We start from the raw sequence: 60,948 nt of genomic DNA on the forward strand, positions 1-60,948 counted from the left end.
GTGGGTGATCAGAATCGAGATCTATCTTACCCGATGTGATATTGTCAGATAGAGGAACACTTAACTAGCAATACTTCTGTAGTTAAACAAAAGTGAAATTATAGCCAAGCATATTCTTTACTCCCACACATTCTATATTTTTCATTAGGTTTATTCATAGTTTTGCCAATGACAGAGAAATAACTTTAAACATTCTTCCTTATAGGAAACAAATGGTCTAATTCTGGCTTCCTGAGCAGACAGGCTTTGTTTATTGAGTTTTAAACGTGTTATATAACTCCTCTTATCACACATTTAGGAATTCAAAGGCAGGTTTCTAGCCTGAAGGTTTCTGATAACATCCTATTTTCTCTTGTATTTTTCCTACCTACAGTTTCCAACTTTGTGGCACTATTAATACTCCATCAATAATTTTAGCCTGTCTCTTCAGATAACAACAAAACCTAACTTTTATGATAGAGGGTATTTTCCAATATATAAACCCTCTGTATTGTATAACCTATTTATTAGTAACATCTTATTTCCCATGGATTATTATGCTAAAACTTTATTCAGTGACAGCATAGAGCAATTAATAATTAGGGTTTCCCATGGAAAAATTAAAATAAATATACCAAAACCCACTATCAGGGGTTTGTATCCTTTCAGAGGAGGATACTTCCTTATCGAGTTCTGTATCCTTTCAGAGCAGATTTGTACAAATGCTTTTCTAGCAAAATGCACTTTCATTGTTTGCAATCAGCTGTATTTTGAATGTGAAAAATTGGAATCCTTTGTACTTTGATCAAATCAGTGGACACATCTTTGCTAAGAAAGCCTTCTAGTTTCATTTTTTAAGTCTGACAGTAATGCCTGTTCCTTTGGTAGCTACAGCCCATCTCTCCAGGGGCACCTTCTGCAGTAACCCCAAACCAAACTCACCTCCAGATTTCATGTCTTTCTATTGCCTCCAAGCAGAGACTTTTGATCTGCCATCTGCAGGCTCAGGCTTCTTCTCAGACTCCTGTAATACCTGCTAAAGACACTTCTGCAGCTAAAAACAGGTTTGTAACTTTAAGTGAATCAAATCTGTTGAAAGAAAAAGCAAGAGTGATGCTTTTCCACCGGTGATGTAATAGAAAGACTGAAGCTGGGTTGCCAAAGCTACAAAGCTGCTTCATTCTTTGTGTAGGTCGCAAGAGTCTTTTCCAAGAGCCTTTGACCAAGGGAGAGTGCAGCCCTTATCCCCAGGTTGAAGCACCAGAGCCTTGCTCTGCCAGTGCCATTCTGCAGTTCCTGGAGTAAATGACTTGTGGCAAAGACTGCATTTTCTCTTGGTTCAGTGCAGTGCAGTCTTGGGAGGGGAAGATGGTGTGGTTTGCTACGTAAATTGTAGGGTTTGGTGGGGAGCTCTGACAGCAAAGCTTTTTATGTATCCCTGATCACCACTGTATTTCCAGGAAGATGTGAAAGCTTACAGGAAACATCAGGAAGGGATGTTTACTGTCACCTTTAATAAAACTCCATGTTCAGAGAAAAACATGCAGTACTGGTTGTGGCAATTACTCACTGGAAGTGTGCCCCTTTTATCCTGGGTTTGGTGCTATTTCTGTTATGTGTAAGCTTTTCATCATGTAACTTGGATTCCTGAATCCCAGCATATGGGCTTTCTGATTTATTTATGTTGTTGATGAAGGTGTGATTGCTTAACTTCTTTATCTGACTTTTTTTATTCTTTCACTTCATGCCTGGATTTCTGACAAAATTTAAAATAGTGAATAATGAATTAAGTAAGATGTTTGGCTGTACCAAATGTTGCAGTGTCTTTTGGGACTCAGAAAAATTGCACACATACTGAACTCAGGCTTTGGTTGGAAACTTGTGTGGGTGGCAGAACGTACCTATCTGAAGTGCAAAGGCCGAGGACTTAAATAGTGATAAAACTCCTTTCCAGAACCAAACAGAACTGTAGCTATGCATGCCATTACCTGTCTTCTGCATGAGATAATGAACTTTTTGGGTTTGTTTCCTGTCTTGTAATTCACAAGTTTTGTGTCCAAGAAAGGTTATGGAAGCTCTTGACCTAGTAATAGTATATTATATGCATTAAAGCAGGCCAGGTTGTCTCTTGCAAAGATCACAAGGCACACTACCTTCAGCCAAGAAGGGGGCTGTAAAATAACTTAGAATATAAGTAATGGATACAAACTAAAAAATACAATTGGTAAAACCACAAACTAGGAATTAGTTTTGCTGGGGAGCACTTAAAATGGAAGGAGTTTTTCAATTAATAAAGGTTTAGATCCCAGACAAACTGCTCTCTGCTCTTATTCTAGCACCACATTTAGATCCCTTCCAGCTTTGGAGAGGGCAAGGCCTCTCACTTGGGAATTCATTGCCAATCGCTGTTTTTTTCCTCTAAGCTCTGTTTAATATGCTATCAGTTAATTTCCAGGTGGGTTACATATTACATGCTGATTTGAAAGTGCAACTCTGATTGCAGTGCAAGCTGCACCTAGTGTAGGGCTGTTAGACTGTGCTCCTCCTCTGTCCAGGACTTGTCTGGTGTATGTGTTGTTTTCCTTTGATTCTGTGTAGCTGTGGGTGCATGGGATAGACTTCAGCTTTGTGGTCTCCACTTAGGATTAATTGATGCTTTACTTTATGGTATTTAGTTGAGGAATTAAGACATTACCACCATTTCTAACAGATGAAATAAGTTATGTTTCTGTGTTCATATATTGCAGGTGATTACAAATTTTTCCTGAAACAGAAGGTTCACAAAACCTCCTGTGCATTGACATGACTTAGGAGTGTGGCAGGGCTGTGGAAAAACCTCACTGCAGGATGTTTTGGAGCAGCCCTCTCCAGTTCATCCCAGCCGTGGAGCAGTCCTACATTGCTGTCCTCTCCTTACAGCACATGGGAAACCAGGTGGGGCTGGAGCAGGGACCAGCACAGTGAATTGAGCAGTGGGGCAGGATTAAATCTCCAATTTCATCTCAGACTTTTTATCACTTCAATTCTCCAACTGAAAATAGTCAATAATGTCTTGCTAAATGGAGTGCAAGTTGGAGAAAGGAGTCCACCGATGATTGTGAAGCAGCCTGGTGCTGTGGCAGGGCTGGCCAGGTGCTCAGAGACATCTCTGTGCCAACACAGAGCTGAACAGACAGCAGGAGATGTGACCAGCAGGAGGGAATTGTTTGATTAAACCTGGAGAATTGTAGCCTGGGATATCAGTTCTGCAGTTTACCAACACTGCCTGCTCTGCCAGGTTAGACAGTCAGTGTGCAGGGGGAACACCCCTGAGGAAGATCTGTAGCTTCCTTTACGTTCTGTCTCGTACTGAGCGCTCTCTGGCACATCATTAACAGCCTTCCTTCACTACAGGATCCTAGTGATTAAAACCGCTTTAATTACATAAGGCCTCTTGAGAAATATTATCTAAAAAATTAGCAAAGAACATCGGAAACTGTGTTACCTTGGCAGCTGAAGGGGATTTTTTTAATCAATCTAAGTAAGCAGTTAGAGACCAGTCAAAAGTGGAAATAACCTTTTGTCAAATGTGATACTTTTAAGATTTCAGATTACTGACTAATCATCACTAATTAAGTTGTTAACAGAGCGAGAGCATCTGGATGCTTTTTTCTGTGCCTGAACACTTCCAAAGATGTGGCTGATGTGTATTTTTCCTGCATTTTTTCATTTCTATTTTATTTGTCTAGTCTGGAAATCAACAAATCTAAAAAATACTGGTCCTAGGAGTGGGAGAAAATCTTGTGTGGTTGTTTTTCACTTTTCATCTTCTGTTGGAGTTTGGTTTCTCAGACCATCTAATTAATTTCAGGTGTAGGTAAAGCAAAGACAAGTGTATGTGTTTTGGGTATTTTGAGGGTCTTTTTTTTTTCTAAGGTCCATCTCCTTATTAGTAGACCCTCATGCTAAGCCAGATGACATTTAGAATTTCTACTCATGCTCATGTATGACGAAAATGGCATGTGGAGATGAACTGAATGATTTGAAGGGGCCAGTATGTATGTAACTATAGCTACCAGTTTTCTAGGAGTGTGTTGTTGAAAAGCAAATGACATAAAAACTAGTGCCAAACAGCCAGATCAGGAGGCTTATAAGCCACTCCAATTTCTCCACAAGACAATGAATGAAAAACACACCACTTCTAAGGTCAATGCTTTCGTTCAGGTCCTTAAATGTGGTAAGAACATAATAATAATAATAAAAAATTGTTATAATTTCATTGCATTTTATTACAAGACACAGCTTGAAGCACGTTTGTGATGTGCACCTACCAGTACCTGGAATTACTCAGCAAACCTTCTGTCTGATTCATTGGTTACACTGGTAGACCTGAAAGAACTTTTGGCTATAAACCTGATGAGGCTGGAGAATTTTGATTAAGAAATTCCTTGCCCATACCTTCTACTTGCCAGGCACCTTTTCAACATTCCCACTTTGTGACTGTAGCTCACTCAGCAGGCTCTGCTGTGCAGTATTCAAGGCCAGCAGTTTTAACACACGCAGTCCCCCAGCTCCCAGTACCTTGTGTGTATAATTTAGAGAGATTGTGAGAAAGTGAACAACCAGCTGTGGCTGGTGAGATTATCAGAGTGCAGACGAACACAGAGTGCCTAACAAGCATAAAAAAACATTTCAAAGGCACTGCCACAGTGACACTGTGTTGGTGGCATTTCTACACAGCCTCACAGCTTTCTTGTGTTGAGGAAGGTTTCCATCAAGTCTCCCTGGCCTGGTGGTAAACTTAGAGCATCCCAAGGAACAAAATAATTATTGAGCCATAAAAGCATCTGCATCTTCTCTGACATAAGAGATCACCAACTTTCTGGAAATAGAGATAAATGCAGTGACCAAACCACTTGACAGGTTTGTGAAGTCCAACTCAGTAATACGTTTCCTCAGTACCATTGTTAGACAAATTTTGAAATCTTGTTATTAATATTATTTGTCTGAAAAAAAGAGCTTATGTTCCTGTACTTGATAGACTGTCCAAGAAAAAGATGCAGCAGACAAGCAGTTTGAAGGTGCTCAAAGGTATTTATTAGAGCAGGCTCTTGTTTGCGTGATGTGAGCGTAGACCTAGCAAATTGTGTGCAAACAGCATCCTGCTAGTAGCTTGTGATGAAGATGTTAAAAAGAAAGTGGGAATTTGAAAGGGCACATCTGCTGGCTACTGGAGCTACAACAAAAAGTTTGTCAGAAAGCTACTAAGGGCTGAGGCTTAACCCAGCTGCAGTGCAGAAGGTCCCTGTGTCCCTATGAGTGTGGCTGGGAACCTGTGTTCGTTCTGTCGCTGGCTCAGATGGTGTTACTGCAGAGGGGCTTTCCTCTTCTCCCACGGATATGTGTTGTTAGCAGCCTCATATGTTCACTATGTACTCTGCAGTAATGGTCCCTTCTGCTGTGAGGACCAGAGCCTGCTGAAAATCAGTAGATCTGTGGAATAAGTGAGATACTGCAGTGAAGGTTCTGAATCCTGGCAGGGCCAGCTTTGCCCAGAGAGGAGGGACTGACACCATGCAATTCCCCACAGCAAGTTTCTGTCACTTGTGCCAACTTGTTCACCAATAATGACCACATCTGGGAGCATAACAAAGGTTTCAAAACACTGATGTGAAGGGAATTGGTTTGATAGACAAATACTTGCAACAAACACTTAATTTTTTTTTTCTAGAATTTGCTATTTTTCTACTTCGTATTTTAGTTGCACCCAAGAAGTATTACCTACAGTACAAAATCATTACTACTCTTTCTTTATGCTTCATCTCTTCAGCTATTTTTTCCTCATAGTTTTTAAATTGAGAGAGACCCCAATTAAAACTATTGGGTTTGCTTCTCTTTTTTTCTTCACTTCTTTTTTTAGGGCCTAACCCCTTCATATGTGTGCAGTAAAACTTTATCTCTTTCTAAGGACAGGTGTCCATATTAAAACTAGTAAGAGCTTGCACTTGCTTATCCACTTTAATATTAACTTTGCAGTACTTTATAGGTACCAGTTAATTAAGTTCTGTAGAACTGCTGTTACAGCATAGGCAGGGACAGGTGAATTGATAAACAGAGTCAAAGCATGGTTTCCTTAAATTCATAATGGGGTGAGGCCAGCCCTGTGATGATTTTTTTAGTCCCTTTATAGAGGTTTATGCAATTTAAAATTCTCCTGTTCAGTGTTCCATTTTTCTAGCATGTACAAGAGAGGATTGCAGTGCACATCCCAGAGGTGATCAGTGCATTTGTGTGACTCAGTTATAACCGTATTTCCTTTACCTCTTCTTGACTGGTCTCTTTGACTTTTTAAGTTTAGCTTCATGTTTCTTCTGTGCTTCAGTACTATAAATATCCCTACTGCTAAATGGCTCTATTTTCTAAAATCACATCTAGATAGATCCTTTTTCTTGGTGTTATCAACGTTATCCATACCCGGTGCCCTCCTGGCCGAGTTTCTGTTCTATACTTGCTTACAAGGAGTTATTAAAGCTGCAGCTCCTGGTGCATTGTCTGTTTATGGTGCAGGAAGTCACATGTGAAAAACTGTGGACTGGGTTGTGTAAAATTATAGAGAGACACATGCATACATTTACACATATTAAGTAAGGAACTGTAAAACATATTATCTGCAGAATTCTGAGTCCTTAGAATAATTCATAGTTTCTCTACATTTCTCAGTATTAATTCAGCTGCAGGGAGATATGGTGGTAAGGTTAGATTTTCTTCTTCAGAATTCTTCTTTAACATATTATTTTTACATGATATATGGGTAATGTGAAAAGCCCATCAGGACCCGTCAGAAAAGTGCCAAATCCCCAACTTCCCTTCTGTTTTATTCAATAGAACACTAGCTTTAGAACTAATGAATGTGATCTTGATCTTGCCCTAGTAATAAAATGTAAAACCACCACAATGCTGTTTGGGAGTGTGTTTAAGATACTATGTCATTTTCACTGAAAATTAAAAGCAACAAAGGCATATCAATGTTTTAGGTCAGTGAATTAAGGTCAGTTTGGGCTTTGCATTAAATATATATCAATATTTTCTAAGACATCAGAAGAGAAAGGGTCACGTTCACTGTGAGACCAAAACGAAGTACAATTACTGTCTCCATTCTCATTGCAAGATTTATAATTCATGTTTTATTTAAATTACAGTTTGCTTAAAAATAAAATTACAAAATCTTTGATGTCGTTCCTTAGAAAAACTGCCTTCCTGATGCTCCCCATTAGACATCATGTGCACTTTTTAAATCTCCAGATTGGGAATACATTTGAAGATAAATTTTGACAGCCATCAGCAGCTATAGATTTGCATTAGGACAAGAACATACCCCAGAATTTTCAAGATAATTCAATTTTAGATTCCATTTCTGTTTCAGAAAGTAGCATTTATCAATTCTACCATACTAAAATTCAGGTCTGAAAATAAAATGAAGCTGGAAAACAAAAATGGCAATTCATGAATCAGGTTCACCTCCCGTTTACCCAGAACTGAGAGATTTATACATTCCAAATACATTTATCATACTCTAAAAATCTCAGATGTGGAGGTGTTTTTGAAATTTGCTTTCTGACAGGCCTCAAGACATGTAAGTCATCCCCTTCTCAGTTCTAGTCCCTACCAAGCACCTCCTTTGCTTACCTTGTTGATTCTGGTAAAACTGAGTAGGATAAGCAGAGTTTGGCTGTGAGTGTTACATGTTTTACTTTTATTTTCAGATGTCAGTCAGGCTTTCTGAATCCACATCCTGCTGAAAGAAATAATACTGCTGAATTTAAAAGGTGAGGAGGAAAATCAAAACACGCAGGCAGCAGATTTCACTACTTGTGAAAGTCTTGGCGAATACACAATAAAAGTTTGTTTACACGGTAAGTAAAACATAGCACCATCTTAAACAATTAAGTAATTGGTCTTTTGTTAAAAAATTTGTATCAGCTCTGTTTGGATCCATAAATAAAGTCTCCATCCAGTGGAAATGGATGAGCAATTGCTAAAGATGGTATTTGAATAAATATACCTATACTTAAATGTCTGCAATCTGATTTATCTAAGTCATTAACATGAGCTGTGAGTTCCAGCCTGCTGCTTGTCAAATATCTGGTGGTTCTAGAGCCAGTCTCAGGTATAAACCAGAATGGCAAAGAGTCTTGGGATATTTCAAGTTTCAGTTTTTGTTTCAAACTGGATCTAAAGCTGGCTGGATTTGTGGTTTGTAATTAAACGAAAATCATCTCAGTCCTTTACTATGACTGATTTTTAAGCTCCTTTTGGGAGAGAACAATCTTCCTTTCTGTCTTCATGACAGTGTTTACTTCAACAGGACTCTGCTTCAGCCTAAAAGGCATAGTCATGATAGAAATTTCTGTGGTGTTTTTGGTGAAGATTATTCATAATGCATGTGTTCCAGAACTGCTAAGAATTTAAATAACTAAATTAAGAATAACACACTTTTACCCCCCACAAAACACACACACAAAAAAATCCCAAGTACTCTTTTGCATGAATCTTCCCTGATTAAACAAGGGTGGATAGCCCTGTGATTAACTAATATTGAAAACAATCAGTTGAACGAATATTTAAAAGCAGAGGTATACAAATACAGCTACTTTCTAAATACAGTTTCCTCATACTTGCTAAGCTATCTTCTCTTTTTTGCCTTTTTTTTTAAATAACTTTTAGGAGCACTCCAGTCACATCAGTGACAAAACAGACATCAGGCAACCAGCAGCTATCCATTAGAGTCACATCTGGTAGGTTTGACTGACACTCAGTAGCGCTGATTAACCACAGAATAACATGCCAGAAATGTAACAGGAGACGTCACTTCTGCCTGATACCAATCAATCACCCACTCTCTGCTAGCACAAATGTACATTCACAGTGGAATGAGTTTGACCCACACTCTTATCAGAATAATAGCAAGAAACTATTGCCAGATTTCTGGATGGGAAAAATAAAGTACAAGGCAAATGCCAGGAAAGAGATTCACAGATGGGAATACAGGTTGTTAAATGGCACCATGGCATATGACCGTGAGCACCAGACAGTTCTCCATATTGGAGATGTGTTTGATCTGAGGATTGCCAGTACCTGAATTACAGAGCTGAAATATGTAAAATAATATAGCAAAATCCTGGTACAGCATTTTGACAGCTCAGTGCTTTAAAGATCGCTTTTCCCACCAATACAGAAGATAAAATAATGTAATGCTTGCAGCAAAAAGCAAGGGTCTTAAAAACTGAGAGCTGCTTCTTGGCCTAGATTAAGTAGGGTAGTTAAGCATGTGCTAAGAGTCTGCTACTGATGTTTTTGTTGACTCAATATATTTAAGTTCCTTTACATGGAACATGCTTATGTGCTCTGAGTCTCTTTATCCTTGTGATTTCAGTATTTCAGCTCTCAAACTATCCACATGTAATGCAGGTTAGATTCCACCTTGCTAGCCTGTCATTCCCAAGGGAATATTCCTACTCTTGCAGCTTGAGGCACCCCTGAATTTGGTTTTAGTTTCTTTGGTGTCTTGCCAGACACCATGGCATGATGTTGGGATAATTTGAATAAGTCATAGGGAGTTGGGAGCACAAAGACAATTTTCCAATCCTCTTACAAAATGCAACAGTAAATATAAAATCATCCTGTGTCTCCAGTTCATTTAGGCTGTTCCACATGGCCTCTAGTGCAGGCACTGGCAACACAGAGTCCAAACTCTAACAAACATTGAAACAGAGAGAACCTACAAGGAAAGACAACCTTCTGGATTCCCCAAAACTGACCTTGATACTTACATCCTTTGAATCTCTACTGCTCTATAATAGTTTTTAGATTTTTTGTATACTAGAGAGGAAGATTTTCTAGCTTGTATTTTTTGAGACAGCTGTATGGCCCAGCTGTTTTAACAGATACATTGTACAGTAACTCTTACAAACTTTTCTATTACAGCCTGTTAAAGCTATCGCAGCAAAAAATGCTTTGCCACAACCTCCAGTTCTGCCTATATATTTGCTAGATTGGTGTAAATCAGTGAGGGCCAACTCAAAGCAGGGATGGTTTGAATGGGAATAACAACTGAGAACAGAACACACTTTTACATTGGAAAGAATCAGTCTATCTACAAAGTAAAATACCCATTACACATAATTATTTCCTGAAACAAAAAATTGATTTGGTGTCTAATATAGAGCTTGCATAGTATTTCACAAGAAATGACTGTGCAACAATCTTCTTTGAAGAAGATGGCTTTCTGAAAGCAAGCCGTATGCATAATGCCCCCTAATAAGAGATGAATCTGATTGAAAATAACTGTGCAGATAATCTCATTCCATTTTTAAAAGCACTAAGCTCTGTGTGATTGGCACAATTGCATTAATAATTTATAGCCATTGGGAATTGTTGGTTTCTGCCTTTTTTGGGAGTGTGAATCACGAATGATTGCTCATTTTAACAATATTGAAAAAGATTGTAGAAGTAAAGCTGAAGGGAGGAAATGTGCTGACAGAATGTGCAATAATTGTGTTGGCCAGCCTGGCTCCTGGAGCTGGCTATCAAACATGCTTTTGCTACTCAGCTAGAGAGAATCCTTAGCTAGTGAGGAAAACATCAGCTCTGGAAACAGTCTCCAGTGGCTGCTATTGTTTGGAGAACAATGAAAACTCCCTATATTGTTTATAGTTTAGATGTGGTATGAAATAAATTCCAAAATGCACAACTAGGCTTTATTTGGTTTGTTGCAATGTCAAAAAGCTCTAACACTAAGCTGTCACTGCTGTTCCTGACAGAGCAAAGTAGGACGATAAAAAACGATGCATGAAAGGAGCTCTCTGTGCTTGACTTGTCTGGTTTTAGCATGCAGTGGTATATAATTGTTTATTGAATTGGTTTCTTTGGGGATTGAATGCAGCCTGTTTGGCAGAAGGATCACACCTTAAAAATAAGATCAATTAGTGTCCTTACCTTTTGAGACATATGCTTGATACACTTCAGTTTTGAAAGTGTATATATTTCTATACTGTATTTTTTATATATATATATACATACCATTTAGATGTTTTCTTTAATGCTACAATACAAGTCATGTATTGGAAAATTTATTTTTCTATCCATGCAGACACTGAACAAAGATACCCAGACTTTGAGATGAGCAGCTGGTGACTACTGATCTATAAAAACAAATTCAATCAGTGTTCATAAACCTTTACAAACATATAGCGTTTCTGTACAAGAATCAATTTTAATTAGTCAGAGGTTTCACACATCTCCACTTGTTTAACAAAACTGTGTTAATAGCATTTACTGTGCCTCTTTCAAACTATAATTTTTAAAAGCCTGAGTTTGAGTTCGTTCAGTAACGATGAGATTGTGTCTAAGCAAGAGGTTCTGTTTTAATATATTTCATTCAAATTTCTAAGGAAAAAACAGAACATTTGCTTCTGACTTCTGGTGCAGTAGGATTGCACTCAGGAAAGAACTGCAATCAGCTTATCACTAGGAATAAGACTTAGGCAGAAGAGTCTCTCACAGACCATGGTTTATGATTTTCCTCTTGCATGTTTTTCCTCACAGCTGTCTGGGCTGCTGCTTTCATTCCTGCTTCCCATCTTTCAGCAGACATGAACCAAATGATGCTTGGGACAATTTTTCCCCAGCAGTACTAGGCAACTGTGAGTTGTCTGAAAGACCCAACCTCAGCTCTATTTTCAGTTAACACATCATTAACATTGAAAGGAACAGATTTAGACTGTCTTGTCTCCAGCTTCCTCAGGCCTGTCCAGCAGCTGCCACTCGCACGGTTCCCAGCGGCTCCAAGTGTCCTTCCCGGCAGCGCTGCCCGGGCTGGCGGGGGTTGAGGCAGGTCTGTCCTCGGTGCTAGCTGGTTTCAGGTCCCAGGAGTACATGGTTAAGCCTCGTGGTGAATCCTCTCAGCTTGGCAGAAGCCAGCACAGGGCCCTTCTCAATTTTTCTCTCCTTGGTTTCCCCGTGTGGGGACTCGGGGCAGGGAGGCCAAGGAAGCAGCGCCCTGCTCCCCAGCCCAGCCTTGGCTGTCCCGCTCGGGATGGAGATTCCCGTGGTGTCCTTGCAAGGAAAGTGCCTCCCCTGGGGACTCGTGCTCCGCTTCCCTCCCCTTTCTAAGCTCCGAATGTGCTTTCCTCACGCCCCACCACTCAGGGCATGCTGGGGTACACTTGTGATTGCTGCGGCAGAAATGTTGCTCTGTCACTTAAAAGCTCCAGCAAGTCAAGAGGGTGATGCAATTTACATGACTTCAGGGTTGTGAAATCCTGATGGGATCCTCTCAGCCAGCCTCTCTCCAGCTGGCACTGAAGCACTTCTGAAGATAAATGCTACAATTTTCAAAAGAGCTTGAGGGAGTAGGTGCCTGATCTCCTTGGATTCCTTAGAAAATCCCATTTTATAAGCTTTTGTAGCATTAAAATATAATGTGTTCTTCCTTCTCCCCCCCCCCCCCCCCGAATAAGGGAAGACTTTGTTTACTGAAAATAAACTTCAAAAGCATAGTGTTTTAAGTTTTTTTTTCTTTTTCTTAATTACTATGCATTTTCCAGTTCTTTTGTAAGTATAGCTATTGATTTGAAGAAGCCTGCATGGAGGCACTCAGTGAATAGATTGAAAAGATAATCCTATTATGTTCAATCTGACTGCAGGAGTTACTGTAATTTTATTTTTTCTGAGGGGAGGTGTAATGCTTTTCTATGCATGTGTGGTTATCTGGGTGTAAACCACACACAGTAATTAGATAAAGTCAGCAATAACAAGAAACTGGAGCTTCCTATTAATAATTTCTTGAGCTATTATTGGTGTGATTATTTGTGAGAAAATTAGAAAGATCTGAACCTTGAAATCTTAGCAAACTACAGACCTATTCCCTCTACAAAATAAGTAGCAAACCAGAAGTACAAAATACAGACTTCTAAGAAAATTACTATGTAGAACTGTCATTCTTGTCACAGGGTGATTGTGACTTGATAAATCTTAATTCCCACTGGATCTTTTAGACTTTATACTCCCTGGGAATTCTTCCTAGCAGCAATGGCTATTCCTTGCCTTTACTTTCTCCATTCATAGATTGCCTCATTTATGACCTTTTGTCTGGACTCACCTCAATATCATATGTTTATTAGCACATTTTACTATGCATTTTTAAAACAAAAGTGAAAAATCACTGCAGCAGACCCAGGAAGGATCTGGGGAAATGAGAAAGCAGACCTGTAATTACTGATGTTGAATGCTACCTCATTTTCACATTAATTCTGTTGAATAAATCTCCACGTGGAGGCATAACATCCTCTTTAGCACTTTGAATCTGATCTGTAGTGATGAGTTATAGACCATTAGCCAATTGTAAATTTTATTTTTTTTCCTGAGTAACATATCAGGAAAACACCCTACTTTGTAAAAAGTAAGAAGTACCATATACTTATGAAAATTCTTTCACATTTTAATAACTTTTCAGTTATTCTCATGTTTTTTCCTCCCAGTATCTGGTGATTTTAATTCAGATCCAGAAGAGCACAATGGCTTTTGCTACTCTGGTGGATGCAATGTAAATTATGTAAAAGCAAACGTCAGATTTATCTGTAGAGCAAGGTATTAAACAGCTTAGGAGAATTACAAGAATTTGTCCACAATGCAATCTGAACACAGCATTTATAAACTGTAGGATATTTTATATTACATTTTTATTTGTTTTGGTGTAATTTTCCTTTCTTTGCCCAGGGTATATATGCCAGAAATTATGAAACTACTTAGTGTCATTAGGGATGTGCATTTTATTATCCCGAAGTGAAAACCTGAAAGACAAGAACAATCGAAGAACAGCAAAACATATTTGTTTAAAATGATAGACAAGGAGAGTGATGATTCATAAGAGGAACTGTAAGTGTTGATTTTCCAGAAGGGATGGGAACAATTGATTAAGCTACTGTGCTTTTGAATCAAAAAGATGTACTGAGCACAAGCAAGTGTCTAGTTCTTGTGCTTTAAACTGCAAACAGGATCATATATCCCACACTGAGTTAACAAGCCTTTACTGTAGGTGTTTTCATTATTACTATTACATTATAGGCAAGCAATTACATTGAGTATAAAACCTTTTTTACACTTTACTGATTACATTTTTAGTAACAGCTCATGAACAAATTAATCACCTCTTCAGAGAGTGTTCATTAAAAATTGTCTTTTTTAGTGTTTCTCTAAGGCTTTTAAGTTTGTGTAAACAATGATTGCAGCTCCAACCCTGATCCTCTGCTCCCATGGAGTAACAGCTTCCCACAGCAGTGCCGGGGGAGCTTCCCATAGAATGCTGTGCAGGGGGAGGCTGTGGGCTCTGCACCAGCCTGGGCTGCTGCAAGCAGGTGACAAATGGCTAGAGAGTACCGAGGGTATTTAAGACAATTATTCTATCAACCCATCCTCCTCCTTTCAAAAACTGAGAGCTTTAGATTGCTCGTGAGTGTAAGATTGTATCCCAGCCCCATTAAAGGTATGTTTAGCTGCATTCCCTGTGCTCATCTGTTTTGAATCTTCTTGATCCTTTTACTTTCACAATTCCTTACGGTCATGAGGCCCACAATTTAATCCTGTGTTGTTTGAAGAATGAGATGTTATTTTTTGAATAATCTGCTTCATAATTTTAATGGATGTATCCTATGTCTCATAGTGCCTGAAATGGAGAATTCTTACTTTTCTCAGTGTTAAAGGAGACATAAGAGCTGACAACTGAGGAGCTACTTCAAGTGCTGTAATCTCTCTTCTGTGTGAAAGGGCCTCATGGATTCAAGGTAAACCCAGTGTCTGGAGCTCTGAGCCCCTGCCAGGGCCCTGCCACCTCTTTGCAGAGGCAGCTGAACCTCCTCAAAACTTTTGGTTAAATAAGGTGTATTACAAAATGGTATCCAGATGAGATTATTTAACATTGCAAGTCCTTATGCAGCTTTTAGAAGAATCACTTACTTGCTAAGTAGAGTGCAGCAGCTCCTTGGGAGCCATTCCAGTCTATCAGGTAAATCTGTAATTAGTATCCAGTTGATCTGAAGCGTGTTGCTGTCATTATATTGATACAGACACACACATTAGAAAACATTACTGCCTGGGCTCAGCAGGCAATTCAAAGACTCTAATAACTCAGGCAGTTTATTTTTTTTTTAAGCCTACTCATTTACGTTTCATAGTTAAAATATAAAATCATAATTGCAACAACATTTTTGATTTTCACTTAAGCATAAAACAGATGAGACATCTGTAATTTTTTTCTGTGATTTCTATGCTGTGAAAATAGTCCATCAGATTTTTTTAAAAGAACTGTTAGATTTTTTGGTTGTTCTTTGTTTTCTAAGCACATAGGTTCTGTGGTGATGTTAAACTGACAGCAACAGAAAAAAAAAGAGGAAAGATTGTCAAGTTTTTTTGTGAAAATGAATTTTAAAAAAGTTTGGATTTAGTGCAGCCAAATGGAATTCTAGTTCAATTTGTTTGAATCTCACAATTTAGTTCTTTAAATGGCAGAGGTCTGTGCCCCTTAGAAGTAAGCAGAAACCCTATATTTTGGCCTAAATGTTTAAAATATGTAGTCATGACTAAAATAGAAGGGAAAAAAATGATGTGTCAACTTCTATCTATTATACTTCCATTTCCTTCAATAAAAATTAAGACAAGTACACTGAGGTGGATTTGGCAGCAAAAATGAAATTCAGGCATAGAATGCTGTGAAGTTTCCTTGGACAGGAGCAGATGCACAAATCAGATACTTTTTTTAACATCCCCATCTGATTAAAAATTATATTGCACTGTAGTCATTCAATCTCCTTCTGACTGGTGGCTTAAGCCCTCATTATTAACTACGCATTACTTTTTCATACACTGACTACAGGTGTGGGATATTGAAAGCAAAGCACAGAGATCTGATGGGGTATTGTCTGATGCTCAGAAAATGGGTACTGTCTGCAGCTCAAATACAGGAAAATGTATAAATAAATAATGTATATAAATGTATAAATACAGGAAAATACAGGGTCTCTTGACATTTTTTCCATGGCCTCGATATACCACTGCCAGTGGAAACTTAAAACAGACTCCTTAATGGGCTAACATCAATAATAAACTATTCTCATTCGCATGACATGTTTGAAAGGAACAATGGGAGCAAAGAGTGAATATTACATGGACTATTCCAGTGTGATACATTCTCAAAGAGAGCCACAAAAGCTGTGAACCATTACATACATGCAGGGATGACTGATTTTCCTTTAAAATCACATTTAAAGGGAAGATTTTTCTTAAAAATAAGCCAAATCAGGCATGCTGGTATGCCAGGCCTAAGTAAAAGTAGAAATACAAGTGGTTATTGAACAAGACATCAAGACCAGGCTGGTTACTAATGCAGTGGACTGAAACTCAGGAAAACCTGATGCTTATTTATTTCTCAGTTTATTTGTAGGGTCAGGAAAAAACTGTGCAGGAGTGTAAGTCTTGATTCCAATTATGAAATGTTTTGAAAGAAATGGAAACAACTTTGGGTCAGCCAAACTGTAGGACTGGCTGACATACACATGGTCTTTTCAGGAGAAAACTAGTAAAATTCTAAGTGAAGTATTTACCCCACTCTGAAATTGAGGGCATTGTCTACTTTCAGTCTCTAGAATTTTCACCAATGTCTTGTATTGTTGTGGGAAACACATGTAACTTCGTCTTCTACTCATCCCTCATCTGCAATAGGTATTTAAAAAAAAACAAAATAAAAAAGCCCTTGTATAAGAGGGGCCTAGGCTCGCTCTTTATGCAGTGTGTGTACATCAGCTAGGCCAGGTGGGCTTTGCCTTTCTTGGGACTGGGGGCTCTACCTTTAAAAAATGTGATGTGATTGGGACTCTTCTTAAGCTGTTGGTCTTGGCACCAAATGGGATCAGTGGGCTGATTTATCACCCAGTCTTTCCAGGCAGATGTTTATTCAAAGACTTTAATTCTCATTGTAGATTCAACTTCGTACTAAAGGAAACTCTGACAGAAATAAACTTTGTTAAACTGTACAGAGCACAAACATAGAGTGTAATTACAGCAAGCAAATAATGGAAGAGACAAACAAACTGGAATTCAGAATATTCACAACATTCACAGAGAATAGAAATCACGTTTGCTTTTGTAAACATGTTGCCTGGTAACACTGGGATTAAGACCTCATCCAATATTTTAGAAGCATGTTTGAGATGGAAACTTCATATTATTTGAATCAGTCAGCCCCTGCTGAAAGGCTGTCTGTAGAACACCTCCTGTTTTCATTTTAGAATACTGTGAATGGTAACAACAATGTTCCAAGTCTAGTAAGGACTGAAAACTGGTATCAGTGATTTTAACAGTTCAGTAAGCAATCTTGGGCTGCACTAGTGTGCTTTAAAAACCACAGTCAGACTGATGGCCTAATTCAGAAACAGTTTTTCACTATAAAAATTAAAGTACAACAATCAAAAATGGCAGTAAATGGTGAAAACAGTTTTGTGAGTGGCTGATCTGTCATTACTGCTCCAACTCCACTGAAACTTCCAAACATTCTGGTTTTTTTATGATACTTTTTCCTTCTGTCTGCCTCCAAACCATGTCACTCAGCTTGTGATGACTTCTAATAAACACCCAGGGCTTTTTTCACAGCACAATAAAAGAAGCAAGTATTATCATATTATTAAACTCTTATGTACAGCAGCATATTCTGGAGCCAATCTTAGGCCATAGAGGTTTCCTGCAAAGCAGGTGTCAAGAAAGCTGAAAAACTACAGAACACCCAGGGAGATTAAATATCACAACACTAAGATAAGTTGAATCTCAACTCAAGAAAGCTCCACCTGTCAGAAAAAGTTTTAACTATTGCTCTTTGTATATATTGTCTTTTCTCAAAGATCTCTCTGATGTTCTGGTGTGAAAATCCTGAGCATTTCCCATCACTCTTTTGTGCTTGAGTTTATTTTCGCTGTGTGAAAAATAAATTTTGTACTTCTAAATCTTCCCATGCAATAGAGATTTTTATGACAACTATCACTTTAGTGCATCAGCAATAAATAAAGCTTCAAGTCAGGATAAAAAGGAAGTATTGCCAGACCATTTTCCACCATCTAATATATTAAAGGATTTTATCTATTAAGGAATCTGTTAATCAGGAAACAAATTCGCTCTTCTTAAAATCTCTCCGAGACAGAAAGCAAGTTCAAAAAAATACAATTTTCTTTTAGCTAAATTTGCGTGTCACTGCTTTTGTTTTTCTTTCCCCTCTGCCTAGTTATTGGGAATTTCAGGGGGGTTGGTCAATTTTCTGGCAAAGGAAAAACAAATGATATGAAGTCAGTATTTTCATAGTTTAAACACTCAGTTTTAGTGTGCACAAGCAGGAGTTTTTATAAATAGCCTGCAGTCAGTCTTGTTTTTAAATATACCAGCCTAGACATCAGCAGTGCTTTTCTAAAAGGCACTGTGTCGTAAGAGCTTGCCATAGTTACAGAGTCACACTTGCCTATTGCAAGGGCATCACAAAATTATCAACACATCTTTCTGCAGAGTTGAGCTACAGCTTTATCAGGTGATCATTAATACCCTTCCTCAGTGCTGCAGATTCACCCGGATCAAGAGCCACGGTCCAGAGCAGATGTATAAATCAGCCAGAGTGTGTGGTATGAACTTCATACTTGCTTTATTTCACCCCTAGGACAGATGATACTCTCCTGTTTGTGTTCCATGAGATAACATTATTTGGGTTGAAGGGTTGTGTTTGGATTATATAAATGGTTGAGGTTGTGACTGCACCTATGAAAGCCCCAACAACTGGGTAAAATATTTTCTGGAGTAATTGGGTCACCTTGCCCTCACACCTGGGTGTTATGGAACACAATTCATGCATTCTGGCAGATATTTGGCAGCCTACAATTCTGTTGCAGGGAGCTGCCTTCTTTCCCCTCAAGAGACTTACTACTTTCTGGAATAAAGATTATGGTGGTTTGGACTCCTGGGGAAGGAAAGGGTGGGGTCTGGATTAGATCAAGAGGGTGGCAGTCTTCAGCAAAGACTGGCCATATAGGAGTAATAGAGGTGAATCACAGAACTAGATGATAGGAGAGCAGGATTGGATATCATTGGGGTAATTAGCAAGAATTCCAGGCTCAGGGGAATTGTTTGTGAATATATTCTGGAGAAGAGAACACTGAACAATTAGTGCTTGGAGCTGAAGGTTTACAGAACACCAGATTAGGTGATCTGGGCTATGCTCATGTAATTGTTTTGCACATTGGCTTCCAGAGGTGCAGACAGATCCATGTAACAAAAGCTCCTGAGAATTTGCAAGTGTGAAAAGCTACTTAACAGACTAATCAGAGAAGTTTGATTTTCATTTCCTGAAGCTAGATACGGGAATTTACTTCTGAACAGGGACTTAACACAGTTTTATTTATTTCGTAGAAGCAGCTTGGAGGCAGTTTGAACCCTGTTGTTACTGCTTGCACTTGGTGTTATTAAACAACTATTCTTTCATGAAATCTTCTACTGAATTGTTACTGAAATATCTGTACAAGTTTGTATTCTGTGGATCTAATTCAAGGTTATAGTTCCACTAGAATTAGAACAGGGATATATTTGACCCTCTGTGACCAACATTTTTGTCCCTGTTTCTTGTACTAATTCTTTTCTGTATAGGAATACTGAATCTATGGTAGAAAGTTATTTATTTGGCCCTTTCCTTTGAGAGCTGTTTCAGACAACAAATATGTGAACAGACTGGTAAAGGAATTTTTCAACATTTACTTTCAATTGATCTGGCTTGAAATCGTTGCTATTTTTCATTTGGGCTTTTTCTCATTTCTTTAAAATCAATCTGTACTCAAAGAACAGTTTATAAACAGAATACTAACTAGGGATGTCCTCTCAGCTCTGAGCCAGAGTTCTGTTTGGTGATCTTCACAAGCACTTTCAGATGTGTAATGCACAAGTTTGATGGAATGCCTGCTGTGGAAATAGATTTGCTGTGAGGCCCCTTTAACTTCTGGTAGAAACAGAGACAAAGTGTAGCTTGGTATCTCACCTTCAGAGAGAGAGAGTTATTTGCCTTCATGACCTATGTTTTTCTTAAATAACATATACTGCTTTAAATATACTACTTTTGATAGATTTGGACTAGGATTATTTTTACATTCATCCACAAAGGGAGAAGATTATTATTTGATTCTTGAGATCATTGCAGAAAACTACCGCTTCTCTTACTCCAAAGGCATATGCAACTCATCTTGTTTAAGGCCTTTCCCTAAAAACTATCCAGCCATGGAACTGGGAAGAATTCCTTTTGGCTTGCAGATACTGAGGGAAAACTGCAAATTATATACCTGGCTTACTGCTAAAGGCAGCTGAATAATAAGAAGTGGAGGCAAAGCTAAATTTCACTCACCTCTGGAGTATGAGTAGGGTCCTTTTTGACTCACAGTACAAGACAGATATTGAGGTACTGGAGCCACTCTGGCCAAAAGCATGGAGGCGATGAGGGAGCTGGAGGATGATGCACCAGGAGGCTGAGACCTGCTCATGCTCAGTCTCAGGAAGAGAAGGCCAGGGAGGGCAATGTCTAATTACTGACTTCAATTTCCTAATGAGAGGGTATAGCAAAGGCAGAGCCCAAGTCTCCTAGAGGTGCACAGCAAATGGAATAAGGCCAACAGAGGCAAGATGCAACAAGGACAGTTCCAACCAGATGTAATGGGAAGGTTTTTTCATGGTGAGGGCAGTCCAGCACTGGCAGAAGGTGCCCAGAGATGTTGTGGCATCTCCTTCCAGGGAGAAAATCAAACAAGGCCCTGAACAACTTGTTCTAAAATTGAAGTTGTCCTTGGTGTGAGTGGGGTTGGATGGGATAACTTCCAGAGATCCCTTCCAGTCTGAATTACTTTATTGATTTCAGCTGTGGGTTTCTTAGTATGTATCTATGGGAATGTAAAATCAGAGCTTTGGAGGCTACCCAAGTGAGAGGGACAAAATATACTGATAGAAAAAAGAATGACAAAACAAAAGAAAGAAATCTCTTTACTCTTTGGGAAAAACACACATAGTGATTTTGTCTTGAGTTGTCAACTATTGTTTGCAGAAAATAAAGCTTCTTTGAAATCTTCATGCAAAGCAAGACAGCTGTAAGTATATTATTTTTGCGTTGATGTGAGACCCCAACTGTTATAAAAGTTTTAACTTTCTTTAAATATTGTAACATGCAGGGAAAAAACTCAGAACAAGCAAATGAAAAAGTTTTAAAAATTGTTCCTCAAAACAAATTAATATTTTCAAAAGCTATAGCTTAGTGATTCCTATAGAGGCAGAAGATTTTTGGCTCTTTTTTTGTTTCTGTGACTGCCTAAGCTGTTCAGTGACGGGATCCTGGAGATCTTTAAAAATATTTAGAAACAAGGAGGATATTACACAGCTACACACACTGCTGGGGCTTTGTTTGAGGAAGGAAGAGCTCCCAACAGAGCCAGGTGTAAGGCACCACGAGGAGAGGGGAGTGCAGAGGGGATAAGCACCATGTATCAGAGAATGACAGGTAGGCTGGAGAAAAAAACACTTATTGGAGTTTTTATGAAGTTGAGTCCCTGGTTCTGCACATACTGGTGTATAGGTAAGGGAGCATAGAAATACAGTAATTACAGTGGGGTTAATGTTATTATTTTTGACTTAATCTAAACACATATTTGGAAAGGAGAGCTTCCAACCAGGCCTGTATTAAAGGTAATGAATAAAAAACCCAGTCAGGCCAATGGAATGATTCAGTCATTCTAAGAGAACTGGAAAATAAATTAACATGTTGTAATGATTTTTGATGGAAATTGGGATGAAATCTTAATTTCACTTTTTTTATAATGAGTAGTAAAACCCAAGATATAGTAGGTGATCTCCCAAATTTGCTGCTGTTGTTCCTCATAAAGTGAGTGCACAGAAGGAAGGTGAAATAATTCTTTATTACAGTGCAAATGCACCATAAGAGGAAAAATATCAAGCTAAAAAATATCAAATTTTCTTCTTTAGGTAGGGTAAAACTCTTTGAAGTGTCCTCCAGATACTTGTCCAATTTCAGTGCTCCTCTGGTTCCTGCCTATGGCTCTTTCCATATATTCATACTTACATAGAGGTTGTGTTTCACTCCTAATCTATGAGAGCTGGGGGACAGAGGTGATAGAAATAATGGTGTCAATTGCACATCTTATACTGTAGGTCTTTCATCTCGAAACTTCTTTCATCTTTTCTCAGTTTGTAGCCTCTTGTCACATAGGTTACATCAGCCTGCACTAATAGCCTACACTTATCTAAGCTATAGAAATGTGTAAATTGTTAACTGGTACCCACCTGTCAAACTACTTTTCTAGGAGAAGGTTCCTTAAAAAGAGAATGTACTGTGCCCCTCCTTTCTCTCCATCTGCTAGAAAAGCTCATTTCTTATATCTTGTGAGAAAAAGCTACTGTCAGAATGTACAGAATCCTATTACGTGCTTCTTGGTTCCCTGATAATTTTCTGGGGTGTTGAGACTTTGAGATACATTATTTAGGTCTGAGGAGTCTACCTACTTTTGAACTCAAACCTGCTTTGCTAAGCCACATGCGTGGCCTGGCTCAGGCTCTGTTTCCCATTGCTTCTGATCTTGGGCTGATGTGTAACAACTGAAGTAGAGACAGAAGGAGGTTTAAAGTACAGCTTTTCTTGAATAACTTCATGTCATGAAGTGTGTGTTTATCTTTGTTTTGTCCTCAGCCTGCAGGGATTAGAACACATTTTTGGAGAATTTTCCTGTTTCTGTGCTATGTTCTCCAGAGGGTGGAAACGGAAGAAGAGATGACAACAATGTCACACACTTAAATACATGTGAGTAATGGCACAAGCACTTGTTAAGTCAGATGTTTCTTTGAAACATCAAAAATTATTAAATTTTCATAGGAAGCTTGAAGCATTGTGTATTAAAGCACAGTCACCATGCTTTACATTTTTAATAGCAGCCCTTGGCTTCCCTTTCTGAGACCATAATGGAAACACACCCATGAATAATTCTTTATTAAAATTATTATAAAAAATGGAATTGTGGTTTAACCCACTGATGTTAAACATTGTATGGATGTCAAAAAAGTGGATAATTTTGTAAGGACTGTTCTGTGAAGTGTAAGTATTGAATGGCAGTCTTAACGTTGAATGAAATAACATTGAACCTCAATGAAACAAAGGGTTTGGAAATGCATTTTGAATAAATTGTCAAAATAACATATCTTCTGAACTATAGTCTTGGCTCTAGGAAGCTGCAAAACTGTGCTGAGCTTTCTCTGAGCTTCTTATAGAAATCCACACTTGGGCTATACACATAAACAAAGGGGCAAGGCCTGCAGCTCTCCGTGCCATAATCCATACACAGCAGGGACAGGAATGCCAGGTCAAACAGCACTTTTTTTCCAGGTCATACTGTGTTACTATGGAGTAACATCTCATGGTATAATAGTGCCAACTCAGGCTAAAAAGTGTTCCACAGTCTGGAGCTGCTGCTACACAATATTGTGCATTGTGTAACTTTCTATCACATGAGCACATATCACTTCCAACAATTACCCAGGAAACAGCAACAATACACCCGCAGTTAGATTTGTGTATGCAGTAAAAAAAAAAAAAAAATAAAGAACTAATTATTTAAATTTAAAACATTACTAAATATTTGAGCATGATTATTTCTAAAAATTTCATGATCTTGATTTGCTGATGCAATTGCATTTCCATTTGTGTAAATAGTAGCAACGACAGGAAACAAAGGTCAACTGCTGTCAGCCTCAGGGCCAATATTTCTTAGTTCCTTGATACAATACTAAGCAGCACAAGTGATTTTTTTCAAAATGTATTGTTATAATGACATTGGAACTGTGTTCACCTGTTATGAGTGTCATGAGTTTTGGTGAAAGCAAAGATCATAAGTGAATCCACATATTTCCAAATATTTTTTAATGGGTGAAAAGAGATTTTCTGATCCCATGGCTAAGCCCTGGTAGTACCTTACTCCAGAAGTGGTCCCTCTGTTCAGTGGGCAGCATGAAGACCATTGCAATGGCACGGATTTTTCAGAGAAATTGCTGCATACAGCCATGGCTTGAAGCCATTATTAATTGCTGTAATAATACATCTGCACACAAAATACACAAGTAAAGCTCTCATAGTTCTTAAAAGCTCAATCAGTACTTACTGACACTAGCACTTACATGTTTTCCATATAAAGAGCTGGGGTGAATATTTATTTGAACTATAAAACTCAAGGTTACTGTATAGGAGAAGCAGGCTCCCTCTGTGATGTTTCCTCCTGTCCTCTAGCTATGCTAGAGAAGATCAAGACATCTTCCACTAAGAAGAGAGGGACTGCATCTCCAGTGGCAGCTTCTCTGAGTTCAGTGCAGGTTCTTGTACTCTGGATAATAAACCCAAGACAAGTTGGCTCCTTAAAGACCTGTGTGAGATTGTAGCAGAGACATCATTCATCTGTAAGAGATTAATGAGAGGCCTTGATTTGCCAGCCCTCCTACAAGCACCTTACACTTCCTGACTGATATTTCCTGTGGCAGCTATAGTCAATGCATTTCCAAAGTAGTGGCACATTGGAAGCTTTATCACCTCCTCAGCAGCTCTGCTTATGTTGGCTCTACACAAGGGACAGGTCTTAGGCCATCTTTTCTTGATCAGTGCCAGCTGAGTCCCCACAGAGTGTAAATGGGCTGCTGAGCTACCAGCTTGCCCTGGTTTGTTATTTTTTCTTTGCTGTGCTGAGTCAGAATGCCTGAAGGTAATTCCTGTTGTTCAGCCAGTACTGTTAGACAGGGACATTACTTTCCATTTTGTGACTTTACAGGTCTGCAAAGCACATGAGACATTTATGATGTCACATAAGAATTCTTTTACTTAGTATAAACATAAAACTCGAGAATATTGCCTAGAGAAGAAATGTCCAACTAAGGAAAAGAGAAAACCTTTCCTTTTGTAAAACTTACCAAAGTCTAAGTTATAGTGAGCAGAGAAACAAATACTTCTGTACTTTGATAATAGTTGGTCTGTGCTAAGGCAAATAAATATGCCATGAATTCATGAATACTTTTATTAAAGTATTTCCAGATAATGTATTTTGATTTTCATCTGGGCTGATTTTCCAACATTCTGTTCAGGATTGGATGATTTCAGTCTGTAGTTGCTTACAAATGGTTTTTGCTTTAGATGTAGGTATGTATAATAGCATTAACTCTGTCATAGAATAACATGCTGTTAGGGTACATTTTAATTGCTTTAGTTTGGGTCAGTACATCAAAATGCATGATTTTTTCTGTGATTAAAATTTTGTGGGCTCCTAATACGCAAAAACAGCCCCCCACAACACAAATGTTCATTTGTTCTGAAGTACCTGTTTGTTAAACCCTCTGAATGGACAGACAGATCATTACCTTACATCTGGTTCTCCTAAATATATCCGTATATATTTAGAAAGTTAGCATTTTATCAAAAGGACCTAAGTTCACATTGCCAATTCCTTACATGGGGAAAATCTACATTTAATCCACCAAACCTTCTAGTTAATGCATTTCAAGCAGCTCTGGTAGAAGAGAACCTCGGATATGTTTTCTCCCAAGCAGTGCTCACTGCATTCCCAGGTACTTCTAGACTCACTTCTAAAGGAAATTTAAAATATAGAAACTTTCTTTTGTTGTTTCATGCTTGGTATTATCATGGGATACTGACAAAAGGCCTGAAGCTGTTTTTAAGAAAGCATAAACATATGCTGTTGTTCATTTTAAAACATATCTTCTTTTTGTTCATTTTCAAATACGTCTTTTCCTTGAAATTGTCATGATTCACATTGTTCTTCATATTTTCATCAGGTAAACAACCTGATTGTGCCAATCCCTTAAGTCCATCAATATCAATGTTTTTATCAGCAGACAGGCTAGGTTCTCTTGCTGTTCATTTTGCTAGGGGATTTTCTTCTTTCTTCCCCTGACTTTCCCTTAAGACAAAGAACAGCACTGGGAAATTAGGAGAATTATTTTCTTTAGTAGATATTCCACATGAAATTTTTTCCTTAGTCCTAATTTTCCTTCAGCTAAATGCAAATGAAGCCATCCTAAGCAACTAAGCCTGTGAAAGCAGCAAAGAACTGAACCTGCTTTAAACACATTGACATCTCTGGAAAACTTGTACATGGGAGCTTAACATCTCACAAGTTAGCTCACAATGTGAATCAGCTGGAAAGAGTATTAGATATTTTACTACAATGCTTGTACCTTTTGGAGGTAATTTCTTAAATCATGACTCCACTGTATTGTTATCGGGTTTAAAAATCCAGCCTAGGAGAGCAAAAACCCAGAGCAGGGGACACAGAAGTTCCAGCTGTTTGAAGCAGTTTCTGCCTTACCATCCCCTCTGACCTTGAACACTCTCTGCATCACTTGGGCCAAGTTCTGCTTTTCTCCAGCCCCATAAATCAGCTGTTTCCTCTCTGTAGAGAGGTAGGGCTTTGGTGGAAGGGGCAGAGAAAGACCTAGGTTAGTTGTGAAAATAGTTTGTTCTTCAGAAATGTGACGAAAGTTTTTACTGTTACTGCTTCAGATAAGCAAGGGACTTGACTTTGGTTTCCTTTTCTCAGCTTAGTGCTCTCCTGAGCACAACAGGGCACAGCCACAGATTTTTTTTAAAGCCAAAAGAAACCTTTAAATTCTTTCAAGTCTGGCCTTGCAAACTTCAAGTGGAAGTAGATGCTGCCTTTCAGCAGCATGTGAACTATTGAATCTCACAAAAGGTAAGTTTTTCAGGAGCTTAATCTGAATGTTTCTGTTCATGCTGCCTTTAGGCAACTCTTTGATCATGAAAGTTAAGGATATTGTTGTGAGGCCTGCGACTCCTTGTGCCTTTCTGTGTCTCACAAATTCAGAACTGCGTATTTAGAAGCTTAGAAAGTTGACGTGTTAAAATTTCTGAATCTACTCCCTTACTTTTTTTTTTTTTTCCTATTTGTTTGGTTTTGGCTTTTTGTTGTTGTTTTGGGTTTTTGTTAAAGTAAAGCTTCTTGTACAAATAGGGAGGCCTCCGTTTAATTAGAGTGTTCAAAGAACCCGTTAGCAGCCGCAGCTGAGCGGGATGATGCTGATGAGCAGGTGGGGAAGGCGGGGCCGGTCCCTGGGAGGGGGCTCTGGGGCACCTGTGGGCAGTTGAGGTGAAGTGGCAGGTCGGGGAGATTGCCCAAGGACACCGAACAGGTCAGCCCAGAAAAGCAGGAGCCTGGCTCAGGAGAAAGTTTTAGAAGAAGGTGTCTGTGGGCTGCCGTGTGAGCCGCGGTGCGGGGCTCGGGCACAGAGTGAGGGGGCGGCTGCTGCTGGCGGTGAGTGGCTTTGGAAACGCTGAAACGCGGGCGTGCTGCCACACTTGGGACTTGGGTTAACAGAGAGCTCTACTGGAAGGGCTCCTCCGTGTTTTCCAGGGTGTGAGGGGAGGGAAAAGCCCTTTCATGGGTGTCAGTATGAGCACAGGAGGCGCTTGTGACCTGCGGTGGCTGTCGGGCAGAGAGACGGGAGTGCCTGGGGCAGATGCAGCTTCGGTCTGTTTAAAAGCAAATAACTCAGAGCGGTGGCAGAGAGTTTTAGTGCCTTGTCTTACCTTTCTTATGATGAGGAAGACTGCAGTTCTTGTCTATGGGATGTTATATTGAGCTTAAAGCTGAACTTTAGATGAGCCTTAGAAGGCTGACTTCCTGCGTTTTCTCTAGGAAAGCATAGCATCTTTGGGTTAGCTGAAGGATTAAATCTTTTGTGTGCTAAAATTTTACTTTTTGAAAGCAAAGGTGGAAAATTCTATGATAAGATGAGGAAAACTCGGAGCTAACAGGGACTGCAATGGTGTGAGATGGTTTTGCAGGTTGTGGTCTGTGTGGAAATTGATACGCTTTTTTTGGGACTGTGACTGCAGCAGGCAAGAGGTTTTTATGAGTGGTTAAAGTTTTCATGGCATGGATAAAATATAAGCTACTAAGTAATTTCTAGAAATGTGATTAGAAATAAGGCTTCAGTGATGAAGACCTCTTGCTGTTAAATGGTGTAGATTTAGAGTTGTAGGAGTAAGTGCTGTGTTAAGCAAGCTCCTTGATGGGATAAGAGCTATGCAGCATAAAGGATTACTTAACTAATATTCAAATTGAGAATTAGATTACTCAATAGATGGTCATTGTGCTAGATAATTACCACCTGTATTAAAAGTCATGTAAGTAAAGGAGTTGACTTCTTGTGATTATCTTTTGTATTTTGTTTTCCCCTTGGGCTGTGGGAGAAGGTGGAATATAGGCCCTTGCTCATTAGGTACTGAAGGTACCATACCTGACCTTGCTGGCAGCCTGCTTTTATGGGAGCGATAGCTCTTGAGAAAACTGGGGTTTCCACAAAGCAAATTTGCTGTATTTTAGTTAGGAAATGAAATTGACTGGGTGCAATTACCATTTCCATCTGCCTTTTCATTTTCTGCCTCACTGAGGTGTACATGCCAAAGGTGAATGTTGGTGACCTTCATGAAGTCCTCAGGTGTGTCAAGGGCAGGTATGGGGACTAATTCTGTGCATCATAGTGGCAGGTGCTTGGTTTAATTATGGACAGAATGTGAGACTCTACTGGGACAGGACAGGAAGAGTGTGAAAAAATGTCTCTGGCATGAACTTGTACTGGGTTTGTGTGGCTAAAGTACAGTTGAAGATGCTATGACATGTCTAAAACACCTCTGGAGAGGAGTGAATGCACAACAGTTGGTCTGAGTTCAACTTAATTGCACTTCTTTAACTCTTCCCCACCCCTAACCCCTCTGAGGCAGAGGGGTAACATCCAACATATGTGCCCTATCTAACTTTCAGTGAACTCAGCAGAGAGGAGGAGAATGAGGCTTTATAGTAGGCAGGTAAGTGCTCTCAGTGGTCTTAAGAAAAGCCTGTCTCTCCCAGTTACTAGGGGTGCAGTTTTCTTCACCTCAGCTACCTCTACATGCAGAAGTGAATTTCTACTGTAGTGAAAAAAAGGCTAATGCAGTTCATGTATAAATGTTATAAAATGCTAAGCAGGCATGAAAAGACTGCACCCTCTGCATTTGGCAGGGATATAATTGCCACTGGAGTATCAGCCTGCAGTTCTAGAAGGAGGCCAAAAATTGGAGGCTTTAGAGGAACCCTTTTTTTGTCCCAAGGACAAACTCACGCTAATAGTGTATCAAAGTAAAGGCTGAAGAACAATGTGGTCTGTAAATATATCCAGCCAGTTCACTAATTTGATAGAGAATTAATCAGTCAATTCAGCAGACAAAAAATGCAAGAAAAAATTAATTTTATAGTCTATTAGGAAGCAACTTGCACAAAGTTAGGAATACATACTTAATAATTTATGTAAATTAATTGCTCCTGGAAGAACTTTTCTTGGGTGATAATTATGTTATTGAAACATCTTGTAGCCCACTTAGGATGATTTTCAGGAGTGTATACTGTAGTTCAAGTGGAGATATCATATGTGGCACAGTAATATAAGGCAGTCTCATGGCCTCTGAATGTGGGGGCCCTTGGGCTAAAAGATTATGGAGGCTACTCTGATCTGGAAACAGAAAAAGGAATCATTGTAACATATTTCTGTAATTGAGCTACAAGTGGGATTGCATATTGCATTAAGTGGGAGAAAATTGCCACCTTAAAGGTGAAGCAAATCTGTGTGATCGAGTGCTCTGCCTAATTGATTAGCCAACACCAAAGCATTGCCTGAATGAGGGAGGAGAGGAAGTATATTTTTGAACTGACAGATCCCTTCTTTTAAATCCCTTAGATCAAAAATTTATCTATAATTAGCAAAAGGCATCCATATGGTGACTTTTCCAGTCCCAGATGGGTAGCTGTCATTTTGCACATGATCTTTGCTTCTCTTTTGAAGAAGAAATGAGTAATCTTGGAAATATTAATCTGACTTCAACTATATTTATCTTTCTATCAACAAAGATGACACATTTTGATTTCTCTCTGGGTGTGCACACTATGTGCTGCAGTGCAGAGGATTCCAGTTGCCATAATTTCCAATGGAAAGAATAATGATCACAGGGAACTGTAAGTAAGTTATTATGGACTATTTGCGTATTTAAATAGAAAAGCTAAAATTTTCAAGAGTAATGATGCAAGGATATGCCAGACTTGGAACTCTGTTGCAGAGATGATAGAAGGTGGTCTGCACGTGCTGAAAATTGGCTCCCCTTTTCAGTGATGTGTTACCTGGCACAGTAGCAGCTGTACACCTGCTCCTGCCTGGCAGGTGACTGCTAGGAATAGTTATGCCAGAACAAACAAAAAAGTAAAAATAATTTACTGTGCCAGAAAAGAAGTATAGGTATCTGACTTACCTTCTTCTCTTAACTACTGCAGTACTAATCCAAAGCATGGATGTTCTGCCCTTTGAATACAGTTTGTGGTGCCATAACTTGTGTGTTTACACTTCCATTTTATTTTTTGGATAGTGGGGATTGGAAAGGAATTGTGTGTGTAAGGGGAAGGTATTTTGTAGCAGGTGCTATGTCTGTGTATGACTTTCCTATGTCACTTTACAAAAAATAATCTTGGTTGCTTGTGCTCAAATATCCATGTAGAGGCCAGCAATCTCTGTAAGTTTAGTGCAAAGCCTTGACATTCTTCTTAGTAAACATTCTCCTTAAAATGCAGTCTTATTTTGGAGGGGAAAAAAATGTTACAGTACAGATTTTTGTTACCACAGGCAGTGTCAGAAGCAAGAGGCCAGATCCAATCAAATGAAGTAAATGGAATTACCCTGAATTTACTCCTGTATAAGTGAGAGCTTGTTTCAAGCCCCAAGCTACATGAAAATGATTGCTGTTCTCTTTGTCCATATGAAAGCTGACATAAATACAACCTAGGGTGAACTTATTTAGCAAGTGATAGGGTACATTTTTTCATCATGATAGAAAGGCCTCAAGAATTCAAGTCCCAGATGCATGAAAGTATAAGGGTGCCTGAGTTTTGTTAAGATCAATAGGAATTAAATGCTTAAGTGACTCAGGCCTAGGTCTCTGAAAACATTCAAGCATCTTTTAGTGACTCAGTAATCACAGTTCTTTCTTTTCAGTGATGTCCTTGTGACAAAATTTGATTTCATTTTTTTAACAAATACCTATGAAGCACAGGTAATGAGAATGAATGTCAGAAGCTTATTTTTTTAGATTAACGTATTTTACAAGCAATTAATATTTTAGTATTGCTAGCCTAATACTAGGTGAAATTTTAGTGTAATTATATACTTCACAAGTATCTGTTGGTAAACTTTGCAAGTATCTGTAGGGGTAAAAGACCTAAAAACTAACTTCATTACAAGGGTGTGGGACACCTGTGGTTGCTGAGGAGAAACCCCACACAGACACTCAGGTGCAATCAGAGAAGAACAATGGTCTTGTGTTCAGCTGTGTTATGACTTCAAAAGCATTCAGTACTTCATAGCTTGGAGTTTTTGATTTTTTTGCCCCCAAGTGTAGCAGATGTCAGAAGAGAGTTTTTGTTTTTCTATCAAGCTTTTTCTATCACCTATGAAATCTATGATTTCAGACTACTACTTCAAGTTGCTCTTTTGTTTTGCTTTAGATATTCTTTTACCATTGCTGTACATAAAGAGTAAGAAAATGCCTTTAGAAACAAGCCCACATGGGTTAGATCAATAAGAAACCAGTAGGAAAACAACATTGTTTTGGTCTGTGTGTTCCAAAACAGGATGAAGAAATGTGTGCATCCAATGATGAAGTAGCTTGCTATCAAACAAGTGATATGTGGTTTATTTTGCTCTGTCTCTTTCAAGCTGTGATGATTAGATATCAAGAAGATACTGGAGGTTTTACAAATACTAGATTAAAGAATCTAGCACTTAATATCTGGTAATTTTAAGTTTGAGCGGGGCCTCTCAATTCTTGACTAAGAATTTATTGAACTTGTGTGTATATATACTTGAAGAATGTGCCAAAGATTTTAATATTGTGGCAGAACCCAGCTCCAGTGGGTATAGAAATATTTACTGTGTACCTCTTATTCCAATAAATCCTTCACAAATAAATTAAGCCACAACTAAACTGTAACTAAGGCTGAATGATTTGTGGCTCCAGCTGTGTTCAGATCTTCACTTCTCAAGACATTGTGGAAAAAAATGAAACAGCAAAAATCAGATCGAATAGGGGATAACCAATGAAAATATTTGACTTGAATGGTTTTCAAAAAGAACTGGGGAAGGTTTCTGCCCCCACACTTGTACCTTAAAACATGCAGTGTAAGGCTCAGCAGGTTAAGACTTGACATCTACCAAATGTTCAGGTTTGGCTTTTGAATTTGAGGGTTGTTGTAGGTTCTCTCAACTGACTTTGCTTCTGTTAGAGCCTAACAAGTACCAGTGGGGAAAAAGGGTACAGATATTTTTCCATTTACAGTTTCTGCAGGAGATTTGTTGCCACATTAGATTGGCACAATTCTTACAGAAAAATACCCAAGGTAACAAAGTACACTTAATCATACACAGCACCCTATAAAACAATATTTTTTTCTTGTTGAACAACAGCAGACACCATGTCCAAGTCTTTCTATCATCCAAATGGTTCAAGACGAGGAAATTCTGCTGCTGTATTTTAGAGCTTCTCCTAATAAGTGATTGATGCTTAATAAAGCTTATATTTGCACCCCTATGGGTTGGGTTTTTTCCTCAGTTTTCTTAGGTGCAGTCAAGAATCAAAATTCACATGAAATAAAAAGTTAATGAGTCCCTAAAATTTACTTATTGCTGTCTAATTGTGTTTTACTTGACTTCTCTTAGAATTAATTACAGCTAAGGGAGCAAAAGGCTGAATTCATAAGGTTGAGTGTGATTGTCAACTTATAAAGACTTTTTGGGTGACCAAAATATCACATAGCTCTAGCTGGTAAAAAACTTCATCTTGTGCCATCTTTAATGTTTGATGCCCTTCAGTCAGATGTAGACTAAACTGTATTACTGTCATATATACCTTCAAAAAACCCACAAAAGGTCCCAGTCAATCACGCCAGGGGAAACAGGAGTCGTTTTTTGAAAGTTTGTGAATAAAGGAATTAAAGGTGTTCAGTGGGTGAAGCTCTATTCAGGTGTGGTTTTAATTCTCTAGGACAGTTATAAACTTTTTGCAGTATAATCACCAAAGTAAAGGGAATGGTCCTATCAACATTTGTGCAGATATGGCACCCTCCAGAGAGGTTTAGAAATCTGATTCCTTTTCTGTTCTTGCTCTGATCTTTAATTGCATGCTGTTTGTCAGAATCTGGGACAAACTTAGAGCTGAAGGCTCAAGAGGACACTTGTATTTTTTGTTATCATTAATAGGAGGATGCAGGGATATTTTTATGTACAGCAAAATCTAGAATGCCTTCTCAAAGCTTTGAATTCTGTTTCTTTCCTAATGCAGACTTTAATCTGCTGTAGACAGTATGTAGATTTCCAAAGCCTTTAGCAAGTCTAAAGGTTCTGTTTCTAATACAGATGTATAGAAAACAGGGATTAATCTGTGCAAAGAGGAATCATTTAGAATGCAACAGCAGGGAACTACAGGAAGTATTGCCCCTGTGTTATTGCACATTCTGCTTCCTCAAGGCTTCAGTCAAATTAGAAACTGTGTGAATGAGAATAGCTTCACAGAAATCCAAAAGGAAAGGTACAATCAATGTCAGTCAGTAACAAATCAATTATACAAAGACTAATGTTCAATTATTTTATTGTGTCTAATTTCTTTCCCACACATTTGTCATCCATTTGCATTTTTAGGCTTCATTGCTGTTGAATTTATTACTGGACTAAGGTCCATCCAGATATTTTTCTGTACTTCAGTATCACTTAAACACAATGAACAAAATACTTACAGACAGTTTTTAATAGCACTGAAGTGACATTTCATTCTGGGCTTTGGCCATACTCTTATTAGTCAGATCTATGTGCCCTTATGTGGGTTCTGAGGGGCTTCTTTGGCAAAGGGAATGGGCAGGAGCCCAGTTAGATGCAAAACCTATTTGAGACTTGCCTGGTTTTTATAACACCAAAAGGCCTATAAAATCCCTTCTGGAAATCCTGTGCTGAAATATCTGTGCATCCATAAATAACTGTGGGAGGCTTCTCTACATCCTTTCTTACAACCTGTTCCTGATTGCTCTTTGGTGATGTTATATCCCCTCTTCCCTGACAGAGGTGGGATGATCAGAAATTTCCACTGCACAGTCAAACAGTACAAGTGATGCTGCTTCTGGGCACCAGGAGGAGTCTGATAATAAGGACACCCTGCTCTGCAGGAATCTCTCCATGTGGGAACTGTTCTATCCAAACTGCAGTGTTATTCCATTTCTAGTGTCCATTTCTCAATTACTTGCAAACTGTTTGCTTTCCTAAGGGATGCATCATGTTTCAGTACTTCAAAATTATGCATGAAATTTACTGCTCTATGAAAACAATAAGTTATTTGCTCCTCACAAAACCAGGACTCCTGGGACTTAGGTGATTAGAGAGTTGCAAGGCTGCTTTATCAGCCATGTTACAGCCTGAGTTACTGCCTTCAGCTGTTCTTTATCTGCTGCTTACAAATGCTTGTTTGCATCCATGTTTTCTGCTGCTTTTTAATCTCCTTTTTATCACTGTGTCACTAAAATCTGGTTATGCCACTGTCCTCTAGTTACACATTTTCTGCCTCTCTTGATTGGGTAGTTGTAAAAATACTATTTCTGTGTTAATGGAAAGCAATTTTTTTTATTCTTTTTCCATTCTCAGTCTCTGAAAAGCAATTCTACTGGGTTTTTATTTATCTCTTGCTGCTACTATTTGAAATTACTGGGAGTAATTTCTAGATTTTTCTTCCCTTTTTTTTTTTTATTTTTCCAATTCTTTTTTAAATCAATGTAATCATCATCAGTCAGCTCCTGTGAATAGGAAGCTCTTTTATTGCTTTTCATTGAAATACTTTTTCAGTTTGTTTTGGAAGGTATTCTTCCTTGCCTTTGGATTTAGAAACAAAGGACACTAACATCTGTTATCAAATAATGCTTTATTGAAGATTTGAAACAGTTGTTAAAGTGCTAGAAAGCCTTTAAAATCTCTAAATCTCTACTTGATCTACAATAATTGAAAATCCTACCTAACCATTTTTCAAAAACATTAAAAGCCGAGTTGCTGGATTTAATCACTGACTTAGACTGACAGGAGTTTGTGAAAGTCTTTCTGCTCAGTTGGTTAGTTCATTTTCTAATAGGAATTATTGGGATGGTACCTACCTCTTGGGCATAGTGTGATGAAACTGTATTGAAAGGTGCAGGAATAGCCAGTGATCCCATCACGTGTCGATGTTAATCTGATACTGGTTCTCCTTAGGTTCCTTTTCATGAAAAGCCCAAAGATACTCTATCATCCAAATTACATGTAAGTCTTTAACTGGCTGTTCTCTCTATCTGTTCCTAACACAGGTCTCTTGTGTCAGCTTTTTTCCTTTTAGCAGGGAATCATTCTGTGTTTAGAAAGCAGAAGGAGAGTTTTTGCATTTCGATTTAATTTGCCATGACATTTCAAGTACCCTCCAGGATACTTTTCCCTTCGTTTTTTAAAATACATAATCAGAATATAGCATTAATTCTTTACCTTAAATAATAAAATGTTTAAGTTATTTACTTTATCATGAGGACTTTGTACTTTCTAGAACTGGAAGTTTCTCACAAAAAAGAAGCCCACAAGAGGCAGTGGCATTAGAAGTAATGCAGAACAACACAAAATGAATTCCCAGGTAAAAAAAAATTCTCCAACTAGGATGAGACTCATAGGATGAACTATTATTTTAAGTATGTAACTAGAAGAATCTGCTTGTTTAACTTGTTATTTTGCAAGACACTTTGTTACTTCTTAAATTTGAAAACAGCTTGTGAATTTTCATGCAGTGTGTCTTTATACACCCATCCAAAGATACCTTGTGATGATTCAGGTGTTAGTAGTATCTGTGAGGTGCATCCAGTATGGTTGGGTGCATTGGAAGTCTAGCTGCAGAGAAAGGCCAAAGCTCATATTAAAAGAGCAATCATGTATCAGCTGGCTGAGATCCTTACTTGGAGCTGGTGTCCACTGAAAGCTAGAGGAAGAATCTGCCTCCCAGGAGGAGACTGGATGTGTTAAGTATTTCTTAAGAGTGTGTAATTATATTTAAATATGATAAATTTCTTACCCTTCTTAAATGATTCTTTGTTTGTGAACCTGGCAGGCTTATATGGCAAAGCGTGGCAGTGTAAGGTAAGACATGTGTTGTATGTGTTCAACATATTAAACTTCACAACTCATACTGTGGATCTTCATTGTGGTTACAAAATGTCTGACAAGAAGTGCTGAAGTATGATATGCAAAAAATCCATGATTTGTATCCTGGTGGTACTGAATCCCATTTTAATGAAGTGGCATCTATTGGAGTGCCCTCCCTGTAGTCCTGGTTCCAGGTTACCTTCACCCATATCTGGAGGCACCTGCTGATGAGTATTTCCTTGCCTCTTACTCCAAAATTAATAGTCTGTTGAAGTTCAGCCCTTCATACAGTTTCCAAAATGCTTGAGCTCCTCTGGGAATTGAGTTTGCAATAAAAATGTAAAATAAGTCTAGAAATTACACTGAAAAACATATTGGAAGTAGTTCAACTGTATTTAAAGCTTGGTACTGTTGTAGCCTGGCTTAAGCTCTGCTATAGGAATAGCTGATACTGGTGGCAGGGAGGGGGAATCAGCCTCTGGCACACGTTCTGCCTGTCCTGTTGCTTCTCTAATGCATACCAACATTTTATTGTCACAGATGCCACCAGAAAGGCCTTTTCCCCTTCATTAAATACTTTCTGGGACAAAGGTGAAATCACTGGTGAGTGGGAAATTTTAGCCTAAAGTAAAATAAAAGGCTACAAGTTCTGTTTTCCTTTTTTGACTGTGTTACATCAGAAATATGGCAACATTCATTTCATTAAATAATAGAAGGAAGGTGGGGATAGGAAGCAATCTGAAATAGGATGGACCTTATTTTAGTCTGAGATTGTCCTGAGGAGAAATTGTTTTAGGTGTTAATTTGAAACTACAGGCTGACAAGGGGTTCTAGGTGAACCTTTGGAAACAGACACCAACACATTTTCAGTGAGAATCTGACACTTTGCAATCCCTTTGTATCTTTGGATGCTTTCTGGTTTAATTCTGTGTTTTATCTCTCTCCAGATTTGTTTGTAATTTCAGATTTTTTTCATAGTTCTTGGTATCCACTGTTGCTGGTCAGTCTCAGAGTTGGTATTCTGCTGTTACCCTTAATAGCTCTATTTTCTCAGTTGTCTCCTGGTCTTTGAATAAACTACAGGCTTACAGATCTTGCTGAGTTTTTTTTGTTCTCTAGCTCTTTCTCTGCCTGCCTTTATACTAGGCTGAAGCTTCCCTCCCTGAAAATGAGGTAGCTTGCAGAGGAAGAACAATTTTCTTCTTCTCATCAGAAGGTTCCTCCTGGTCCAGTCACGGTCTTAAGGAATGTGACTTTGTGCCATAGAGCAGCAGTTTTATGTATTGTACCTCTTCACATGCATATTCTGAAGTGTCTGTAGCATTTCATAGATTTAATCTGGGGCTGTGCCAAGACTTCCCATACTTTTATTTGTGCATTTGATATGTCTACTTTTAAACTGTTAGTTTTGAACCTCAGCGTCCCTGTTTGCTCCTATCAGCTCCAGTAATGTCATTGTGTTTGCTTTGGTTTTTAGCAGGAATCCTCTGTGGGATACTGCCCTGTGTGTGTCCTCTGTGCAGATGTAAATCTCAGGCATCATAGACCACTCTATGAAAAAAATGTAGCTTTTAGGAATGTTCCCTAATTTGACACAGGAAAAGCTAAAATCTAGTCAAATAATAAGGAATCAAGTTTGATTCAATCAACACATTTCAAAGCTTTTAAAAAAAAATTAGCTGTGTCTAATCAGCCTATCATAGCTGATGTCTACCTCAGCCACAATTTCAAGAACTTTTTCTTCTCTTTCTTCAACAAAATTTACTTAGGAGCAGAACTGTTAGGATAAAAGGGTGCTTTTCTTTATCATCTTCAAGCCCTGTTTTCAAGGAGAGAGGTTTAATTTTTTTTTCCTCAGCACAGAATTTGGTTTCAATTATTTTGTGTCTTAAATGAAGTTAAAATATTTCAGCCAGTACTTAAGGCATTCTAAGCAACTGTAATTACTTTCTAATTTCTAGCATATGTTAGGGGCTGATGCACTCAAAATGCAGTTGGTTTTTTTTAAATTTCGTTTTCTTTTCCTTAAGGGAATTAGTGGAGCTGAATTATTCTGAATATGTTTATCTCCCTTAATGATAGTGACTAGGCATAGCTGCAGTGTTAAGTAAGTGGTTAAGAACATTTCAAGAGCCTCTTTCAGGAAATAGGTGAGAAGCAAGGAATTATATTTGGATTACATGCAAGTTCTTTAAAGCTTCACTTAGTTCTACTCCTTGTCATTTCAAGTCTGAACAATGGGAGTAGCAGTGTAAGTCTTGATTGTAAATATAATTTGTATAGGTAGGATTTTCCTTTGTCTCTTTAACAGAGGTATTTGGTCTAAAATTCTTTGAGGTGGCTTAGAAACCGTGACCAAACACAGCTGTGAAGCATCCATATTGTGCTGTTTTACAATGACCGAGTTCACTACATGGAACCAAGAATATTGCACTATTCAACTCTCCTTGTTTGTCACAGGCAGTGATGCTTCATTGCTGTGCTTCCTAACAAGCCTCTGATTTGTCACTATAAAAATTTATATCAACTGTAAAAGAGAATAATTAGTTAATTACTTTGTATTTACTAAGCATATACTGAGATACAGTTCAGTGCTACCTAGAACATGACAATGACTGTTTTATCTCCTGCTAGTGGGCAAAACAAACACCTGCAGAGATGGGCTTAATTTAGCACATACAGGGCATCAATATTTTTGCATTAAAGGCAGAGATTTTCCAGTCCGTCAGTCTTGATTGCTTTTGTCACAGAACACATGGAAAAAATACAGTTCTCCAGTGAACAGCTTTCAAAACAATTTTTATTCTATCCCTTCAGACTGTCTGCAAACTCTTTTAGATTAGTGACATCTACAGCTTTATAAACACATCATGACTTGAAATGTCCACATTGTTAAGATTAGATTAACTGTCTGTTGAGGTCAGACTTGTGCAAAATTTTGTTTGATTTGACCTCATACCCTGAAAGCAAAATATCCTTAGTGGTTCTGAATGCTTCATAGCTTTGGCACCTCAGCTCTGCACGTCTCTAATCTTGGACCCTGGTACATAAACCAGAAGGCCAGTGTGTCACAGGTGATTTATGTGGCACTTCTGTTCATGTGTTACTGTGTGAGAATCTATCTGAAGAGCTGCTCTTTAGATTTGTCTTTGACAGTTCCTTTGGTGCAATATGCAGCACTGTTGTTAGACAGTACATGTGCAGTCTTGCTTGTACTTCATCTCTGAGCAGGATTGTCAGGCAGTGCTTGACAACTGACAAACCAGTTAAAGGTGACATCTGTGAGTCAGTGAGTCTAAATAATTATGCCCAGCCTCTAGCACGTGCCTGCATTCTTTGAGATAACCCCTTTTGAAACAGCATCTCAACATCAGTAGGAAAATAGACAAGCTATGCCTTTTGTTCTTTCTGTTGCCTTTATCTTCCACTTACCTTCAGCAGTTTTTGATACTTACTAGTGGTATCTAGAAAGACTCTTGCAAAGCTTTATTTATGTAATATTTTCCTGCCCTTTTTGCAAAATGAACTGCTGGGAAATAACTGTGGTGACACAGCTGAAGGTAAGTTTGCGGCACAATTAGGCCATGGGATTGGCATGGAGTCTGAGCAGATCCCCTCCTGTTGGCATCCTGGCAGTTGGGCTGTTCTCACCTGTCTGTGGATGGATGCAACATTCTCTGTGCCAAATGTCCAAGGATTATTTTCCCCTTTAGGAATCTGTGGGAGAATGTTCCTTCCAAATACAGAAGGACATTTAACAACTCCTGCCTTCCAATGACAACAAGCCCTAGAAGAATAAATTCAGGGATTGTAGGTAACCCGGGCAAAAATATTGTAGGGACACAGGTGACACCTAAAGCCTAGACACAGCCATAGCACAGCAGTTCTTTATATACAATAGTCTGCAATGATTTGGATTTTAAAAAATTGTAGACTAGTTCTTTGCTTCTAATTCTAGGAGGTTCTTCAAGCTTGGTTTCTTTATTGGTTTTTTTTTTTTTTCCCTTGACTTTTTTGTTTGTTTTTGCTCTTTCTTACTGCATCTTTCCTTTGAACCTTATTTTCTTTTGTATTAGATTCAAACTGAGAGATGCTCCAGATGCTTCAAATAGCCTCTCCATGACTCTCTTGGCACATTAACCCCACCCCAGCAGGTTTGCCTGTGCATTCCACACAGGGAACTTGACATACTGATATCTCATGAAGCCAATGCCAATATGTCCAAGGTACCCCTTGGGCCAGAGCTATTTATGTTGGTTTCTTCACTGGGGGCAATGTTAGTTTTCACAGTCAGTAAATCTCAGCCGTCTGAGTACTGGAATCTAATTATCCTGTTCTATTCAACCAGCTGCTACAAAGAGCTGAAAAGGAGAATTCCCTTTGGTATGCAGATTTTGCTGTGTTTGTTTTGCAGAAGGATTCATGTTTCGCATAAGTAACAAAGAAGCTCAAACACACAACCTTACTGTAAGTTAGCATGAAGTTTTTGACACAGTTGTGTGGCTAAGCCAGCAGTTGTTTTACTCAGGCTAAAAGGATCACTGCTGATGGGCTTTGGCCTGAAACCCTATGAATGCTGCCCTGCAAAGTTAAGAATTTAGCCTCTTAGTTGTAGTGTGTGATCTAGGGTGTGGCAAGTTGTGTACCTTACTGTCTCCTCCCTAGTGTAAGTCCATGTTGACATGTGGGGCACTATTAGCTCAACTACTGTGTTGTGTGAATTTATCAACCACTATGACTAATTTACTGTGAAGCTGTAAGTTGATCACATGTCACTGTTAAATATCTGGGTTAGCGAAGAAAATAAATTCCAGTTCTGTACAGTGATGCTGAAGGCAGTTTTCTCTGATGTTGGAAGTGTCCCAGTGTAGGGAAATAATAAGTTTTCTGGGAAAAAACCAAATCCTAAGCCAGGAGGTTTGGGATGGTATTACACAGCTGTAGAAGGAAATCTGCCTAGTCTGTATGAATAGCCCTCATTAGATAGACCTGCCAGGTATAAAAATAATTTTGAGAATCAGGATTGTGTCTATTCTGTCTGTATTCTTATGTCATCTTCTTTACTTTTACAAAAAGAAAAAAACAAAAAAAGCCACGGCTGGTCACTGGCGGAGCTCTGTCTACTGAGCGGTACAATCATTAATTTTCTTCCAGCTACTGGGAAGACTGCTTAAAAAGTGCTTTGCACGGTCCCAGGTGGGAAATGAGGAATCAGAAGGTGGATGGAAATCAGTTCTTTGGCACAGCTGTGCTTACTCAGAGTTTTAGATATAGAGGGCTCAGTGCATTTCATTTATATCTATTTGTGCTACAGAAGGTGATCTGAAACCTGTGGTTGGAAATCTGCTGTGAATTAGAATTCCCAGCATCAGCTTTCTCCCAAAAATTAAATGAATCTATAATAAATTAATTTTCTTGGGAATAAAAATGTCAAATGTTGGCATTTCTAATTAACAAGGCGTGTCAGTTTTTAAAAATTTAATGTGTCCCATGTCTCTACCAAATAGTCACAGCTGTAATACTGTTCACTTGACACCTCATAAATAATAATTTTCACATGAAGACTTCCATATAGAAGACATTTTGGATTATCCGAATGAATTAATGTGTAAGAATTTCATGCATTGCGGAGAAATGGGTGAAATTAATCAGAGTACTGAAAGTCATCAACAAGAACGATGTAACTTTGGTTGTAACTCAGTGTTGATGTTGTTAGGCAATAACCTCCCTTCTGTTAATATTTTATGGAACTGGGTCAGCAAACAAAGACTATTCTCCTTTATAGGAGCTCCCTATGTGAAAGCAATTTGCTGATTCGCTTTAGGGTAGAGAGAAGAAAGTAAGGCTCCATAGCAATAGAGTGACTTTCTCAGAGTTTTTATGTGCATGCAAGTTTAAAAAAAGAAACACAAGCAACCCCAAAGAACTCCATCAGGTGCATTCAAAAATCCTGTTTCCAAGAGGTGATAAGGCATCTTATTTTGCCAGAAGTTACATGCAACGAAGGTTCAATGCATTTCTAAAGTTGAAAACATAAATTATTGTACAGCCAGATGAACCTGGAGCAATTAAAAAAAACCAAAAAACAACAACAACAACAACAACCCAAATTAAAATGCCAAGCCAAGCAAACAACCAGAACCCAAACCCACTTGTTTTCCTTAGAGAAAACATTTTCAAAGTTCAATAAATAGGACTCTGCTGTAAGGAAGGCTTCTGCCTAATCACTGTTGCAGGCCCTTGAGGAGAACAGGAGTGTTGCAATCTGGATGAAAATCACACCTCGATTGTTTGGATGATCTCAGTCTACTCCTGGTCAGAGTGAGAGAAAGGAATTCCCCATGTTGAGTGTGCTCTGACAGACTCGCCTCTCCAGCAGTTCAGTGAAGAGCACATTTGCTTGAGAGCAGAAAGGATGTGGAGCTGGGATTGTCCATGTGTTATCAAGGTGCTCTGCATTCCCCAAGCAGTGATACAATTGCATTTCCTGTCGTTTTTTCCCTCACTGAGGGGGGACTGGCCTCACAGATAACATGTTGGTTGTGGGCTTGCATGAGGGAGGGGTGGGGCAGTGGTGGTTGATGTAGTTGTGTGTTGGTTTGTTTTTACACCCTGATGTCCTGCTACTGTATTTTCTCCATTTTAAGGAGATTGGCTAAACTCAATTTCAAATTCCTGAGTCAGGGATGCTCTGAGTTTCCTTGGGGATGTTTCACTTGCTCAGACTCCACGCAGTAAGCATCAAGTATACTGCACTTTTTCTTCTGTAACTAACTCCCTTATGCACATGCTTATCTAGTTCTGTTCCAGTTATGGTTTGTTTTGTTTCAAATTAGCTTTAGCAATAAGTAACCTCTATTTATCCCAGGAAATTGGCTGCTGGCTCAAGGCTGCATATTGCAATGAACACACCAACAAATTTTTCGCAAATTTTCCTTATTCTCGGGACCAAAGCTTGAGGTACCAGGCATTCTTCTGTTTTCTTGGCATATGTGATGTGGGTACATTTTTATTGCCCACATTCCACCTCTTCATTAGTCTCATTCTCTGTTTTCTACTCATTTAAAATGTCAGGATCTGCCACTTCTCTGCCAATTTCATGATGGCCTACACTGGCAACACCCTGAATTGTGCTACAGTCATTTCTGCAGGTGGAGAGGGCAATGTCTCTTTAGGTTTCTTTTGGATGATATCAGTTTTGGTGTTTGAATGCTGTGTATTGAAACTTTATTTTCTAGCAGCCTTAATCTACAAATCTGATTATTTGGGAAGGAAAGAGAAACCTGTTGCTGAAAGGGACTTACTTTTATAATTGAGTTCACTCAGTAAATGTGCTGTTTTGTTAATTATCTTTTATAGAATATACAGTTGTTTTGTCTGTTCCTATTTCCTGGTGGTGTACAAAATAAGAAGGCTCAGTTTGAGGTGTAGCCTTGAGGAACAAACCAAACTGTTTTTTGCATGGACCTTCTCCAAAACTTCTCCAAAACTTCTAGTGACTTGCCATGCTCAGGAAGGAGAAGTCAATACATCTAGATTAGAAACTTTATCAGCTTGGCATATGATATTTGCCATCTCTGTTTCCAAGTAGGCTATATATATATCTTTTTTTTTTTTTTAATGTATTATGATTGGAAAGTATTTTTATTGAATTCACTAAAAATATTTTAAACTTAACTATCAGACCTTTCTTTTCACTGCCTCTTATGTAGCCCTACACAACAGCACAAAGAATTGTACCTTCCAAGTAATGAGAACCCACTTTGTACTGCAGTGAAACTACTCCAGATGTGCAGTAGTGGTAATTGAAGCACATTACAGCCACACACGAATTCTCACACTTTGGGAATCAGGGTTTTTCCTGATGAAACCCATTGCTGTTGAGGCGTTTCAGTACAAGGAGAGCAGCAAAGTCTCCTGTTATTTGCTGAATCTTGATGTTAATGAATTGTGTGCTCTTATAAAGTAAGATAATGTTCAGGTTTGCAGTTAGGTTTATTTAGCTCTCAGCCAAAATAAAATTTTATCCTGGTCTCGTGTGGCAGCTTTGCAGCAGAGATCAGCTGTGGAACCTTGCTACAAACACTGCGTGCTGAGATCCTTCTTTCATGCAAATTTTGACTTTTTCTGTGAGCAAGTGATAAGCTTTATCAAACATGGTAACCTAGCAAATGAGAGGCCTCTGTATTTGCTTGAAGGAGTGTCTCCTTTTGTATGCCTCCTAGTGACCTTAATTTCTATGTGATTAAATTTTGATCTGTTAATGATTTCACTCTAATGGGTGATAGAGAAATGAAGAACAAGCAGGAAAAACTGGTACACTGTTGTTTGGAAATGAGCTCATATAAAAGTATGTGCAATAGACAATTCAGCTGAATTTCAAAATCTTACAGTTAAATTATGTTTTATTCTCATTATTATTTTGTTATAAATATGTCTGGATTTCTGATTAGGAAACAGATTCTCAAACCCAACTTGACTGAAGTATATAGCAAAAATAACTGAAGAAACCCTAGAGAACTTGAGCAACATAATGTTTCCTCTGATGCTTGTTGCACATTAAGTATTTAGAGAGCACTATTACTACTTTATAAAGAACCAGTATTGGCAGAGATGTCAAAACCCCAAACTTCTTATTCCCCTTTTATTCTCAGGTGTGTTCTCCCATAAAATAAAAGTTCTAATGAAAAGGGAAACACTTACATACCTGGAAAATGTGAGCTGTGGACATGTATGTGACAATGCCTGCAAAAAAAACCCCAAACCAACCACCCCCCAGGAGAAAGAAACCTCACCAAACTGAAAACCCTCAAAGATGTAATGAGCCTTCTTCATGGGTCTATATTTAAACTCATACTAGACAGTCTTATTGGGTTTTGGCATTACAGTCTGAGTGCAGCTCTTGTATATCCATCTTCACATACTTGCTTAGGAATAAATCCACCTGAAAAAGGGGCTTGGTTAAAAATTCCTTTTCCATGAGCAGGGTGCCAAAATAGGGTGTCAGATTTAATAACCACTTTGTTTTAAAAGCTATAATTAAATGTAGATACAGCATCATGGTGACTTTGATACAGAAAATACTAAAGATTCTTTTTATTGTGGTGCTGTTCTTTGCATACTGTTGACCCTTTGATGTTAGGTATGCACAAGGAGAGACCTAGTGCAGCAACACTGGATGTTTTTTCTTTGTGTTTGTAAATATTTGTATTTGTATTTCTATACCTGACACTGTTATCTGTGACAAGCCACAAGGCTTCCTTTGCATGGTGGAATGAGCAGGCTCCTGGATCTCTGGACCATCCCCAGTGTCACAGTGAATGTGGCAGAATCCATCAGGGGAAAAAGGGTACAAGCAGCTACAGGTGGTGTTTCACCTGAAGTTTTGAACTAGCATTAACAGAATGATCATGAGCTCAGAGCAGTTCTCTTTGAGAGATGTCATTTCTGATTTCTAATTACATACTGCCATCAGTTATGGCTGTTTGTAGAACTGCAGAGCAGTATAGGCTGCAAAGGGCCTGTGCAGGTAATTCCAGCTCTCTGCTTAAAGTAGGATCTCTCACATTCAGCCTATAAACACCTTCTGTGCCTCTGCATAGCACAGGCAGAGTTTGGTACTCATTTAAACCTAAAGAAAACACTCGGCCTTGATGCAAACTTGTAGCTTCCCATAAAGTAAGTACTTTTGTGTCTGGTCTAAAATTGTGTGGGATAAATGTTCAGGCATTCATGTGAATATTACTAGAGTTGCTCTGTATTTTACTAGAGTTACTTTTACCTCCAAGTTTGTATGAAAATAATCTTTTCAATTTAGGTGCAAAGGCAACTCTAGCAATATATATAACACATAAATCCCTGAAGTTCATCCAGCATGGACCAGAAGTATCAGTGTAATCTCACTGCTCTTAATCAGATTTCAAATATGAAAACACAATGAGGCAGAATATAGAATCTTCCTGCATAGTAGAATACACAGTGAAATGAAACTGAAGAGGTTACTATGAGTGTAGATCAGTTCCTGTACCTATTCCAACAGAAATCAAAGCTTAGCATTTGTATTTCCCATCTGTTTTTGAGCCAACTCCTTTAGCTATTCAGGAGCCCATGATCTGGCAAGCATGATGTCGTTTATATGTTTTGTCCTCCACGTGAAGCTGTGAGCTAAAATCAGATGTAACTTCAGTAAAATTTGCATGTACTTTAGCAGGCACCCCAGTTCAAAGAAAAATGGGTTTGTACAGACCTTTGCAGCATCTTTGGCAGTTGCATGTTATAATGTAATGAGTATTTTATATGTAAAAGGGTCCTCAGCTGTGTAGATTTGAAAGCACCAAAGAAGTGTAACACTAACAGCAACCACAGGTGGTTTTGTTCAGACAATTCAGTATGTTTCAAGAGCATCGTACCCTGGATGCTTTTTCCAGTCATCACATGCACTAAAAATGTCTCAAATCTGCAGCACAGCAGCTTGTGGTGTAGCTATGGCTAAACACAGGTGAGCCCAACAGGGTAGCATTTCCTCTGTTTCCCAATATGTCTCAGAGATGCACTGAGTGAAATGAGAGAGCTGTCAGCAGAAGGGAAGGGGATAAATAAACTGGAAAAGGCCAGTCAGTACAGAGAAGGAAATGCAGTGGATGGTCAGCTGAGCTGCTCTGGCTGTGCTGTGCAACTGCCAGCTCTGAGGTGGTGTCATGTCTTGCTCTTGGCAGCAACTTTGCTCCAGAAAGTTATTTTCACTTTGAATCATTTCAACCCTGTGACAAACTGCAGCGTGGGGGACAAGTACAGTGGCTCGGGCAAAAGATGTCAGAGGGACGTGGCCATTTCTGAGAGAGGTTTTGCCACTGATGAGCATCTGCTATGTCAGCACATCCTGCAAGAATGGCAATGCAAGCACTGAGTTCTTTGCAGCAGCTTAAACAATACTTAATCTCTGTATAGACAACCTTACTCATTATTAAAGTGCTCTCAATTTGGTTTGATCTAAATTACAGTCAAGGTGAATTAAGACACATGAAATGAGTTATTTAAATTCTGAATTAAACCAACTACATCATTTTATGCAATTTAATCAATGTGCTTCATATTCAGACACTTAAAGTAGTTAGCTTTTCTAACATCTTCAAGTGCTGTGGAAATTTGAGTCTGAAAACTCTCTTGGGGTGCAGTACAAAGTACATTTGGGGAGTACAAAGGTAATATCTTTCTAAAATCACATTGGCTAAATTTAAATAGTTCGTATATTATCTTTATAGACAAATGTCATATTGAACAAGGCATGAATGAATGTGCTGTGAGCTGATAGAAAGTGTTTTTATGCACCCAGAGAAAATGACCAGTAGAAGTTTTTGTGTCCACACCAAGAGAAAAGCTTGCTGATGAATTTTATCATAGTTTAGAGTGAATAGAATTCTGTTACCAAGGCTGAATATTTTTTGGCAAAGCTTCAGGGCAAGACTAAGAGATCAAGATAATGAAGTATAAAAATTAAAAATGTTTTGATTCTTTCATTGGAACTAAACTGAATTTACACTTTGGTTTTAGATTTAAAATAAAGGTCTGTCATTTAGTTATGTCCTCAAGAAATATAGAGAACTCTCAGTTTTCAGAAGTGTGAGGATTTCTATAATAAAAAATGATTTCAAATGTATACTATTATATAGTTTCCCTTTGATATAGGGCTTTGATTTAACCAGATAGGTTTTCTAATTTTTTATAATGTAGCAAGTTCTAAATTATTTCCAGTATTGCCTGCCTGACCCTTGCCTCCTTCCCTCACCTATTATACATGGTAATCAGAAACTGATTGCCTCTGCATTGTCATAATTTCTTCTTTCTTTCCCCTTCTTCCCCTGAATGTATTCAAGCAGTTGTAGGGCATGTACTTAACAAGGTGAAGGGGAAAAAAAAGGAATTAAGTCTGTGATGCAAGGTTCCAGGGGGACTCTTCAGGAATTCGCCCATGCACAAAACTGATTTTACTCCTCATGTTCTTCTTGCCTGAGAGAACCTTGCTAAGGTCTCAACAATGTCACTACGATGTCTGTCTTACTGGAAAACACCAAGGGAAGATAATTTAAGTGAGAAAAAGGTAAATTATGGTAAAAACAACTTGAATGCTTTGACAAGTGTTATTTTAAAGGATTCAAACCCAAGTTATTACTTAATTCTTCTACTATGGCACCTTGTTCCATGCTGGAGCGTTGGAGTAGGGCACATGTGGGTAGTCAGTTACTACTGAAATCACTTGCAGCGTACAGAAATCTCACTTAGATTGAATTATAAACTGGAAATGCATATTTTTGAGTATCACTCCCAAAGTGTCCTCACAATGTTCCTGTGAGTAATGAAATGTGTGGAGACATTGGGGGTTTTTTTAAGCAAGAATTTGCTCAAACCGGTGACTAATAACTGAACCTTTGTAGACTCTCTCTGTTATCTCACAGAAGTCCTACTTAGCTTTATTTTGTGAAAATGTTTTCAGTTTCCCAAGCAAGAAATTCCTTTTGAGAAAGTATTTTCCAAAGCCCTTTGTTTTGAGAGGTTATCTGAACTGTAAGCTTCACATGGAAACCTTCTGGAGGATTTTACACCTGCAGAATGTTTACATCACTGTTTTGCAGGCTAGAGTTCATACCAGTTTCTCACAGTAGAGTTCAGTCATTACAAGATTCAGAGCAGAACGGAGAATTCCTCAGTGCTTACATGTTTGTTCTCAGAAGGAATTCATAAATTAAACAGCAAACCCACTATGTTCTGTGTAATCTTTTTCTCTTTTTGGCTAGTTTCACCCATCTCATGTTGGAAATAAATTCAAAACTATCTGGAGCTCTCCATACTGTAGCTCATCTAAACATCATTATACAGTCTTAAGGGGCCCACACTGTGCAGCTGCCTGGCTGGTTTATAAAAGCCACTAGATCTCCTGCAAGGACATCTCCTATCATAAGGTATTACCTGATAACTGCTCAGACAGGGCTTTTTTGGTTCTGGTTTCCTTACCTTAGCAAACGCTCTACAGTGAAGGCATTAAGCCACTGGTTTGTGTAGCTTTTTTCAGCTGCATCAGTAAGTGGAAGTCAACAAAAGAGAAATTAAACTATAAAGAAGAGAGATATGAGGTTTTTTTCCTAGACAATAGCAAGCATTGGCAAGAGGGATTCATTACTCAAGTCTTTGCACAGTTCTGATTCCTGATAGTTAAGACTTCCCACTGTGCTTGTTACCTCCAAGTAATGATGTTTATATGCTGGCTATGTTGTTCCTAACAATGACATTTTCTTTTGACATCTGCAGTGTTCCCAAATACCCAGTGACTAAGATATCCAAGCATGATAGTTGTGTTTTAGGGACATAAACACCGAACTCAAAGGAGGACATTGCAATTACAGCTCTCTTACACCAGGCAAATCTCACTTCCTCTAACGTGGCAGTGGTTGATTTAGGACTGAAATCTAACTCCCACCTCTTTCTTTTACACTTCCAGCAAATACTCTCTGTCCCTAATACTGAGGCATTTTTTGTACATCAGCAAGTTTGGTTTTTAATCAAATATGGACATAGCTGATTCGAATGGCCTCAAAACATTGTAAAGTGTTTATGACTTTTTGATCATTATGTCAAAATACTTCAGTGTGCTGATCATTTTTCTCTTGGGAACCATTTTCTTCTTAGAGTAGTGAAGCCCAGGACTTGTTTCTCTCATTTCTCTTTATATCATCCTAACAGCTGAGAGAAAAGGAAGCTGTCACTAGGTGATAGACTTCTGCCAGACTTGACTGCCAGTTGAGTCTGTGATGTGCTTCTATGCATATTTTTTCGTTGTGTTTTTACCTAACATTTCACAAGCATTGTGTTGATGCAGTCAACTTCAGTGTCTGTGTTGAATCTGCAGTTACAATGCCAGATCTTCGAGGCAGTAGAAATTAAACAAGCACATTCCTCACTACAGTCCAGTGTATTGGAATATTTGCAAGTGTACTCAGAGCTGTCCAAGGATCATTCATTCCAGTGACAACCTGACTGACTTCCACTCCTCCATCCCCTCCAGATTTTATGAAATAGTTCACTAGAGAAGAGCATGGCACTCACCACAGCGCTTTGATATTTTTCAAATGATCACTGAAGTGAGTCTAAAAATGATTTTAATGCAGCAGCCCTAGCACAAACCAGCAAATTTCTGTTTCTGCCATATGGCAATGAAAACGTGTTTGGCCAACCAGCTGCAGATCACCCAAGCCTATCAGATATTGATGGAGACATTCACAGAAAATATGGGTTAAGCATGTTATTCTGAGAAATTTAAGTGAAAATGCAGCAGAGGATTGGGAAAGGCATCCCCATTAAATATTTAGAATCTATGAAATGATATGCTGAATATCAGAGAATTTTCCTGAATTAGAGCTTAAAATGTCTTTTTGAATGGTTTTATAATAATAATGAGAGTCTTTGATGACATATAGAGAGACATCTATAGTTAGATAATTGTTTTAAAGCCATGGTCTATCACTCCTACAATTTTCTCATTGATACATTCTCCTTTTCAAGTTGAGGAAGAGAATTAGTGGATAATTTCTAAAACTATAACATAAAACTACAAAAATACTATTTATTATCTTTATTGTATGCAATAATATTTTAATTCATTCTGATCTAGTATTTTCATAATTTAGTTTATGGATGATCCACTGCAGCCTGATTTCATTTTAACATCTAAATATCTTGTGTTAAATGATTTCACTTAAACTTTTGAGCAACTTTGTGGTAGCTTTCTTGAGTATTAATGCAGTGTTTGCACCTAGGATGCATGAGACATTTTGTGCTTCTCCTTTGAAATAGATTGTGAACCAAGTTCTGTCTGTATGTGATTTGTAGTGTTGGAAAAGATTTTAGAAATTAGTTTCCATTTCGTTGTGCAGAAGTAGAGGGAAGGTGATATCTGGACAGCCATTCCACCTGCACCTTGAAAACTCATCAAATTATTCTGCTATCTGTGAAATTTAGCCTTGTCCCTTTAACTCCCGTTTACTGACCTTGGAAGGTAATGATCACAGAGCTAACATATTCTGATTTACTTGAGCAACAAAGACAGGAGTGTTGTGTAATCTCTCTGCCTTTGACAGCACAGGAAAGAAAGGAGTGAGTATAGCTGTAATTATGTTTCCTTTTCCTCACCCTTGTTATGGATTATCTTAATATGCAAAGTAAAAATCCAATGCTATTTGTTTGCAAAGTTGCTTTAAATGCAAGGGAAGTGCTGCCTGAAAGCCCTCATGTTGTAACAAACTTCCTGGACTAGTTTATTTGGGGACAATTTGATGTTAAATTGCTATGGACAGCAGCATAAATTATTTAATAAGATTCCTGGAGATATGTGATAAATTCCTATTACCACAGGCTTTCTCTTATAATCAACATATTATTTTTTTTATTTCATGTTGTTTAAGTTTTTATTAGATGTTTGGAGATTAGAAGAATGGTGATATCTGCAGAACTGTTTGGACTATTAAAGAGCTTTGGTATTAATAGCTACGACTGGGTTATGTACGATTATGGAAGCCTACACAAAATACATCGGTGGGAGCTGTGGGGCTGCAACTTCATATGTGGCAGATAAGAGATAAACATTTTAAGTAGAAAAATATATTAACAATAAATTGAATTATTATAAAGGGAGAGGGGGGATTTGCTGCATTTGAAGTATACTTGAAAGCATTCAGAAATCGTACTCTGATATAGGTATTTAAATTCAAACAATGTTGCTGATGGTTCGTGAGAATCCTATGGGAAGTTCCAGTGAACACCAACAAAAATCAGAAGAAATGAACAGACCTGCCAAGCCCAGATATTTAAAATGAAATATTTGTTCATATCTGAAAATCTTCAGAAAATAAGAAAAGCTTTTACAATAGGGATGTACTTGTACAGAGGGTTATAAACAACTCATAGGGTGCTCCTGTCAAATTAGCAGGACGGGGAGGAATGTGGTGCTCTGTTACATCCTATTGGTCTCTCGGACAGCTTGAAGTCAGAAGGAAGAGAAGCTGGTGAGTTTAATTACTAAAGGCATGGTGCGAGGGAAGCATGAGGAAAAAGAATGGTAATGAATTTTAACCACTTTAATATATAATAAAAATTAAGAACATACAATAATGCAGACACTATGTAAAATGGAAGTAATTTTTTTTATCTGAACTGTTTTTGTTACTTTCTGGTGTCAAAATAGAGCTTGGAAAACAACAAATATTCAGTTAAACCTTAATCAAGAAAGAAACTATTTTCATACGAAAATATGTTATGTGCAGCTCAGATGTAAAGGAAAGCCTGTATTCTAGTACTGTCAGCACATTTGAAATAATTTGAGTAATCTTTCCTTAGGTATATTTCGTCAGAAAAATTTCTATTCGGTGCTCTGAAAACACCACTGATTACAAAATTCCCTGAAGAAGCTGAGCTGAAGTACAGCATAATGGCAGTGACTGGGAGCTTGTAGGCATTTCCAGTATTAACTTGAAAAGACTGTCAGTAAAGCAGTGGAGGGTCAAGTTCCCAAGAAGTGAGAATAGGGTTGATGAGTGGAAATCACCTATTCCAGGTAATATTCAGAGCTGGTATAAGAAAATTCTTAAATAGCAATTTCTAGTGCCTGTACGCCCCTCATTCTCCTGCCACCAAAGAGCTTTCAATATCCTTGGAATATGCTATAGGCACAGCAATTGTAGCACATTTACATATTTTAATACTATATTTTCATAGAAAAGTGCTTCAATAATAAGTAAATGTGATATTATGATAGGTTATTACAGTGAGTAATGTTTTTGTGACTACCCAAAGTGAGACAACAATGTTAAAAAACCAACCAACCAAAAAAACTTTATTAAGTTTTAACAGTAAAACAGCTGAAATATTAAGTGTGAAAACAGCTTAAACAAAGAAGCAAAAATTACTCCATATGTGTAATCCTGAGACATGACTTATCATATAAAGAATCCAAACAAGTGGATGGAAATCTTGAGGGTTTTATTGATTCCTACGGTTCTGGGTTTCTATTATTTAATGACCTTCTGTTTTGTGGACTGTAGGCAAATTAAAAGTACTTTTCAGTTAACATGAACTGTTGAACTTTACAAAATGGATAAATTAGTCTAGTTTCTTGTTAAATGTTTAATTTAGGTGTAGTAATTTTAGGTTGTAGCTTTCAAGGTTTGTTATCCATTGCACCAAAGAAACGGGACATTAGATCAGCCTGTGACTCCTTTTGAGGGCACCTTTCAGGTTTTAGGCTCTACATCTCACTTGCCCCTGTAGGGAAATAGGGATCTGTGCTGTAGAATCTTCTTGCTTACTGTCTAAGGTGGGCACTAAGAAATCATCAGTGCCAAGACTTTCTGTAAAGGAATAGAGGATGCTTGTGAAGCAGTAGGGAATATCTGCCATGTTCTCTGTGAGCAGGTCTGGACTGCCTTGGGAAAGGCTGCGACTTCTCTGTTAGCATTACTTCGTAAGGGAAGACAAATACAAAGAAAGCAGCAGGGTCACAAAATCTCCCAGGATTATCCTGACCTAGTGCAGTTTACTAATCACTCCTTTCTTAGAATCTTGTTTAGAGATAGAAAGTAGGTCAGTAGTAGAACTTCTTGAAAAATATTTTCTTTGCTTGTTCCCGAATCAGTTAAGACGCCTGTTCTGTGGTACCCAGCTAACCACAGTCACTGGATGGGCTCTTCTCTTTGTAGGAGAAAATTCTGCCTTTTTCTCCCAGTGCTCTCAGGTCTGACATTACTTTGCCATAACATACAATCTTCCATTATCTGTGGGCAAATAAAGCAAATTCTCCAACTTCCATCAGAACATGTGCATGAATGCTGGCATATCTAATGCTTGACACATTTGTTATAAACAAAGTAGCAGATGTTACCTTACCCACGTATATTAGTTCATTAGAGAGCCTATTTATTTCATTTTAATTTTTAATGTTAACTCTTATGTGCATTTTCATTGCTAGTAGAAAAGCCAGCATGGCTTTAAAGTTAATGCTTTATGCTCCATGTTATTTTGCATCAGATGTTGGGTTGTTTATTTTTTCTTTTTCATAAGACAGCAGGTCTGCTTTTTCCTTAACTTAGAGCAAAATAGTGTCCTTAAATGTGATCTCCTTTTTGACCTGGTTTTGCTTGGAACATACGGTTATGAAATGTGTTTGTATGTTATATATAAGGTGTGGAAAGAGGAGTAGAAGGACGTTTGGAACAGGAAGCTGGACTAGATCCTCTCGAAGTCCCAGCCTGAATTATCCTGTGGCCTATCTGAGGTGGCTGACAAATCCTGGTGCCACAGGGAGACTGAGCTAATGATTCACTTCTGCATCAAAGTTTGATGTAAGTCATCCATGAGATGGATTCATTGGTCCTGGCCTGAAGGCACAGCTTTGATCCTGCAGCTCCTGTGCTGAGGTCGTCATCCCCTGAGCTTCTCCAAATGACACCATTCCCCCCCTGCAGCCACGGCAATCCCGGCACCCAACCGTGGGAGTTTCTGCACTCCCTTCACCCGGAGCTTCTCTCTGACCCTAAGGCTGCTACTGAGGATTTCACTGTTAGTGGGTTGTGTGTCAGGACACCTCACCCAAAACTGTCTTACATCTAAGAAAAATTACTTGGGTTTTGGGCTCATAAGTCCAGTGATTTCCACAATCTGTTGGAAGAAGTTGTACCTAGGAAATCGCTGTTTAAATAACGTGCCTTGGAGGACAGTGAACATGCAGTGATAAGAACTTTGATTCTAGTTGATGAGATCTAGTTATGACCTCTAAATTATGAGGTATCAGCTGTATTTTATCTTTGAAATATCTCTGTGAATCATCCACATAAACTATTCTTGCTAGAAAAATCTATTAGGAAGAAAGTAGTAAAGAGTAAAAGATTTACCAGAAGTTATTTCTTCAGTGGGTTAAAAATAAACCAAACACTTATTTTTATAAATAAACATTTTATTTTTAGTTTGTACAGTAAAACAGTCATTTTTCTCCATAAAGTAAATAGTTATCAAATCACAAAATGGGTTCTGCTTCCTGAGCATGGCAAGTGAATATGATTTGGTTGCAGTGGTTGAAATCATAGCTTGTTTCCTGCCTCCCTCCTGTCTGTGGATTGGGTGTATAAGCACATGTACATATCTGTTGGGTTTGTACTTTCTAAGGATTCCCAAAAATGATTCCAAAACTGAGATTGTAGACATAGCTGTGAATATACCTGTCTATATGAGCAGGGTACTCTTTTAGCTGGAGTTAAGTGGAGTTAACTAGATAATGATCTGAACCTGTTTTCTTTGCTCAGTGCAAGAAAACCAACCTGACACACAGAAGGAATTTTATTGTACTGCAGAGAGTTCAATTATTGTAGGAATCATTTGAACGTGTCTGTGTTTATTTAAGAATGAAATCTTGATTAAAAGCAATCAGCAGAGAAACAAAACTGAAGAAAGCAAAGAATTGCAAAGTAGGGAAAGGATATAAATCTCATAGCTCTTGCAACTGTAAATACACAAAATACAACTCTTGCAACTCCTTGTGTAGACAGTGACTTCAGAGGCAGGTTTTCATCATATGCTGGCTACAACAGAGAAATTCCAGGGCTAGAGCTTTGTGAAATGCCAAACAAAGTTACCATGGAAATGAGTTTATACATCAGTTTAACATAAAAAGATTTAATTATTTTAGGACTGTAGCTGATGATTCTGCTCAGGAGGTGACCTTCTACATCAGTATTGGGGACAGAAAAGTCCTTGGTATTTTTTTTTTACCTTTGATTTAGACAGCTCTTAACCAAACTATTCTATAACATGACAATATTTTATCATAATCTAAACTGAAATTGAAATTCAGCCAAAAAATACTGCATGAAGAAACAAAGGAATATCTATAACTTCTAACTTGAAACTGAAAACTGTTTTCTTTTATAGTTAGAGATGGAAATCCTGTGAGATGCTTTGACTAAAATGGGTAATAAAAAACTGCAGTTTTAATCTGTAGCCAGAGAAATACAAAAACCGTAATTTTCAATCTATTCAGCTGTGTTTGTGACAAAAAAAATTAACTCCCTTTCATTCTTTTTGTAAAACACAGAAGGAAAAACCTTCTTCTACGTACCTGTGAATAATAAAGACATCTAGCAAGTTTTAGGACCTATCAACAGTTTTTGTATGATAACTCTTAACTGCTTATTACCAATCTTTTGCTAGGAACAGACTGTATCTTTTTTCCTCATTGCCTAATTTTGAAAACAGGCCTACAATTTTACATACCATTTTGCATTAGAGTGTATAATTCATCCTATTAATGTTTTCTCTTCATTCTTTTAATTACAGTTTTAAATTTTTATCTATATTCTAATTTCCATGGAATTAGGCATGCTAATCCATCCTTTAATAATATGTTTACATTTTACTTCTTTTAGGATGGGAGTAAATTTAGGTGCACTTTAATTTATCTTTCAGTTCTGCATTTTCTGAAATCTGCATTGCAGATTGATATCTTTTTGAATACATGCATAGATATGTACCTATATAGATATGTATCATAACACGCATGCTGAGCATCGATGAAACCTCAGTGTCGTTTTACAGCTCCTCAGGCATTATTTCTTTCAGAATTAATTATTGCTGCTGTCACTGCAGGGTAATAAAAAGTACTAAATGGATGTCTTAAAAGCTATAGGTATTGTAACTACTCCTGGAAATACTGGAATGTATTCCCTTGCAGCAGGGAATTGAGTCTGGGATAGCTCCCTGTGCCAGTGCCACACTCACCTGCCCAGTTTTGCCCATCCTGTGGGAATGTCTCTGGCCAGCTCCTGAGCCCTGTTTTCAGGCGGTTCTGCCCTGGGAGCGTTGCACCAAGTTAACAAAGGGTGATTATTAATAGCTGCATCTAGACAAACCTTCTGTCTTCCAGCAGTCTGGACTCTCCCCAGCATTAATCACTCTAATAGGAATTATGAAACCATCTATTAAACATGTCCCTTACGGAAACAGACCACAGGAGCTCCTGTAGAGGGTCAGACCTGCTGTACATGTGTCCCCTGTGGCCATAGCTGTCACCAAGTACAAGACACCTCTTGAGAGCCATTGGGTGTTCAGCTCTCAGGATAATTCTGCTTTCAGTCCCAAGACTGATTATTTTATATCTGGAAGTATCAGGGTTTGCATCCCTTTATTCTCTGTTTAGTTGGCATGCCTCGTTAGAAACAGAAGCCATGCATCAACTCCATGATTGTTTCAGCTAATGTGGGCTCCCAGGGGAGCTGTGCTGGTATGTTCTAGCTTTTTTCTCATTGATTGCTGCAGAAATACCAATATATAAGGTATTAAACCCCAATTCAGCAAAGTACTTATGCAAGTATCTTTTTATATGTAGTCGCTCTCATTTCAGCCACATTGCTTGTAGGTATAATAATTTGCTGTACCAAAGCTAAAATGCTTTAAATCCCCTTTGATGATAAGGCTGCTGTTTAGGATGCAGAGATCCTCTGAGGAATGTTTCTGCAGCAGTTTCTGGCACTGTGCCCCCATCTCCCGTGCCATGGGTTAACGTGCCCATGCAAGGATTGACAGGGCAGGGTGTGTGTGCACATCTTGCCTTTCCCTGGTGACAGGTTGGCATCTCCTCTTAAGCTGTGCTTGTGAGTGACCCCTGTGGAATGGTCAAGGTTGACAGCTTGGGACACTAATGTCTTAAGCTGCAAAATTCCTCCAAGGATATGTCAGTACTTAGAGAACGACTGAGGAAAGATATGAGTGATCAAAGAGCTGCAGACAGAGGACTGTTGTGTAAGGAAGGCCTTTTCCTATTTTTCAGACCCTGCTTTTTGACACCCAGCACAGCAACAAGCATTAGCAGTTAGAATGTGCCTTATCGTTTTGCTTAGGCTTGAGGAAGTGTATTCTGCTAAATCTGGGCTCCAGGATCTAGCTGAACAAAGTGTGCCAGGACATTAGGATGCTAGTTCATATGACTAAGGTGTGGGATTTGATTACTCCTTAAGAACTGGATGTTTTATTTCCCTTTTTAAGTTGCACTGGTGATCTGCAGCCCCACTTTTAATTTGGAGCTCTGCTTTCTTACATTAATTTTCTACATTTTGCATGCTTGTGCAATGAGGAGCTTTTGCATATTTTTCTTAATTTTGTTTTTAGAGAAAAAATGTGTTAAGAATGGATAGAAGCCATCATTCTCTTCTTCACAGGAGTAGGCAGCAAGATAGGTCTCCACATTAAAATATAACATGTAGTAATGTAACAGGTAAAATATAACAGGTTATAAAAGGTAATGAGCCATTATAAAATGCTTCAGGAGTTGAAGACTGCCCCTTTTCCTTAAGCCTCACTAATTGTACTGGATCAGACCCATGAAGCTGAAGCAAACAGATTGTCTTCATCATGGACAGACTCCCTGTTGGACCCTGACACAAAGATCTGCTGAGCCATTGGTTTGGCAAAGTTCATTAATGAGGAGGTAAAATCTGAAATATCTTTCAGAAAAATGAGTAAATCATAGAGAAATGCCATAATCACTGGTTCATAGAATGGTTTGGGTTGGAAGGGACCCTAAAAATAATCTTGTTCCAACCCCTTCCAGTATTTTTCCTTCTGATACCTTCCACTGAAGGTGCACTTACCCCACTGTCCATGTCACCAACAGAGGTGTTAAGCAGTTCCAGTCCCAGCACTGATCCTGACGAAAGCTGCCTGTCCCTGCCCTCCACTTGGACAGTGAGCTGTTGTCCTCAAGTCTGAGTGAGACCATCCAGCCACTTCCTTATCCAAATGACCCCCCATCAAATCTGCCCACTCCACAGACTAGGCTGTCTTGTGGGACAATGTCAAATGCTTGGCACAAGTCCTGGTAGGTGACATCAGATGCTCTTTCCTTACCCACCAGTGCTGTAAGCATATTGTAGAAAACATGAGCATATCCATAAACTATTGGTATGTGTGCTCTGTGTTTTTCTAGCAGTTTTAGGAGTTGTGAAAGGCAAAGATTTTGATTACAACATTATGGCCATACACATATCACCTCACAAACTGCTGCACCTGCCTTCCTGCCAGAAGTGTGCTTTGTGTTCCAGGGGGAGTGAATTAATATCTCAGACTATCTTACTTTGCTTTTAAAATTATTACCTAAATCTATTTTCCTGTTCCTTCCTTATGTTGTTCTGTCTTTGATCGCATCTATATCTGGGGAAAAATGGAATAGGAAAGATAGGGATTTAATTAGTGGTAATGGCCAGAGGGTATACCTGTCAGAATGAATGGCTGCTTTCCACTGGCAGCAGCAGAACTAGCAAAATTGTATCACACAATTTATCTACCTGTTGTTATTATTATTGCACTGGGAATTCCCATGTGTGTTGATCACATACTTACCAGGTGATTGATTAGTCTGCTGCAAGTGTACTGAGCCTTTTCACAAATGTTTTCAGTTTTTTCATTTGTAGCCCTTCTATTTTGTCACATCTTGTTTTCTCTGACTTGGGCTCTGGAGAGATCTGCACAACAAGCCTATGCAGATCAGTTTTGCCACTAATGCACAGGTCCCCTCTAACTGATCTGTCCTTCCATTCTGACTAAACTGCTGCATTGTTTTCAGAGAATTAAAAATGAGCTCTGCTGCTATTTTCTCTTCACTAGGGGTGTACATTTCTAATTTCCTGTTAGAGAAGTTGTTTATTAAAAAATCTGTCCATTCATTATTTGTGCTTATGAAGGTGGAGTGCCTTCATATGCAGAACATAATTAGCACTTGGAGTTGTTTTGATCTAGTTTTCTCTAGGTAAACTCTTCACTAATAGAAGGTTTCTACTGGTGAGAAAGCTCTTTTAGACTCCTGGCATCAAAGCCTAACTAAATGAACGTCATTATTCAGCTAGGTTTTCAGAACAGTGCAAATAATTTGAAATACCTTTCCCAAACATGACTTTTTATGCTGATTTTGCTTGGGGTAATTTGGGGGGGGGGGGGGGGGGGGGAGGGGAAGTTATGAAATGCAAAATATTTCATGAAGAAATTAAATAACTGAAGCACAGAAGTTGCCCCTCAGTTCGAGGGCTTTATAGAAAAGTGACATGCTGCAAAAAACCTTCTTTTGGCTGCACATTAAGATATTTAGAAGCAAATGGAAAATATCTCTCATTTGAGCAGCTGCAAACATCTAAGAAAATGGTTCTTGTGGAAATCTGTCATCTGTGTCTGGTATTTTGAGGTGGTTGCAGTAGCCACTCTGAGGTAGCTCTTTGCTGATCTGCCCATTGCGCCCTATTCCAGCTCTTCAAAAAACTGGGGAACAGGAGCCCTTCCTTGATCAGGGCTCTGGACTGGCTTCAGTTTCACCAAGAATGCAGATTAGGACATGGTCACCTACTAACAATGTTAGACACAATGTTTTGAAAACTGGTTGTATATTTTATCTATTATTAGTAATTAAACAAATCTGCCATAGTAACCTTTGAAAACTAGATTGTATTTTCAGCTGCTGTGTTATAAATTTCTATTTACTTTTTCTCTAATGTTACATTTCTCTGAGTACTA

At 38.4% G+C, this 60,948-nt stretch overlaps 1 long non-coding RNA gene across 1 annotated transcript; it reads left to right on the top strand.

Moving 5' to 3' along the window:
• The first annotated feature begins 27,270 nt into the window (after positions 1–27,270).
• LOC138118940 (uncharacterized) lies at positions 27,271–56,042 on the top strand. Its single transcript, XR_011155336.1, has 3 exons — positions 27,271–27,404; positions 52,337–52,412; positions 54,584–56,042. It is a non-coding gene; the product is annotated as an uncharacterized lncRNA (long non-coding RNA).
• The last annotated feature ends 4,906 nt before the right edge of the window (positions 56,043–60,948 follow it).

Source organism: Aphelocoma coerulescens, chromosome 14, assembly GCF_041296385.1.
Source record: "Aphelocoma coerulescens isolate FSJ_1873_10779 chromosome 14, UR_Acoe_1.0, whole genome shotgun sequence".
Taxonomy (NCBI): domain Eukaryota; kingdom Metazoa; phylum Chordata; class Aves; order Passeriformes; family Corvidae; genus Aphelocoma; species Aphelocoma coerulescens.